Genomic DNA, 67,822 nt, shown 5'->3' on the forward strand with positions numbered 1-67,822 from the left:
TGAGCCCTCCAGGATGAAATTTGAACAAGAGAACGAGTCAAGCATGTGAGAACACAATCTGTCTGCCACAGCAGCAGTGGGATTAGGAGCTCTAGGTGAGCAGTTGGACTTGGTGATCTCAAAGGTCTCTTCCAACCTCAACAGTTCTATGGTTCCATGGTTGTATGATTCTATGGTTCCATAGTGTTATGTTTCTATGGTTCCATGGTTCTGTGGTTGTATGTTTCTATGGCTCCATGGTTCTGTGGTTGTATGATTCTATGGTTCCATGGTTGTGTGCACCCATGCTGCTCGTGTTTGTTACCCCTTGTGTGGCTGATGTTGTTAACCCTTAAAAAACTGAGGCATTGCTCAGGTAAAAAGCTCTAGGGAGAGAGAAAATCCTGTTTCAGCTTGGGATTTCCCACACGCAGCCTTTGCCCTCAGCTGGTCATTGCTTGGTTTAAAGCCTTAAGGTGTCTAAGGTAAGAGATGGAACTATGCAGCTTCTCTCCTCTGTGCAGCTGACCATTTGTGAAGCTGCTGCTTTTTTGGGGAGAGGATTTGATGAATTCACCTCTGGCATTTCCTGGAGAGGAAGGGACTCAGAGGAGACCTCATTGCTCTCTGCAGCTCCCTGGAAGGTGGCTGCAGTGAGGTGGGGGTTGGGCTCTTCTCTCTAGTGGCAGGTGACAGGATGAGAGGAAATGGCTTCAAGTTGCACCAGGGGAGTTTTGAGTTGGAGGTTAGAAGACATTTCTTCACTGGAAGGGTTCTCCAAGCCTGGCACAGGCTGCCCCGGGTTGTGGCTAAATCCCCACCCCTGGAGGTGTTTCAGAGAGGCAGAGCTATGGTGCTGAGGGCCAGGGTTTGGCACCAGCCTTGGAAAAGTTAGAGAATGGTTGGACTGGATGATCTGAAAGGGCTTTTCCAACCCAAATGATTCTGTGGCTCTCTGATAAGAAAATTGTTCTGTGGATATGTTAAAAGCAAAATCTGCCAGTTTGGGCTTTAAACCACCTGATCTCTGCTCACAATTCAGCCTTGCCCTCGATCTCTCCTGATTTCTTTGTGTTTCTGCTGACATTTGAAACCTCCCTGGAGGTGTTCAAGAAACCTGGCACTTCAGGACATGCTTTAGTGGCCATGGTGGTGTTAGGTTGATGGTTGGACTCAATGATCTTAGAGGTCTCTTCCAAGCAAAACAATTCTATGGCTCTGTGATGTTATGATGCTATGATCTCTGAGGTCTTTTCCATGCAGCAGGGGCTTAGGGGAGCATCTGAGAAGGGAGTGAGCAGGGGCAATGCCTGCACTAGCCTGCAGGGATTTGAAGCTCACAAACTTCCTCAACCAGAGGTGCTAGTTTTATAAATGGTATTTCCCAATGCTGGTTTTTTTTCCCTTCCATTACATCATCCAGGCACTTTTGGCCTGTAGGAAGGAGCTCACCAGCTTAACTACCCCCTGTGTGAAGAAGTGCCTGCTGCTGTTTGCTTTGAACCTGGCACCTGCTTGTTTCATTTAATGATCCTTAGTCCCTGCACCGAATGAGATGGTGAAGCAGCATCCCTCACCCATGTTTTCCATCCTAGGCATTTACCTCAGCCTGATGAAGTCCCTTAAAAGCACAGAGAGTGTCAATTAAAAAATAGCTCAGCCATCTCTAAGAGGATCTCTGGAAGATGCATCATTTTGCCCTGCTAAGAAGTAGCATTTTGCCCCCTTGCTTGTGAGGGAGGATATGGAATGTTGGTAAAGTCCTCATCCTGGTGTCAGGGATGTGCCACTGCTGACTCCTGGGGAAAATGCACAGGTTGCCACAGGGCAGGAAAACCTCCATTGCTGAGCAGCTGCTTGGCACTGGCAGACTCTGGCAGATGAATTCTCTAAACAACCCTTTTGTGCTGAAGGAGCTCCCTTCACCTGCTCCAGGAAAATGGTTGAGCTGGCTCCTCCAGGGGAACCCAGAGCTGGAGAAGGCTTTTGCCAGCTAATTCTCCTTGTGGCATTGGGCTGTTGTCACATTGTTGAGAATCATAGAATGGTCCAGACTGGAAGTGACCTCCAAAGCTCATCTAGCCCAACCCCCCTGCAGGCAGCAGGGACATCCTTCATTGGATCAGGTTGTGCAGTGCCTTGTCCAGCCTCACCTTGAATAGCTCCAGGGATGGGGCCTCAACCACCTCCTTGGGCAACCTGTCCCAGTGTTCCACCAACCTCATGGTGAAGAACAGGGAGACCTCAGAGCAGCCTCCAGGACCTAAAGGGCTTCAGGAGAGCTGGGGAGGGACTTGTGACAAGGGCTGGGAGTGTCAGGCTAAGGAACAATGGCTTTGAGCTGGGAGAGGAGAGATTGAGAGTGGAGATGAGGAAGAAATTTTTGAAAGGGAGGCTGGGGAGACTCTGGCACAGGCTGCCCAGGGAGGCTGTGGGTGCCTCCTGCCTGGAGGTGTTGAAGGCCAGGCTGGATGAGGCCCTGAGCAGCCTGTGCTGGTGGGAGGGGTCCCTGCCCATGGCAGGGGGTTGGAGCTGGATGATCTCTGAGGTCCCTTCCAACCCAAAGCATTCTCTGATTCTCTGACTGTGACCATGAGCCTGGGTCAGTGCTGCATCAGCCAGCTGAGCTTTGTCAAGAGGCACTAAAGGTTTCAAACCCAGACCCACCCAGATCTGTATGAACTGGGCATCACATTTCCTAGACAGATGTGTGACTCTGATGGGATCTTTCCTAGTGTGAGTCTGCACCATCTCTTCTGGAAGCAGATCAGACTCCCTCCCCTCACCCCAGCAAATCACTGTGAGGAGTCACTGGAGCCCACAGCTGCCAGGTGCAGCATTTTTCTGTTTAGCAGTGTCAGTAATTTAATTTTATTCATTTAGGATTGGAAATCTGAGAGAAAGGTGGTAGGTCTGAACAACTCACCTGCTGTAGGCACTCTCACAGAGCTCAGTGTGTTTATTAGCTGCTTGCAGCCTCCTGATGGAAAAACAATTCTGTTTTCACACCAGCAACCCCAGACTGGTAGTAGTGAAATGCAGGAAACAGTAGGAGGTCTGATGTGGGTCACAGTGCTGCTGCTGGGCCCTGAGAGCTGCCCTAAGTGAATTACAGACACATTCTAAGCCTTGGAAAACAGCAGCAACAGATATTTAGACAGAGCAGGCTGCAAGGGGGTAGGGAAGGTCTTTCACCCAGCAATATCAGCAGCTGACCCTCAGAGTTTCTTAACACACCAATTAGAGCTGGCTAATGACAGGGTGGCAGGCAATATTACAGCCCTTTCCTGAGATGCTGTGGTGCCAGCCTACCTCACTTCACAGCTTGGCTCCATGATTCAGTCACTACGTGACCGGCTGATTACCTAAGGTTCTCTGACAGATTTCCCTCCCTGGCTTTGCTCACTACATCATCCTGAGGCTTTCTGAGCCACTGTGGCCTCAGCAGCACTGCCCTGTGCAGGACACTCTGCTGTTTGCTTTTGTCCCTGCAGTGCTCTCAGCCAGTCTGCGACGGTGGCAGTTAACTACAGACATATATACAAATCCAGGCTGGGTGAGGAGTGGCTCAAGAGCCACCTTGAGCAGAAGGCCTTGGGGGTGTCAGGTGGTGACAAAGTCCCCAGGAGCCAGCACTGGGCCCTGGCAGCCCAGAGCCAGCTGAGTGCTGAGCTGCAGCCAGAGCAGGGAGAGCAGCAGCACAGGGAGGGGATTCTGCCCCTCTGCTCTGCTCTGCTCAGAGCCCACCTGCAGCACTGCCTCCAGCTCTGGGCCCCCAGCACAAGAAGGACCTGGAGCTGCTGGAGAGGCTCCAGAGGAGGCCACCAAGATGAGCAGAGGCTGCAGAACCTCCCCTGTGGGGCCAGGCTGGGAGAGTTGGGGCTGTGCAGCCTGGAGAAGAGAAGGCTCCAGGGAGACCTTAGAGCAGCCTGCCAGGACCTGAAGGGCTCCAGGAGAGCTGGGGAGGGACTTGTGACAAGGGCTGGGAGTGCCAGGCTGAGGAACAATGGCTTTGAGCTGGGAGAGGAGAGATTGAGCCTGGAGATGAGGAAGAAATTGTTGAGAGTGAGGCTGGGGAGACTCTGGCACAGGCTGCCCAGGGAGGCTGTGGCTGCCTCCTGCCTGGAGGTGTTGAAGGCCAGGCTGGATGAGGCCTTGAGCAGCCTGTGCTGGTGGGAGGGGTCCCTGCTCATGGCAGGGGTTGGAGCTGGATGAGCTTTAAGGTCTCTTCCAACCCAAAGCATTCTATGTCTTTATGATAATCACTGGAGAATACCTTATCACATGCATAGCAGTTGCTCTGCTCTTACTCTGTTCAACACATTTGCAAGAGTCCCTTCCATGGGATATTGAAGCTGCCTGCAAATCAGATATACAAAACAATAAAAAGGCAGCAGCATTTGGTCCCAAACCAGGAGGAGCGGATTGGCAATGAGCACTCCCCTGACACAAAGCAGTCAGGTGCTTTGAGGGGGAGAGTATAAAGTGTAGACAAGCCTGAGGTAAGCAGTTAGCGGGATCTGGGGAGGAAAATCAAGGTACCAAATGGACAGAAAAAGACAGGCAGAGCCTCAGGGACAGAAGAGGAGCAGAGGGATGCTGATGCATTAGCAGAGTGAAACAAAAGGCCTCCTGTTTCATTTCTCGGGATGTTTTCAGGGCTCATACTCTAAAGAGCATTAAAAGGTAAGCTGAGAGGTGGTGTAAGTGTGTTAGCTCTGGAGCCCTCAATACAGGAAGGACCTGGACCTGATGGAATGGATACAGAGGAGGCCACGAAAATGATCAGGGGGTTGGACCACCTCTGCTACAAGGACAGGCTGAGGGGGCTGGGGGTGTTCAGCCTGGAGAAGAGAAGGCTCTGGGGAGACCTAATAGCAGCCTGCCAGTACCTGAAGGGGGCTACAGGAAGTATGCAGAGAGACTTTTTAGAAGGGCCTGCCATGATAGGATGAGGGACAATGGCTTCAAATTAGATTAGAGCAGATTGAGACTGGATGCGAGGATGTGGGCCCCAGCCTGTTCAGTATCTTTGTTGATGATCTGGATGAGGGCATTGAGTCCATCAGCAGTAAGTTTGCAGATGACACCAAGCTGGGGGCAGGAGTTGATCTGTTAGAGGGTAGGAGAGGCTCTGCAGAGGGACCTGGTCAGGCTGGACAGATGGGCAGAGGCCAAGGGCAGGAGATTGAACACATCCAAGTGCCAGGTTCTGCACATTGGCCACAACAACCCCAGGCAGTGCTACAGGCTGGGGTCAGAGTGGCTGAGAGCAGCCAGGTAGAGAGGGACCTGGGGGTGCTGGTTGATGGTAGGCTGAACATGAGCCAGCAGTGTGCCCAGGCAGCCAAGAGGGCCAATGGCATCCTGGCCTGCATCAGGAACAGTGTGGCCAGCAGGAGCAGGGAGGGCATTCTGCCCTGTGCTCAGCACTGCTTAGGCCACACCTTGAGTCCTGTGTCCAGTTTTGAGTTCCTCAGGTTAGGAAAGATGTTGAGCTGCTGGAAGGTGTCCAGAGAAGGGCAACAAAGCTGTGGAGGGGTCTGGAGCACAGCCCTGTGAGGAGAGGCTGAGGGAGCTGGGGTTGCTTAGCCTGGAGAAGAGGAGGCTCAGGGGAGACCTTCTTGCTCTCTACAACTACCTGAAGGGAGGCTGAAGCCAGGTGGGGGGTCATCTGTTTTCCCAGGCCCTCAGCACCAGAACAAGAGGACACAGTCTCAAGCTGTGCCAGGGGAGGTTTAGGCTGGAGGTGAGGAAAAAATTCTTCCCAGCAGGAGAGATTGGCCATGGGAATGTGCTGCCCAGGGAGGTGGTGGAGTCCCCATCCCTGGAGGTCTTTAAGAAGAGCCTGGCTGAGGCCCTTGGTGCCACGGGTTAGTTGATCAGATGGTGCTGGGTGATAGGTTGGACTTGATGATCTCTGAGGTCTTTTCCAACCTGGTTAATCCTATTCTAGTCTAATTTCTGCACCATGAGGGTGGTGGAACGCTGGAACAGGTTGCCCATGGAGGTGGTTGAGGCTCCATCCCTGGAAATAGTCTAGGTGTGCCTGGACAGGGCTCTGGGCAACCTGATCTAGTGGAAGGTGTCCCTGCTGACTGCTGGGGAGTTGGGCTGGATGGCCTTTGCAGGTCCCTTCCAATCCAAACCATTCTTTGATTCTATGGCTCTATGTTAGATGAGAATGAACCGGGCAGTGTGCGGGAGTTCCATGAGTGGATGCTCATTCGTTTATTGACTATAACACTGCACAAGAACTGAGCAAGCTTTTTCCAGCAGAAATCCTTCTTTCTTCCCTCCCAGAGGCTTATTAATAAAAACCCCTTTTTAAAGTTTGAGGATGTGGTCTAAACTTGCAGAAAATACTGACCTGAAAAATTCCACCCATCCAAATGAACTCCTCCTGGGCTCTTGGGTAAGTCAGACACAGATGGAGCACACAGAAGTACATTATGTTTTAAAGGGTACAGAAGAAAGTAAACATTTTCATAACAGTAAAGGCTTAACAAACTGGCACGTTGGGGGAAAAAAATCATATTCCAGCATGAGCCACCAGCCTGTCCTTAACTAACACCACTGTGAGTTTGGGCTTTGGTCAAAACCACAGTGAGTTAAGGATGGAGACTGCCTGGCTTTGAATTTTTGGCTTTAGTCCCTTCTAACACAACCTTACCTTGAACAGAGATGTTTTGTGCTCACTGCCACAGTGCAGTGCTTCTCTGAGTCGCAAGGGAGGAAGACTGTCTTCTGACACATCCTTTCTGAGCCAGGCAGGGCAGCTCAGCTATGGCCAGCAAGCCAACATCTCCAGCTTGCTCTCTGTTCTTTTGGCTTTTAGACATACAAACTGTGAATTTGACTTAGATAATGGTTGGACTCCACAATCTCAAGACCCCTCTTGAAAACATTTCCTATGAGGAGCAGCTGAGGGAACTGGGATTGTTCAGTCTGGCCTGCATCAGGAACAGTGTGGCCAGCAGGAGCAGGGAGGTCATTCTGCCCCTGTACACTGCACTGGTTAGGCCACACCTTGAGTCCTGTGTCCAGTTTTGGGCTCCTCAGGTTGGGAAAGATGTTGAGATGCTGGAAGGTGTCCAGAAAGGCCAACAAAGCTGGGGAGGGGTCTGGAGCACAGCGCTGTGAGGAGAGGCTGAGGGAGCTGGGGTTGCTTAGCCTGGAGAAGAGGAGGCTCAGGGGAGACCTCATTGCTCTCTCCAACTCCCTGAAGGGAGGCTGTAGCCAGGTGGGGGTTGGTCTCTTCTGCCAGGCCCCCAGCACCAGAACAAGAGGACACAGTCTCAAGCTGTGCCAGGGGAGGTTTGGGCTGGAGGTGAGGAAGAAATTCTTCCCAGCAAGAGAGATTGCCCACTGGACTGTGCTGCCCAGGGAGGTGGTGGAGTCACCATCCCTGGAGGTGTTTAGGAAGAGCCTGGCTGAGGCCCTTGGTGCCATGGTTTTGTTGATCAGATGGTGCTGGGTGAGAGGTTGGACTTGATGACCTTGAAGGTCTTTTCCAACCTGGTTAATTCTGTGATTCTGTGAAGGGTAGGCTGAGGGGAGACCTCATTCCTCTCTACAGCTCCCTGAAAGGAGGTTGGAGACAGGTGGGGGCTGGGCTCATCTCCCAGGTTACAGGTGATAGATGAGAGGAAATGGCCTCAAATCACACCAGGGGAGGGCTAGGTAGATATTAGGAGAAATGTCTTCACTGACAGGGTCGTTGGGCACTGGGGCAGGCTTCCCAGAGAGGTGGTGGAGTCGCCATCGCTGGAGGTGTTTAATAGCTGTTTGGATGAGGAACTTAGGGAGATGGTCTAACTGCTGCGTGGCAGCGAGATGTTATGGTTGGACTCAATCATCTTAAGGTCTTTTCCAACCAGGCAATTCTGTGATTCTATCTTAAAGGTCTTTTCCAACCCAAGTGATTCAGTGGTTCCATGAAGCCCTTGCATACACACAAGGGTATTTGCTGGGCCCGTGTGGAGGGAGGTCGATTTGATGGGAGGTGGTTGAGTCACCAGCCCTGGATGTGGTGGTTGGGGTGAACCTTGTAGAGCAGGGTCATGGGTTGGACTTGGTGATCCTGAGGGTCTTGTCCAATCTGAATGTTTCTGTGATTCTTGCTCAGGGGGGTGAGGGAAAGACCAGTGCCATAAAAGCTGTTGGATTTAGCTTTGCCTGGGTAACTGGCAGAACCTCCATGCACAGGAATGTGAATCATGCACACTCCTAGGTGACTCATGTGTGAATGGGAAAAATGTCACCCGAAAACACTGTTATTTTCTGCTCCCCAGGTCCTGGTAGTTATATCCCTGGAAGCATTCCAGGTCAGGTTGGACAGGGATTCGAGCAACTCCATCGAGCTGAAGATGTCCCTGCTCACTACGGGGAGTTGAACTCTACAGATGGCCTTTAAAGGTCCCTTCCAACCCAAACCATCCTGTGACTACGATTTTTCTCTCGTCCCCCTGGCAGCCCACCCCAGCCCACTAGGGAAGGCGGCGGTGGTGGTGAAGGACAGAAGCCTGCGTCGGGAGAGCCCTGCAACAGCCGGGGGAGGGCTGGGGGAGGGCTGGCGTGGGTGGGGAAATCCTTCATCCAGCCCCCCCGGCTGCCAGCTGAACCTCCACAGCCACGGCGGACTTGCTCACACGGCTGGCTGCCAGCAGCTTCCTAAGGCACCACTTCTCGGTGTCGCGAAAGCAAACAAGCCCCAAATACCCACTCGGTTACCTGCACTCCTGGGTCCCCGGAGAATGGGAGCCAAAGGTGCAGGCACGGTGTGACAGGGTAGTGGGGTACGAGGGGCCGAGGCCGTGTGTACAGCACGTGTGTGGGAGGCCAGGACCCCGAGGCAGGGCCTGAAGGGGTTCAAGAGCAGTGTGACAGCCCCCGAGGCGCCCAGGCTGGAGCGACGAGGCCCGACGGGACCCCGGCGCCGCGCAACGCCCCGAGGGGCCGCCGGCACGAGGGGCCCGCCCCCGCCCTCGCCCCGCCCCCCGCCCCCGCCCCGCCCCCCGCCCCGGTCCCTGCCCACCCGCCGCGGGCAGGAGGCGGGGGAGGCAGTGACGCCGGGGCCCGTGCGGCGGCGGCTCCGCCCCACAAGGCCGGAGCCGAGACGGAAGACGCCGCCGCACAGGAGCCACCGACGTCTCCTCCTGCTGCCGGAGTCTGACATGGCGCTTTGAGCCCAGCCCCGGCCGTCCCGAGAGCCGCCGCTCCGCACGCCGCCGCAGTGCCCAGAGCAGCCACGTCCGCGCAGGCACCGGGCAGGGGGGGGAATGGGCAGGGCGAGCGGCGCTAGCCGGCGGGGCCGCTGCTAGGCGCCCGGCGGGCATGGCAGAGCGGTGCTAGGGACTCCCCCTTCCCGCCCGCGTCGCGCAGCTCGGCCGCGGCCCCGAGGTGAGCCGGCGGCGGGCGGGGGCTGCCGGGCGGGGCGGGCCGCGGCGCGGGAAGGAGGGAGCGCGGCCGCGCTAAAGCCGCCTCCCCGCCGCTTTGTCCTTCCAGGCCCCGTCGCCGCCGCCGCCCAGGAGCAGGGAGGCCGAGAGAGGAGCAGCGGGCGGCGCCCGGCCGCCGCAGCCCGCCATGGCCCACTCGCCCGTGGCGGTGCAAGTGCCCGGTATGCAGGTGAGCGCCGCGCCGGGCCCAACATGGAGGCCGCGGGCCCGGCCCCGGCTCCGGAAGCGGCGCTTGCGGCCCCGCCGGCTGCAGGCCGCCGCCGGAGCGCAGGGGCCGGGGGCCGGCGGGTGGGCGACGAGGGGCGGGTGGCGCGGCCTGGCCGCGGAGAGGCCTCCTTCGGCCTCGGGAGGAGCGCGGCCCGGAGCCGTTGCCGGGCCGGGGGTGCTCTGAGGCGAAGGGCGGCCCTGGAGGGCCCCGCTCCCTCGGCCTGCCCCGCGCCCTCGGCGCCGCGGCGGGCGGGGGGCCGCGTACCCGCAGCCAGCCCCTCGGGGGCGAAGGCTTCCCCCTGCCTGCCTCCCTCCCTCTTTCCCCTCTTTGTTCGGGGCTGGCCACTCTGCACACAGGAGCACGTAAGAGCTTCTAAACCCGATTAAAGACGAAATGAAGTTAATCGTAGGGCGTGTGGGTGTGCTGTAAATGACATATCAGGCTCGCTGGCGAGGAGAGCCTCCTTGCAGGGCTTCCCCACCAGGCTGCACTCGGTGCTGGGCCTGGGCTCCTCTAAGAGCTTGAGTTAGTGGAAAGGTGCTGAAAGCGAGGCCCAGGAGGGAGAGCACAGCGGCCGCCTGTCAGAACCCTGTCCGTCTCTGCGGCAGGGAGTGAGGCCTGGTGGCACTGCTGTGTGTTGGGGGTAAGTGCTTAGGGAGCAAACAAGCTTGTAGGTCACTGATTTTCATAGGGAAGTTGGAATACCTCTGCCTCTTTGTTCTTGTTCTGCTGGGCAAGCTCATCAAAGCTTGGTCAGAGGTCTGTGTCAAAGCTAAGGGAGCTGAACGCCAAACACGTTTTAGTGTTGATTGTTTGCTTGTCCAGACCCTGTTAGCTCAGTCAGTTGTGAGGTTTCCCTGCTGGGTTCGCCATACCTGTGTGACTTTGGAAGTTTTTTCAGTTCAAACCACGTAGGAGACTGTGTGTGTGAGAGAGATGTGCTGTAAACAGTTCAGGAGGTTTCAGACCCCGGTTTCTGGGTCAGGTATTTTCAAGAGTAGCACTGATGTTTCAGCAACACTGATTGCAATCCCCAGGTTTGGTTTCCTCTCTGATCTCTGACAATCTGCAATAGCTTAAATTTCCCTCAGCCTTCGACTTTATGTTGGTGCAGGAGGACCAAAACCACATTTCCTCAGCCTCCTTGTCCCATTACTGTGTCAGGGTTAGTGTTGCCTTGTGACATCCTGAAGAAGTGTTGTGCTGAAAGATTCAGAGCTTTAGCCTTGGCTGCTTTTTGACGTCTCTTGAGGGGTTTTGGTGTCTTTGCATTCAGAAGATTTTATCTTAAAATCCAAATTTGAGAATGTCTTAATTCTAGACCTGCTGACTGTATTCCTCTCCTGTTTTCTGTAGCTGCCCCATCAGCACAAAAAGACCTTGAAATTATGTCAGGTCCTGCTTTCTATTTTTATAGCAACAAACTTTATGTAATGGCCTACTCAGTTGCACAGCTAGGGTTGTTTCCACCCAGACTCCTTAATGTATATCTGTAGAGCATTTTTGACTGCCAGGTAGCTGCACAGCTGCACACAAAATGCATCTTTTTTTCCCCCTTGGTGACCTTTTTAATGGAGACTGTTACACAAGTCCTGAAGGGCTTAAAATACAAAGAAATAGAATTTGTGGTGAAATTACTCTGCTGACTCTTAATACAAGAAGAGTCATAATACACATTTGGGGGGGGTGTGTTTTAATTAGAAACCCCAAACCAACCCACCCCTTGGTCTAGAGGAGTGTGGTAGTTAGAGGTGTAAGGGTTGTTTCTTTGGGGGGAGGGGTGTGTGTGTGTTTTTTCTTTAAGGTAGTTGAATGATTCAGTGAGGACCATCCAGTGCTGATAAATGTGCAGTGTTAGAGTAAATGCATGGTGATTGATTGATTGATTGACTGACTGAAAAAAGCTCTTCCTGCATCACAGAAGAATCTGAGTACTCTTACAAGTTACATTAAAACCAGCAGAGTGGGGAGGTGTCTGTAGTGTCAGAGCCCTTGTTGTGCAGTCTGTTGAGGGAAGCATTTTATTGACTGTAACAGCTGGAAACTGAAATGCCCAAGCAGAATGTGTTAGAGGTTTGATGCTTTCAGTTTTATTGTGATCTTCTATTTTCCCTCTCATTTCATTGCACAGAAGATGCAGGAGTACTGGATGATGGAATTCCCACACTCCAAAAAGAGGACTCTGGCAGTTTAGCACCAAAGTATGACAGAGGCTTTTTGAGACTATTTTAAGGCCTTTCATTTTTGGAAGCATCAGGTTCCCTTAAAAAAAAAACCCCAAACCACCACCCACAAAAAATATCCAAACATGGAAAATTACAGAAAGTCACAGAGAGTTATTTTGGAGAACTTGGAGTCAGGCTTGTAGTCCCCTGGCAGCCAGGGAAGGCCCAAAGGTAGCATTATCTGTTGCCCTTATGAGTAGTTACAGAGCCATCTGTGTGCATGGTGGTTGTGTTCTGTTTGACCTGTCTTGTGTCCCTAGCAAAACCAACTTTTATACCTAGCAATTCTTGCCTGTGCAAACAACTTCCTAAGCACCTTCATTTCCCTCCCTCCTCTGGAAAGCCTCCACTTGATCCAGCTGTGTGATGCTGACTTACCCAGCTGCTAAATGTCAAAGCCCATCCAGTAAAATGGAAGTGTTTAGTGAAAGCTTCAAATGAGTGCTCTGAAGCTGAGCACCATGCTACCAAAGTGTGGCATTTTACAGAGCATCCAAGATGGGGCTGTTCAGCCTGGAGAAGAGAAAAGCTCTGGGGAGACCTTAGAGCAGCCTTCCAGTACCTGAAGGGAGAATACAAGAAGGCTGCAGAGGGACTGTTCCCAAAGGCTTGTGGTGATGGCATGAGGAGCAAGGTTTGAAATTAAAAAGAGAAGATTTAGATTAGATGTTAGGAGTAAGTTTTGCACCATGAGGCTGCTGGGACACTGGAACAGGTTGCCCAGGGAAGTGGTTGTGCCCCCATCCCTGGAGCTATTCCAGGAGAGGCTGGAGAGGGCTCTGGGCAACCTGATCCAGTAGAGGATGTCCCTGCTGAGTGCAGGGGGTTGGGCTGGGTGAGCTCTGAAGGTCCCTTCCAACCCAGACTGTTGTATGGTTCTGTGAGAGGGAAAAATGAAAGGTTGGTGGAGCTGTGTGAGCACAGTGAAGAGAGAAGTGTGCAGTGAGTTAGAGCATCAGGTGGGAGTGTTTGTTCAGTAGTGTCACTGTAACTGTGTTCCTTGTGTTAGCAATATTGCAGTGCTTTGAGATCTCACAGTGAGGAAGCTGTTCAGTGGGCCCTATGTCCAAGGAATCCTGTTGAGCTCACACACAGCATTTCTGCATGGGGCTTGCAAGGAGATGTTAGAGCCTGCCTGTGGTGTTCACCAGCACAGGACCTGTGCCAAGAACAGCACTGAAGTGAAGGGCTTGGCCTCCTAGGTGCTCCTTTTCCCTTGGCCAGCAGGCAGGTTGCATAGTTCAGAGGGGTGTTTGCTTCAGGTGATTGGAATGTTTCAAGGATGTCATTAATTTTTGGTTGCACTTCTGTCATGCAGTACCCCAAAACTTACTGCTCTCTTACTCATCTAAACACTTCTGGCTCTCTTTCTGATGGCTGTGCTGGTGTCTCCTGATCCTGTATGGCAATGGTCTTGAGTGCAGTTAGGGAGGCTGTTCAGACCTGATCTGCATCTATTTTTATTGGCATTTAGATTGTCTTGCAATAAAGAGCCTAACTTCCTCTAAAAGCAGAGCAGCCAGGAGCATGTGACCTGTCAGCCAGTGTACTCTGATTCACAGCTGAAGGCTTGCTGGATTAAAGACAAACTTGGATGTAAAGGTGAGCTTTGCTCTCTGTGCTGCCCGGGTGCTGCAGCCTGGTAGCTGGAGAGGTTCTTCCTGCAGCCTGCTCAGAGACAGAACAGTTCATGTGGCTCTTGGATGAGTATAGACAGAGTAAAGGAGAGGTAACGCTGCATTTTCATAGAACAATCTGGGTTGGAAGGGACCTACAAAGGTCATCCAGCCCAACCCCCCTGCAGGCAGCAGGGACATCCTCCACTGGATCAGGTTGCCCAGAGCTCTGTCCAGCCTCACCTTGAATGTCTCCAGGGATGGGGGCACAACTACTTCCCTGGGCAGCCTATTCCGGTGTTCCACCACCCTCACGGTGCAGAACTTGTTCCTAGCATCCAATCTAAACCTGCTGTAGTTTGAAGCCATTGTCCCTCATCCTGTCACTGCAGGCCTTTGGCAACACTCTCTGCAGCCTCCCTGTAGCCCCCTTCAGGTACTGGCAGGCTGCTATTAGGTCTTCTCCTCTTCAGGCTGAACAATCCTAGTGCCCTCAGCCTGTCCTCACAGGAGTCACCTCCAGGTCCCTGATCATCTTTGTGGCCTCCTCTGAGCTGGGGAGAAAAAGTTTTCTCTTGAGTTGGTGTACCTGTAGACTTGGGCTCTTCAGTGCCTAAAGCTAGTCTGGAACCTGAGGAGTTGTAGTTAGAAGAATGTGACTTCTACTGAGAGCAGATACCTGTGTGTTTAGAGGGTGGCACTGGAGGTGCTAAAACCTTCCAAGAAAGATCCACTCAAGGATCTGTTCATTTATTCCTCTCCTGGGAACTCAGCTGTGTCCAGGTGCTTCTACAGTGAATCTGGAAAGGCTTTGCACTTGTTTCACTTAGAGACATGGCTTTCCTGAAGGAAGTGAGGAAGGCTGAGACTGGCAGGTGCCAGGAGACTGCCACAGTGCCTAGAAGACAGTGATTTCTTAGGGTGAAGCTAGGATGGATTCCAGAGTTAGGTGATGAAGACCTTGTCCAAAGTCAAGCCCTTGATGTGTCGTGGGAGCCACAGTGCAGGCAGACTGCAGAAGATAGCTTTTGAAGACCTGTGCAGCCCATCCCTCTCCCCTGCTTGAAGCAGAAATGCATTCACATGTTCATGGAGTTCAGCACTGGGGCTGTTCCTTTCTTGGCTGCACTTGATGTAAAGCTGTGTGCTATCTAACAGCCTGAGCCAAGTTAGCAGGCTGCCTTGTCAGTTGAACTGGGCTCTTCCATCTCAGGCACTGTGAGGAGTTTCTGATCAGAAGGAAAAGTAGGGCTCAATTGTGCATGCACTGTCCTTCTGTTGGCAACAAAAGGAGGCTAGAGCAAGCTTTGGGGGTGTTTGGTAGCTGGGTAGGTATAATCACCTGGGATTCAGCAGACCCTGTTATCAGGCAGAAGGAAGGAACCCACAGCAGTCTCCTGCTAGCATTTCCTTGTGCAGATTTTCCAGTTTTATACTCACTGTAAGGGCACTGACCTGGAACTCAGAGGCAAATTGCTGAAGCTGCAAAGAGCACATCAGCTCAACTCCTCTCACCTGCTCTGCCCTTCTGTCTCTCTTGGGCAGAGGATAATTTCCCCAATTCATCAGCAGCCAGGCTTTTAACTTCCAAAAATATAGAATAGTTAACTCAATCCTGGGCCTTTGCTGTGGGCACTGATCCATGCTGGGTGCTTTTTGAAGCCCAGGCTCAGCTTTACAAGGTTTGGGCGAGGTTTATTTTTCTTTCCTCCTTTTTTCCAATCCACAGCAAGTAACAGCTCAGGAATACACTGCAATTTGTTGCTGAAGAATGCTACCATTGTTATTTGCATCTTTATCTTGAGGAGGGATTCTTTCTTTCTGGTAACTTTGTGGCACACCATGAGTATATCGTAGAATGATACTCAGAAGATTGAGTCCAACCCCCCCTGCCAGAGCAGGGTCACCCAGGGCAGGGCACACAGAACACATCCAGGTGGGGCTTGAAAGTCTCCAGAGCAGGAGACTCCACAACCTCTCTGGGCAGCCTGCCCCAGGGCTCAGCAGCCTCACACCAAAGAAGCTTCTCCTCATGTTGAGATGGAATTTCCTGTGATTGAGTTTGTCCATTGCCCCTTGTCCTGTCCCTGGGTATCACTGAAAAGAGGTTGGTTCCATCCTCTTCACACCCACCCCTCAGATACTTACAGACATTAATGAGATCCCCTCTCAGTCTTCTCTTCTCCAGGCCAACTAGCCCCAGGTCTCTCAGCCTGTGACTGAATGTGCCTCCACAGCAGTATTGGTCACATGAGACCAAAGAAGCATCTTAGTGAAGGCAGGCAAGAGGATTAGCTTCAGTATTCATTGTTGTGAAGGGCTTGCAGATGTGGTTCTCAGCCATCTGCACAAGTGAAGGGGTGAGGTTTTCAGGCTGTCAGTAACAGTGCTACCAGGTAGAAGACAGGATCAGGAACTCTTGAAAGTGATGAGGGGCTCTTGTTTTGCCCTTAGTTATTCTTAGGGGCTGCATTTAATTGGCAGGGATGAGTTTTGGCTGGGATGGGGCTGGAGATGAGCAGTACCAAGCTGGGTTTGTACCAGTTTTCTGACATGCTGTCCTTACTAGCTCCATGTATGTTGTTTCTGAAGAGATACAGAGCTGGTGAGGAGTCTATCCCAGCAGGACTCGCTGTTCCAAACCCTGCCATTTCTTTCTGACTTCCAATAATGGAAAGTCAAATTCCTTCCTCATGCTGCCTCACTACTCTTGACTCCATTTCAGAGCTGTCACTTGCTCTTTCAGTTGGAACTTCTGGCAGGTCTTCTAGAACAAGTCTGTTCTGCTGCTTAGCTGAGGATCACTAAGCACACTCCTGAGCTCTGAAGGAGACTTGGTTTTGTGGAGGGATGCCCTTCCAGTGGTACTCTCTGAAATCCACCCTGCCAGAGGGATTCTGCCACAGGCACCTGCTGGAGAGAGTCCAGCAGAGAGCCACGAAGCTGCTGCAGGCAGTGGAACATCTCCCTGTGAGGACAGCTGAGGGAGCTGAGGCTCCAAGCCCGAGCAGAGGAGCCTGAAGTCTGCCCTCATTGCTCAGGGATGTCCAAGGACAGCACAAGGGGCACTGGGGCAAGCTGGAGCAGAGGAGGGAAAACTGTCCCTGTGAGGGTGCTGAGCCCTGGAGCAGGCTGCCCAGAGAGGTTGTGGAGTCTCCTGCTCTGGAGACTTCCCAAACCCTCCTGGATGTGTTCTGTGTGCCCTGTCCTGGGTGATCTTTGTGATCTCTTGAGGTCCCTTCCAACCCCTACCATGCTGTGATTGCAGGCCAAATACCCAGGGAAAAGGCCTCCAGTAACAAAGCAGTGACAAGCTGACAGCACCTTGCTGATCTCATTCTTCCTTGGGTCTTGCACATGTGGCTTTGCAGGGGTAGGCTGTGCTGATTGGGTGCGTGGCTTGGGAAGAAGCCTGGCTCCAGCTTGGATCTTTATGAAGTAAGCTTTGCAGAAGTGTGTAGGTGACACTTGGAGGTGTCAGGCCAGGCCTGGGTTTGCATGGCCTTGGCTGAGGCACCGTAGTGTGGAAGAGCTCTCTGCTGGGAGCTGCCTTGGTTCTGCAGGGACTCAGGGGGCATCAGTGAAAGAGAACAGAGAAGGAGAAAAGTAATCTGCAGTTTTCACCCATGAGCTGGGGAGGAGGGAGTCTGTGGGTCTAGGGTGGCTTCACTGCTTTCAGGAGCCATGTGTTCAGTCCTGAAGAACATGAAGTATTTCCTGTTTCCCCCCTGGTTCCAACTCTGCAGGCTTGCCTTTCAACTGGGGGTGCTGAGGGGTGCTGAGCTGCTTTGCTGGGTGTGCTTTGCTGGATGTCAGGCTGTAGTTCAGTGCAGGCTTCTGTGTTGGGAGCTGAGCACAGGGTAGGAACACCACTTTACAGCACAAAATGACTAGGAGTAGTGTAAAGCAAGGTATGACACCCTGAATGTGCTCTGATGTGAGTGAATCAAAGCCATGGAACTGTGAGGGGAGCAGGATCACCTTGCTGGTGAGCTCTCACCTAGGGAAGGGCCATCTGGCAAGCAGTTGTGGCAAGAGCATTTTCCCATCCCTGCAAGCTTTGTTCCAGCCTAGTTGGCAAGAAGAAGCTGAATTTTTTTCCAGGGTGTTTCTCTTCCTCCCCTCCCCCTCCCCATGCCTTTATGTAATGAGATGCTTTGCCCTGTTGGGTAGGAGCTGCAGAGCAGTTGCAAAAGGGCTTTCCTGCAGCAGGCAGGTGCTTGCTGGCAGGGAGGCTTCTTGCTGCCTTTTGGAGCTGCATTTCAGTTCCAGGTTTTTTCCCCTGTGTGCTCCTCGTGGCTTCAGGGGCAGTGTGATTGCTAGGACCAAGGGCCTGTGGTGCAGTGCAGAGCACAGCTTTCTAGCCTTGGGGAGAGGGCAGCAGTCTTCCTTTCTCAGAATGGTCCCTGCCAAAGCTGAAGGAGTGGTGTGATGTCCTCTAGCCATGGCTTCCCCCTTGGGCTTCGCTGCAGGCAGTGGTTGTGCCTGGAGACTTCTCTGTGGTAAATAAACTTGGGGTCTGCTCTCTAACTACACTGTGTTCTGGAGCCATCCTTTTCCAGCTAGCATTGTTCTACTGTGTGGCCTGTAAATAAGTAATAACTACTTCAGCAGAGACATTTAACAAAGAGAAATGTGCTTCAACTTCAGGGCTGGCTGTTATTTATGGGGAAAACTGGAAGGTAAAAGCTGTATCATATCCTGGGCTGCAGCCAGAGCAGGGTGGGCAGCAGGGCAGCAGAGGGGGTTCTGCCCTTTGACTCTACCCAGACATCTCCTCCAATCCTGCCTCCAGCACTGGTGTCCCCAGCAGAAGGAGGACACAGAGCTGCTGGGGTGAGGCCAGAGGAGGCCACAAAGGTGATCTAAGGGCTGCAGCAGCTCTGCTGTGAGCACAGGCTGAGGGAGCTGGGGGTGTGCAGCTTGGGGAGGAGAAGGCTCCAGGGGGACCTCAGAGCTGCCTGCCAGGACCTGAAGGGATCCTGCAGGAAGCTGCAGAGAGACTTTTGCTGAGGGGGTCTGGAGCCAGGCCAAGGGAGAATGGTTTGGAGCTGAGGCAGAGCAGGGTTAGAGTGGAGCTGAGGAGGAAGCTCTTCAGTGTGAGGCTGGGGAGACTCTGGCACAGGCTGCCCAGAGTGGTTTTGGATACCCCTTCCCTGGAGGTGTTCAAGGTCAGATTGGATGAGGCTTTCAGCAACATGTTGTAGCTGAGAGATGTCCCAGCCCATGGCAGGGGCTTGGGATAGATGATCTCTGAGGTCCTTTCTTTGGTTCTAACTTGTGGCTCCTAACACAGAGCAGTGAGGAGGGCTGTGCAATTGCTGAGGCGGATGCCATTTCTAACCTCTAAACAGGAGGAGACTGCTCCAAGTGCTGCAGTGAGCTGGTCTCTGGCTGGCAGAATTGTGCTGTAGCTGTTCCTTTAAATGGGTGAGGCGAAAATGAAGCCCCACCCTGTGCTGATAAGCAGCCTGCTTGCAGAGGGGAGAAGCGTCCTGCTAGCAGTAGGCTGAGCTCAGGCAGGCTGAGTTCTCCCTGCTCCATGTGGCTTTTGGGATCTGCCTGCAGCTGGGGTTTTTCCAAAGCAGTTGATAGCATGGAGAGTACAAAGGTGCTTCAGCCAGGAGGGATCACAGGAGTGCCCTCTCCTGACCCTGGTCCAGGTGAGCAGGCAGCTAGGGCACTGAGGTGGGGTGGTGAGCCACTCAGCAGGCTCTTGTCCTGGTGCTCAACAAATGAGATGGAATTGCTTTTGCAAGACCAGCAGAAGGGAGCTGGGATGCTCTGGATGCTGGAGCGTGTCCAGAGCAGGGCCAGGAGGATGATCAGAGGGCTGGAGCACCTCTGCTGTGAGGACAGGCTGAAGGAGTTGGGGCTGTTCAGTCTGCAGAAGAGAAGGCTCCCAGGTGACCTCATTGTGGCCTTCCAGTATCTGCAGGGGGCTACAGGAAGGCTGGGGAAGGACTGCTCAGGATCTCAGGGAGTGATAGGACTAGGGGGAATGGAATGAAGCTGGAGGTGGGGAGATTGAGGCTGGAGGGGAGGAGGAAGTTCTTCCCCATGAGAGTGGTGAAGCCCTGGAATGGGTTGTGCAGGGAGGTGGTCGAGGCCCCATCCCTGGGGGTGTTTAAGCCCAGGCTGGATGAGGCTCTGGCCAGGCTGATCTAGTGTGGGGTGTCCCTGCCCATGGCAGGGGGGTTGGAACTAGATGATCCTTGTGGTCCCTTCCAACCCTGAATGATACTGTGATACTATGATACAACCTGTTGGTTTCATCATAGACTTACAGGTTGGCTTAGGTTGGACAGCAGAGATCAGCTACTCCAGCCCCCCTGCCATGGGCAGGAGAACCTTTCTTGAACTGACTTCTGCCTGCATCTGAGACTCTCCACCTTGAGCAGTCTGGTCTAGTGGAAGGAGTCTGTGGAGGGAGAGGAGTGTGGTCCTCTAGTCTGCACATTTGGAGTGCTGTGTCCAGTTCTGGGCTCCCCAGCTCAAAAAGGACTACTGGAGAGAGTCCAGCACAGGGCCTCTGAGATGCTGAGGGGTCTAAAACAGCTCTCACCTGAGGAGAGCCTGAGAGAGCTGGGGCTGATTAGCCTGGAGAAGAGGAGGAGGCTGTTGCTCCCTACAGCTACCTGAAGGGGGGTTGTAGCCAGGTGGGGGTCAGCCTCTTCTCCCAGGCACCCAGTGATAGAAGGAGAGGACACAATCTCAAGCTGTGCCAGTGGAGGTTCAGGCTGGATGTAAGGAGGAAATTCTTCCCAGCAAGAGAGATTGGCCATTGGGCTGTGCTGCCCAGGGAGGTGGTGGAGTCCCCATCCCTGGAGGTGTTTCAGATAAGACTGGATGAGGCCCTTGGTGCCATGGTTTAGCTGATCAGGTGGTGCTGGGTGAGAGGTTGGCTTGATCATCTTGAAGGTCTTTCCCAACCTGGTTAATCCTGTGATCTTTAAGGTCCCTTCCAACCCAAACCACTGTAGGATCTTTCTAGCTGCAGACCATTTAGCCAGTTGAGTCTTGTTCAGAATGCAGTGCAGCCCTGGACATTCAGTGAGTGCTCCTTCCCCCCCAGTCCTGCTGACAGCTTTGGCAGGCATTGCTGTGAGCAGACTGCAGGTTGTGCAGATGCATGCAGGGCTTTGGGGATGCTTTTAGCAGGTCCTGGGTAGGTTAAGAGGAGGATGGAAGCAAAGGGAGGGCAGCTCAGTGGCATGGGAAGCTTGGGGGTTGTTTTGCTCAGAGTCCTCTTCACAAATGACTTGTGTGAAGTGTTGTTAGTGCCTGGCTCCAGGAGCAAGGCTTTGGGAGCAGGGTTATGATTCCTTCTCTTTGCTTATTCGTGCTGTTCCCTCATGCTGTGTGAGCCCAGAGAAGGAAGGGCTGGGAATAGAAGCAGCAAGTTCAGGCATTTCCATTTTCAGCACAAAGTGCACTTGACAGCTTGCATCTGCTGCAGGGCAGGGATGGTGTGAAGGTGAAGGAGATTCTCTGCTTACAAATCTGCCAGGGGCTGGGCTGGAATGCTGGGGTTGGACAGCCAGAGGGATTTTTGAGCAGCTCACCTCCCTTACAATCATGGAATTTTTAGGGCTGGAAGGGACCTCAAGGCTCAGCCAGTCCCAACCCCTGCCATGGGCAGGGACACCTCACACCACAGCAGGTTGCTCACAGCCACCTCCAGCCTGGCTGCAAACACCTCCAGGCAGGAGGCTTCCACCACCTCCCTGGGCAACCTGTGCCAGGCTCTCACCACCCTCATGGGCAACAACTTCTTCCTCACAGCCAAGCTCAATCTCCCCACTTCTAGTTTTGCTCCACCCCCTCCCCCAGTCCTATCCCTCCCTGACACCCTCAAAAGTCCCTCCCCAGCTTTCTTGGAGCTCCCTGCAGATCCTGCAAGGCCACCAGAAGGTCTCCTGGGAGCCTTCTCCTCTCCAGCCTGCACAACCCCAACTCTCTCAGGCTGTCTCCAGAGCAGAGCAGCTCCAGCCCTCTGCTCCTCCTCGTGGCCCTGCTCTGGACACCTTCCAGCCCCTCCAGAGCCTTCCTGGCACAGAGGCTCCAGAGCTGGCCCCAGAGCTCCAGCTGTGGTCTCAGCAGAGTGGAGCAGAGGGGCAGAATCCCCTCCCTGGCCCTGCTGGCCACACTTCTCTTGCTGCAGCCCAGGCTCTGCTTGGCTCTCTGGGCTGCAAGTGCTCCCTGCAGGCTCCTGCTGAGCTTCTCCTCCCCCAGCACCCCCAAGGCCTTTCTCCAGAGCTGCTCTCAAGCCAGCAGCTCCTTCAGCTGCTCCTCCCCAGCCCTGTTCTCCAGACCCTTCACCATGCCCTTCTCTGGCCATGCTCCATCCCCTCAATGTCCTCCATGGAATGAGGGCCCAAAAGCGAACCCAGTATTCAATGTGTGGTCTCAGCAGTGCCCAGTGCAGGGGCCTGCTCCCTGCCCTCCTCTTGCTGGCCACACTGCTGGAGCTGCAGCAGTGGTGTATGGCAGCAGGGCCACTAAAACCTGATCAGAAGAAAGCCACATAGTGTTAGTTTTTTGGCTTATTTTTGCTTGTTTCCTACTGAAGATCTCCAGGTTCTCACTCAAAATGCTGAGTCTGGGCCTTGTCAGGTTGAGGAAACTCTTCATGAAGTGTGTAATGGAGGTCAGGTCCCATTTAAGGACAGCAAAGCTCAGATCTGCTTTTTGAGCCTGCTGTGACTTGCCCCAAATGGTAGGGCTTGGAAGGGACCTCTGGAGGGCATCCAGTCCCACCCCTGCCAGAGCACAGGAATGTGTCCAGGTGGGTTTCCAAAGTCTCTAGAGAAGGAGACTCTGCAGCCTGCTCCAGGGCTCTGCCACCCTCAAAGTAGAGCAGTTTGTGCTCATGGTGAGGGGGAACCTCCTGTGTTCCAGGCTGTGCCCATTGTCCCTTTTCCCCTCAGGGAGCAGCACTCACAGAGCCCAGCCCCATCCTCTTGACCTCCACCCTTCAGATGTTGATCAGCATCGAGAGGGCCTCAGCTCAGTCTTCTCTTGTCCATGCTACACAGCCCCAAGTCTCTCAAGCCTTTCCCCCTCCCAGGGATGCTTCAGGCCCCTCAGCACCTTTGTGGCCTCCACTGGACTCACTAGTAGTTCCCTGTCTCTGCTGGGCTGAGGAGCCCAGGGCTGGACACTATCCAGCAGGTGGGGCCTCACCAGGGCACAGCAGAGGGGCAGAAGCACCTCCTTCAGCCTGCTGGCCTCTCTTCCTCATGCCCCCCAGACTAAAGTGGGCTGCCTTGTCCACAGTGCAGCTGGCTGATGGTGACCTTGTCCACCAGCACTCCCAGCCCTTCCTCCACAGAGCTGCTTCCCAGCAGGCACCCCCTCAGCTGTGCTGCTGCAAGGGATGTTGTTCCTCCCCAGGTACAGGAGCCTGCACTTGCCCATGCTGAACTTCTCCTCAAGCCTCCCAGCCTGTCCAGGCCTGGCTGGGTGCCAGCACAGCCTGGGTGTCAGCCACCCCTCCCAGCTTGGTGTCCCCAGCAAGCTGCTGAAGGTGCACTCTGGCTCTTCATCCAGGTCCTAGATGAAGGTGTTGACCAAGCCTGGGCCCAGCTTGCCAGTGTGGCAGCTTGGTACTTCATACAATGAAATTGTGGTGCTGGTAGGACAGTTTTCTCTTCAGCATGTGTCAGACAGCTGCAGGAAGCAGGGCAGCAGAGGCTTCACTGTGCTAGCTGAGTCTTGCCCAGCACTGCAGGGCAGCAATCGCAGCTGGGCTGCAGGTGGAGGTTGCTGAGAGGCAGGAGTGTGTGCGCAGGGTGGAGGAAAAGCCCATCTCCAGGTTGCACCTTTGGGCTGGGTGTCTGCTTTTTCCCTCCAAGTTCTGCTGGGTCTGAGCCTGCATCACCTGCAGCCTCTTCGCTGTGTGTGCACACAGGCCTGGGGGCTGTTGGTGTGCTTCAGCTGTAACAGGGTTGTAAAGGAGCAGTGGTGGGAGGAGGAGGTGGGGAGGAGCTGCAGGACTCTTTTGCTCCCTGTGGGGGGTGTGTGTGACTGTAAATTGTTAGAGAATGTGTGGTGTGTGCTACTGGGTGTGCTTGAGAGCTGAAACCACCTGCAGGTGGTGCCTGGAAAGAGACAAGAGAATCACAGGATGGTAGGGGCTGCACTGAGTCTCACCCCTGCCAGGGCAGGGCACACAGGACACAGCCAGGTGGGACTTGAAAGGCTCCAGAGCAGGAGACTCCACAGCCCCTCTGGGCAGCCTGCTCCAGGGCTCAGCAGCCTCACAGCAAAGAAGTTTCTCCTCACATTGATGTGGAACCTCCTGGGTTGCAGTTTGTATGGTTGCTCCTTGTCCTATCACAGGACACCAGTGAAAAGAGGCTGGCCTCTTCTTGCCCCCCACCCTGCAGGTGTTTACAGACATTCATCAGATCCCCTCCCTGCCTTTCCTCTCCAGACCAAACCTGTGCAGCAAATGCATCATGAATGCAGCCATGCCTCATCAAACCTCAACCCAGTGTGAGAGCTGTGGCTTCACCACTGCTGAGCACAGGGGCAGGATCCCTGCCCTGCTCCTGCTGGCCACACCATTGCTGCTCCAGGCCAGGCTGCTGGTAGCCTTCTTGGCCAGCTGGGCACCCCCTGGCTCATGTTCAGCTGGCCATCAGCCAACACCCCCAGGTCCTTTGTTGTTGCTCTCCTGTTGCAGCTGTACTGGCCAAGAGGATGCTGTGGTGGTTTAGGCTAGGGGGTTTGATCTGGGGCTTCTGAGCAGGTGGTTGGGTGAGATGGGCTCCTGAGGTCCCTTCCAAGCTGAGTTATGCTCTGATCCTGTGACTGTTTATACACATGAATGGACCCATACAGATGGCCAGGGCCTGTGGTTGTGTAAGGGAGGAGGAGAGATTCTGCTGGTTCTGGGGACTTGAGCATCTCCCCTGTGAAGAGAGCCCTGGGGCTGTTGTGTCTGGAGAGGAGAAGGCTGAGAGGGATCTGATCAATGCCTATCAATGGCTGGGGGGCAAGGGGAGGGGGCCAAGCTCTTGTGGGTGGTGCACAGCAGTAAGCCAAGGACCAATGGATACAAACTGGAACACAGAAGGTTTCAGCTCAACATGAGGAGAAACTTCTTTGGTGTGAGGGAGCTGAGCCCTGGAGCAGGCTGCCCAGAGAGGCTGTGGAGTCTCTGGACACCTTCAGAACCCCCCTGGATGCATTCCTGTGCAGACTGCCCTGGGTGATGCTGCTGTGGCAGGAGCTTGGACTGGGTGAGCTCAGGAGGTCCCTTCCAACCTCTAATGTTGTGTGATCACTAGCACAGGCTGTGGGGTTGTGGCCTGGTGAAGTGCTGGAGCTGCTGAGCTCTGCAGAGGCCTTGCAAGAGGGCTGCTGCTGGAGCTGGCCAGGCTGGAGCTGGCTGTGCCAGTGTGCCTCTGCTTGGCAGACCTGCTGCTGCTTTTGTCTGTGCAAACAGGCCTGGGGAGAGCAGGAGCTTCTCTGCCTGCTTTGTCTGCTGAGAGGTGTTGGGAGAGGTGGTGGTGGAGGCCATGCAGTGTCTGTTGTGCTATCTGCTGCCCAGCAGAGTCCTCAGAGGAACCACTTTGGTTTGCTTTGTTTCTCTTAAACAACCACAAGCATTTGTGCAGGCAGCTTTTGCCATGCAGGGCAGGATCAGGGGTGGCAGCTGGGGCCTCTGCTCAGGAGTGTTAGATAGTGTTGAGACCTCTGAGTTTGTACCAGAGCAGAGCTCAGCTGGGAGTGTGCTGTGAGAGCTGCTTGGTGTGTGTTGGAGGGGTGCAGGCAGTTCAGTTTGTGTGAGCTTTATCTCCACCCTTTGCCACAGCAGGAGGGGGATAGGCAACCTGATCTCATGAAAAGTGTCCCTGCCCATGGCAGGGGGTTGGAACTGGATGATCCCTGAGGTCCCTTCCAACCCTGACAATTCCAGGATTGCTTCACAACAGAGACCCATAGAAGTGTTTGGGTTGGGCAAGCTCTCTAAGATCATCCAGTCCAAGCACCACCCTGAGTGCCATGGCCACTAAACCATTCTGTCTGCTCACCTCTGGTCAAACAAACTGCTTGTAGAACAGCAGCCCTGTCAAACAGTCCCTTGGAAGGCAAGGCAATTGGAACAGCTTCAACACAGCTTAAAAGACAGCTTTAGAACAAAGAGTGGGCTGGGAAAGAGCTTTGCTGCTGCCTCTCTCAAAGGACATGATCCCCCTCTGAGCTGCTCAGAAATACCTGCCCTGCTCCTCCAGGGTCCTGCAGTCAGCCTTGGTGGATAGCAGGAGCTGTCTAAAGCTGACTGCTTGCTGGGAGAGGATTTGCTCAGAATAGAAGGATGTGACTCTTCCCTCTAGCAGCCCTGCACAGTTTGTTCTCCTCCGATGCCCCTCTGTTCCACCTCTCCCTCCTGGGGATCTACCTGGAGTTCCACAGTGGTGGAGAGTCCATCTGTTCCTCTCCCTGTACTGCAGCACTCCCATTAATGGCCTTAGGACTTGTTGCAAGTTCAAATAGGGTTTAAGGCTCTGATTCACCTGAAGTAGCTTGGAGGAGAGTTTGGAGGCCTGGCTTGTGTGGTTGGTGAGAGGGAAGAGGGTGTAGAGGATTGTGTGCACCCAGGAGCCCAGAGGCTGTACTGCTTAAGGCTAGTCTCCAAGCAAAGCCCAAGTTCCACAGCTTCACAGATTGCACTGGGTTGGAAGGGACCCTCCAAGGTCACCATGTCCAAGCCCTGCAGGCAGCAGGGACAGCTCCAGCCAGAGCAGGCTGCACAGGGACACAGCCAGGCTGAGCTTGGATGGCTCCAGGCATGGAGCCTCAAGCACCTCCCTGGGCAGCCTGTGCCAGTGTCTCACCACCCTCCCTGTGCAGAGCTTCCTCCTGATGACCAACCTACCTCTGCCCTGCTCCACTTTCAAACCCTTGTCCCTTGTCCTGTCCCCACAGCCCCTTCTGAACAGTCCCTCCCCAGCTGCCTGCAGCTCCCCTGCAGACAGTGAAACCTTGTCCTTTGAGTTCATCAAGCACTTGTGAAGGGCTGGCTGAGCTGCCTAGGCTTGTGATTAAATTGTTGGTTCTCTGCTGTGTCTGGAAGTGTCAGACAGGTTTCAGCTCAGCAGCAGCTGCTAGTTAGCCTCAGTGATTTCTGGGCTCTCAGCTGCCAAGGTCTCCAAAGGAGATTAGCATTGTAGGGTTACTGACAGCTTTTGCTAGGCCTCTCTCAACTCTGCTGTTTGTTGGGGGGTGTCTTTGTTGGCTGGAAGGGGAGAGCTCTCAGGTAACTTCCCCTTACTGCAATTAATGTGGTCTAGGAACACCCTTAGGTGGGGAGCAGCCTAACTAGCAGCAGGGACAGGCTGGGTGCCAGTGCTTGCTACTTCTGCCACATCTCTCCCTACAAGAAGGTTTTTCAACACCTGTGAGTATAGATTTGAAAGCCCTAAAGAGATTTGCAAGTTGTTGTTGTTTTTTTTTTCTTAGAAATGAACAAAGCACAAAATGAGAGAAGTGTTTGGGTTGGAAAAGGCCTCCAAGACCACCCACAACAACCAGCACCCAACCCCTCCATGGCCCAAGAGCCATGGCCACAGGGTTCTGGAACGCCTCCAGGGATGGGGGCTGTGCCAACCCCTGACCACTCTTGCACCAAAGACATTTTTCCTCATCTCCAGCTGAAGGCTCCCCTGGCACAACTTCAGCCATTTCCTGGCCTTCAGTCACCTGATGCAGGGCAGAAGAACCCAACTCCAGCTCACTGCAACCTCCTTTCAGGGAGCTGTAGAGAGTGATGAGGTCTCCCCTCAGGCTCTTCTCCAGGCTGAACAACCCCAGATCATGGAATTGCCAGGGCTGGAAGGGACCCCAAGGCTCAGCCAGTCCCAAGCCCCTGCCATGGGCAGGGACACCTCACACCACAGCAGGTTGCTCACAGCCACCTCCAGCCTGGCTGCAAACACCTCCAGGCAGGAGGCTTCCACCACCTCCCTGGGCAACCTGTGCCAGGCTCTCACCACCCTCATGGGCAACAACTTCTTCCTCACAGCCAAGCTCAATCTCCCCACTTCTAGTTCTGCTCCATCCCCCCCAGTCCTATCCCTCCCTGACACCCTCCAAAGTCCCTCCCCAGCTTTCTTGGAGCCCCCTGCAGATCCTGGAAGGCCACCAGAAGGTCTCCTGGGAGCCTTCTCCTCTCCAGACTGAACAGCCCTAAGTGAACCCAATGTTCAATGTGTGGCCTCAGCAGTGCCCAGTGCAGGGGGTTGCTCCCTGCCCTCCTCCTGCTGGCCACACTGCTGGAGCTGCAGCAGTGGTGTATGGCAGCAGGGCCACCTTTAGGCAGCTGGGAGGTTTCCTGGTCGTTTTGGTGAGGTTCTGTCTAACTAAAAGGCTTCTGAGCACCCCCAAGCCCTCCTGTGCAGGGCTGCTCTCAATCTCACCACCTCCAGCCTGGGTTGCTGAGGGCTCTTCTGTTCCAGGTGCAGCACCCTGCACCACCAGCAGGCTTGCATCAGGTGAATGTATTTCCTGCCCACTGAGTTCCAGTTCAGCCATTAATTACAGACATGCATTATGCAATTAAGTGAAAGGTAAAGGAGCCCGAGCATGGAGGGAGTCAGGTACAAAAGTCATTTCACTTTCTATGTTCCACCACTGTAGAATGGAAGGATGGAGCTGCTCTTCATATTCATCTTCTTGGTGCAGTAATGCAGGAGAAGGGGAATGCAGCAGCACTAACAGCATCACCCAGGCAGAGAAGCCTGAGCCTGATAGCTGGCCTTAGTCAGATGAAACATCTCATCCAGTCATGCAGTGTGGAGCCAGCTGTGAAGGGCCTGCAGCACCCAGTGATTGCCAGTGCATTCCCACAGCTGCTCAGGTCCAGCATCCTCAGGGCAGCTACAGGTGCTGGCAAGCCATCCAACGAGGGGCAAGGGCTTTGAGCTGGGAGAGGGGAGGCTGAGGCTGGAGAGGAGGAAGGAATTGTCGAGAGTAAGGCTGGGGAGGCACTGGGAGAAGGCTGTGGCTGCCTTCCCCCTGAAGGTGTTCAAGGCCAGGCTGGATGAGGCTCTGAGCAACCTGCTCTGGTGTGAGGTGTCCTCACCATGGCAGGGGGTTGGAACTGGATGATCCTGGAGATCCAACCCAGCCCACACCATGACCCTATGAAAAGGGACTGAGTGCTGTTCAGAGAAGGAATAAGAAGGCTGAAGCAGAATATTGAAGCAAGGGTGTTGATCAGGACTGGCTGGTAACACCCAAGCATGCCAGAAAAATGGGAGCACAGCAGCAGGCAGCACAGCACTGCTGAGGACACCCACTCTGCTGAGTAACTACACTGGTTAGTACACAAACAGCTTCCATTTCTCAGCTCCATTTGAGCAGCCCTGCAGAGAAGGCCTTGGGGGTGCTGGGGGGGAGAAGCTGGGCAGGAGCCAGCACTGGGCACTGGCAGCACAGAAGGCCAAGGGCAGCCTGGGCTGCATCCAAAGCAGTGTGGCCAGAGCTGGAGAGAGGATCCTGCCCCTCTGCTCTGCTCTGGGGAGACCTCACCTGCAGGGCTGGGGCCAGCTGTGGGGCCTCAATGCAAGAGAGACTTGGAGCTGATGGAGAGGGTCCAGAAGATGCCATCAAGATGATCAGAGGGGAGGAGAGCCTCCCCTGTGGGGCCAGGCTGGAAGAGTTGGGGCTGTTCAGCCTGGAGATGAGAAGGCTCCAGGGAGACCTGCAGCAGCCTCCCACTATCTGAAGGGCTCCAGGAGAGCTGTGAGGGATATTTTCACAGGGGCTTGTAGAGCTAGACTGAGGGACAGTGGTTTGAAATTAGACAAGAGGAGACTGGGATTGGATGTGAGGTGTAGGGTCTGCAGCAGGAGGCTGCTGGAACACTGCAGCAGGCTGCCCAGGGAGGTGGTTGAGGCTCCATCCCTGGAGATAATCCAGGTCAGGCTTGGTGGGGCTCTGGGCAACCTGATGTGGTGGAGGATGTCCCTGCTGCCTGCAGAGGGGGTTGGGCTGGATGAGCTCTGGAGGTCCCTTCCAACCCAGACCATGCCATGGTTTCAGGATTACTCTTGAGGAGAGCAATCATTTGAGCTAAGGCAGCTCAGCTGCTGCAGCACTGGGCACTGGCACTGCCAAGGGTACCCTCCACAGCCAAGGTTTTGTTTCTTGAGCTGTGATGGAATGGAATGTGATGATGGAATGAAGCTGGAGGTGGGGAGATTCAGGCTGGAGGTGAGGAGGAAGTTCTTCCCCATGAGAGTGGTGAAGCCCTGGAATGGGTTGTCCAGGGAGGTGGTTGAGGCCCCAGCCCTGGAGGTGTTTCAGCCCAGGCTGGATGAGGCTCTGGCCAGGCTGATCTAGTGTGGGGTGTCCCTGCCCATGGCAGGGAGGTTGGAACTAGATGACCCTTGTGGTCCCTTCCAGCCCTGACTGATTCTATGGTAACTGCAAGCAAAGGGCAGCATGGCACGAGGAGGCAAGTGCAGACTCTCTGCTTCCCCTGCTGTGAACATCTGCAGACACAGCTGGAGACCACAGATGAAGTCTGGGGCTCCCTTCCAGCCCCAGCCATTCTAGGATGAATCTGGATGATGTGCTCCTTGGGGAGTAATGAGGGTGGTAGCTTGGAGGCACAGTGAGCGTTGTGTTTCATTGCCCCCTTCCTTTTGTGCCTAGAACCACAGGGCAGACCCCGAGGAGCTCTTCACCAAGCTGGAGCGCATCGGCAAGGGCTCCTTCGGGGAGGTCTTCAAAGGCATCGACAACCGCAGCCAGCAGGTGGTGGCCATCAAAATCATCGACCTGGAGGAAGCTGAGGATGAGATAGAAGACATTCAGCAAGAGATAACTGTGCTCAGCCAGTGTGACAGCCCCTACGTAACCAAGTACTATGGATCCTATCTAAAGGTAAGGTGCAGCACCCGGCTGGGCTGAGTGCAGCTCGGAGAAATCAGACCCCGAGCAGGCTGCCCTTGCCCGGCGGCTTGCGGCTTGGGGGCTGCCCTTGCCCGGCGGCTGGCGGCTGGGGGCTGCCCTTGCCCGGCGGCTGGGGGCTGCCCTTGCCCGGCGGCTGGCGGCTGGGGGCTGCCCTTGCCCGGCGGCTTGCGGCTTGCGGGCTGCCCTTGCCCGGCGGCTTGGGGGCTGCCCTTGCCCGGCGGCTTGCGGCTTGGGGGCTGCCCTTGCCCGGCGTCTTGGGGGCTGCCCTTGCCCGGCGGCTTGCGGCTTGGGGGCTGCCCTTGCCCAGCGGCTTGGGGGCTGCCCTTGCCCGGCGGCTTGCTGCTGGGGGCTGCCCTTGCCCGGCGGCTTGCGGCTTGGGGGCTGCCCTTGCCCGGCGGCTTGCGGCTTGGGGGCTGCCCTTGCCCGGCGGCTTGGGGGCTGCCCTTGCCCGGCGGCTTGCTGCTGGGGGCTGCCCTTGCCCGGCGGCTTGGGGGCTGCCCTTGCCCGGCGGCTGGGGGCTGCCCTTGCCCGGCGGCTTGGGGGCTGCCCTTGCCCGGCGGCTTGGGGGCTGCCCTTGCCCGGCGGCTTGGGGGCTGCCCTTGCCCGGCGGCTTGGGGGCTGCCCTTGCCCGGCGGCTTCCTGCTTGGTTTCAAATAGAGCTTTTCTCTTTGATTTGCTCCTTCTGCTGCTTGCTTCTTGAGATTGGGACATAGACACAACGGCTAGAAAAGAGCAGAGCTGCTGGAGCATTCCTCCTGCCGTGTCTATTGCTTAGGGACCTGGGGTTGTCCTTCACTTTCATCTTCAGATTCACTGATTGTGTCAGGTTGGAAGGCAGCCTCCAAGGGCATCTTGTCCAACTCCCTGCAGGCAGCAGGGACACTTCCAAATAGATCAGGCTGCCCACAGCTACATCTTGAATGCCACCAGGGATGGGGACTCAACCACATCCTTGGGCAGCCAATATTTCACCACCCTCCCTGTGCAGAGCTTCCTCCTGATGGCCAACCTACCTCTGCCCTGCTCCAGTTCCAAACCCTTGTCCCTTGTCCTATCCCCACAGCCCCTTCTGAACAGTCCCTCCCCAGTCTATCTGGAGGTCCCCTTCAGATATTGAAATGCAGCTCTGAGGTCTCTTTGGAGCCGTCTCTACTTCAGGCTGGGCAGCCCCAACTCTATCAGCCTTTCTCTGTAGCAGAGGTACTCAGCCCTTTGATCATCTTGGTGGCCTCCTCTGGACCCTCTCCAGCAGCTCCAGGTCCCTCTTGTATTGGGGGCCTCAGAACTGGAGGCAGTGCTGCAGGTGAGGTCTCCCCAGAGCAGAGCAGAGGGGCAGGATCCTCTCTCCAGCTCTGGCCACACTGCTTTGGATGCAGCCCAGGCTGCCCTTGGCCTTCTGTGCTGCCAGTGCCCAGTGCTGGCTCCTGCCCAGCTTCTCCCCCCCCAGCACCCCCAAGGCCTTCTCTGCAGGGCTGCTCTCAATCTCACCACCCCCAGCCTGGGTTGCTATCAAAGCAGCCTTCTGGGCTGCCAAGGGGACAGGAGGCTGCCCAGGGGCATTGTGGTGTCTTTCTCTGGAGCCATTCAAAACCTGCCTGGGTTTGATCCTGTGTGACCTGCCCTAGGTGACCCTGCTCTGGCAGGGAGGGTGGAATGGATGATCTCTGGCATTGCCTTCCAACCCTCCCATTGTGTGAGATTCTCTAATTGTGCAGCATAGTAGGGCTGAGAGAAAGCAAAATTGCCATCAGCAGAGTTATGTAACCAGTGTGAAATGTCCTCTGAGGCATCATTGAAACCAAACAAACACCAATGAAATCCAGACTGTTGAGTTGAAGGCTTTCCAGCCTGCAGAGCTGGCAGGTATGATCCCCTTGAAATGCTGCTGCAAGGATTTGTGTGGGGCTCAGAGGATCTCAAAATCAACCCAAACCTGACCCAAGACTGGAGTGGTCATCAGTTAGAGCTGTCTTAAACAGCTGAGCTTTGGGGCTTGCTTGCACTGTGAGCTTTTGGGGGGTCATTTCTTTTTGATTGGTAGTTTTGGGGCTTTTGTTTGGAGTTTGTTTTCACTTGAGGTTGGATGCTTGGGTAGTTGGAGTGCTTTCTTGCTTTCCATGTGCTTTTGCTTGTGGTGGTGGCTCTTTGGCTGTTTGGGGTGGCTTTGGTGGTGGTGTTAGGCATTTCTGGTCCCCTAGAGTATAGCTGCATTTTGGATGTCAAAGGCAGGTCTCTGAGCAAGGTTCCTGTGCCACAGTTCTGCTGTGGTGACACAGAGCTGTTTGCAGAATTGACTGAGGAGTGTTCTTGGAGCTACCTCCCTCTTTTGGTCACTGAACTGTCACATTCTGGGGCCTTCCAGGACCTGAAGGCCTGCAGGAGAGCTGGGGAGGGAGTTGTGACAAGGGCTGGGAGTGGCAGGATGAGGAACAACGTCTGAAGAGTTTTCTTGAGAGTGAGGTTGATGAGACCCTGGCACAGGTTGTGCAGGGAGGCAGTGGCTGCCCTGTCCCTGCAGGTGTTCAAGGCCAAGCTGGATGAGGCCTTGAGCAACCTGGGTAGTAGGAAGTGGGGGGGTTGGAATTAGATGGTCTTCAGGGTCCCCTCTAACCCAATCCATTGCAGGAATCTATGAATCCATGAGTGATTTTGTTTCCTGCACTCCTCTTGCTGGGCTCAACCAAGGGGTTGTTTTTGTTTATAATAGAGCTCTGAGCTGCAGTGGAGTTTGCTGTCCTGTGTCATAGGAGCAGGCTGCCCAGGGGGGCTGGGGCTGCCTCCTCCCTGGAGGTGTCCAAGGCCAGGCTGCTTGAGCAAGCTGTGCTGGTGGGAGCTGTCCCTGCCCATGGCAGGGGCTTGGAACTGGATGAGCTTTGAGGTCCCTTCCACACAAACCAATCTATCAATCTTTTGCTGGAGCTTACTCTTAGTTTTCAAACCAATCTGAGGTAAGCTTGGAAGCAGCAGATGGTTCTTGGCATCCCTCGTAGTCAGTTTCAGTTCTTGCTGCCAGGAGGACAGCAGGTTTGCTAATGACAAGGTTGTTTAGGACTCAGACATGAAAGAGGAGATGTTACCTGTGAGGGGTTTCTAATTGCAGCCCTTTTGGATGCGGGGTTTGGACTGCCTGCTCTCCATAGTCTGCAGCTTTACTCTTTGCTGCACTTTGGGATGCAGAGGCACACTTCTGATCCAGCTATAACCCTGGAGCTTGAACAGTTGCCTTCTTCTGAGAATCTGCCATTCTGCCTCCAGCTGTATCTTCAGAAAGCCTCTGGGGAGATGCTGGGGCAGCAGTCAGGCTCTGAGGCTTCCTTAGTGAAACCACACTTCCCCCTGGGTCACCTGAGGCATGAAGCCCCTTGGTCCCTGCATTAGCTTGGCCCAAACCATCACATGCTGTGGACCAGAGGATCACAGAATGGCTCAGGCTGGAAGGGACCTCAGAGATCATCTACCCCAAGCCCCTGCCATGGGCAGGGAAGCCTCTTAACTACACTTGGCTGCCCAAGGCCTCATCCAGCCTGGCCTTCAACACCTCCAGGCAGGAGGCAGCCACAGCCTCCCTGGGCAGCCTGTGCCAGAGTCTCCCCAGCCTCACTCTCAACAACTTCTTCCTCAGCTCCACTCTAACCCTGCTCTGCCTCAGCTCCAAACCCTTCCCCCTTGGCCTGGCTCCAGACCCCCTCAGCAAAAGTCTCTCTGCAGCTTCCTGCAGGATCCCTTCAGCTCCTGGCAGGCAGCTCTGAGGTCCCCCTGGAGCCTTCTCCTCTCCAGGCTGCACACCCCCAGCTCCCTCAGCCTGGCCTCACAGCAGAGCTGCTGCAGCCCTTGGATCATCCTTGTGGCCTCCTCTGGCCTCACTCCAGCAGCTCTGTGTCGTCCTTCTGCTGGGGACACCAGAGCTGGAGGCAGGATTGGAGGTGAGGTCTGGGCAGAGCAGAGCCCAGGGGCAGAATCCCCTCTGCTGCCCTGCTGCCCACCCTGCTCTGGCTGCAGCCCAGCACACAGCTGCCTGCTGGGCAGCAGGAGGCACTGCTGGCTCCTGGGGAGCTGCTCAGCACCCAGCACCCCCAAGGCTTTTTCTGCAGGGCTGCTCTCAGCCCACTCAGCACCCAGCCTGGATTGGTGCCTGGGGTTGGCCCAGCTGCAGGACCTTACCCTGTGACTTGTTGACCCTCCTGCAGCTGGCCCTGGCCACTTCTCAAGCCTGTCAAGATCCTTCTGGATGCCATCCCTGCCCTCCAGTGAGTCCAGCTCAGCACACAGCTTGGTGCCAGCAGCAAACCTGCTGAGGCTGCCTCCATGCCACTGCCCCTGTGGCTGACAGAGGTCAAACAGCCCTGGAGCCAGGACAGACCCCTGAGGAGCTCCACCTGTTGCTGGTCTCCAGCTGTGTCTGCAGATGTTCACAGCAGGGGAAGCACAGAGTCTGCACTTGCCTCCTCGTGCCATGCTGCCCTTCGCTTGCAATTAACATCACAGCTCAAGAAAGGAAGCCTTGGCTGTGGAGGGTTCCCTTGGCAGTGCCAGTGCCCAGTGCTGCAGCTCTCCTCAAGAGTGACCCTGGGACCATGGCATGGTCTGGGTTGGAAGGGACCTCCAGAGCTCATCCAGCCCAACTCCTTCTGCAGGCAGCAGGGACATCCTCCACCACATCAGGTTGCCCAGAGCCCCACCAAGCCTGACCTGGAGTATCTCCAGGGATGGAGCCTCAACCACCTCCCTGGGCAGCCTGCTGCAGTGTTCCAGCAGCCTCCTGGGCAGAACTTGTTCCTCACATCCAATCTCAATCTGCTCTGCTCTCATCTCAAACCATTGCCCCTGGGGCTGTCCCTGCAGGCCTTTGGGAGCAGTCCCTCTGCAGACTTCTTGGAGCCCCTTTCAGGCACTGAGAGGCTGCTCTGAGGTCTGCCTGGAGCCTTCCCTTCTCCTGGCTGAGCACCCCCAGCTCCTCAGCCTGTCCTTGCAGCAGAGGTGTTCCAGCCCCCATCATTTTTGTGGCCTCTTCTGGCCTCACTCCCTCAGGTCCCTGTCCTTGCTGTGTGTTGGAAACTCCACAGCTGGACACAGCACTCAGGTGAGATCCCAGCAGAGTGGCAGAATCAGCTCTCCTGATCTGCTGGCCATGCTGCTTCTGCTGCAGCCTACTGGCTGGTCCAGCTGTGCTGCTGCCTTACTTGAAGCAAGAAAAAGGTTAAAGGTATTCAAAGTTCTCCTACTTCTGGAAGGTTTTGGCCACACAAATGCTTGAAGGTTGATAAGATTCTTGAGCTGTGGCTTCCATCTGAGAGGCAGAGCTGCTCCTGGTGCCTGCAACGTCATGTCCCTTGCCTGGGGGTTTCAGCATCTGTCCTGCCCTCCTGGAGCCCCCTGGGCTTGCTCTTCTGCAACTAAAACCAGCCTGGGGCTCTCCTCAGCTCTTCAGGTTTGCCTCTGGAGAAGTCCTCTGGTAGCATCCAGAGAGATCCATCAGCATGAGCCAGCACTTAGTGTGCAGCAGAGCTTGGGGCCCATCTGGAAGGTACTGCTTGTTCTCCATTGGCTATTTATACTTGATTGAGCTTAACAGAGTTAGGGACAAGGTTGTCCCTGCCTGGCTGGGAGGTGTCCACCCCCAGCTCCAGTGGGCAGCAGCAGCTTCTTTCACCAACACTTACTCACTGGTACCTTAGACTGTTTGCAAGCCCTGCTCAAATGCTCCAGGCATGTCTGCTAACCACAATGTTTGCCTTCAGCTGGAGCTCCTTGCAGGTCTTCTCTGCTGACAAAGTCAGGCTTTATGAAATCTGCTAAAAGGAGGCAGCCCTTCCCTGCTGAGCTCATGGTGTTGGAACAGCCTCTGCTGCATGGTGAGAGGCTGCAGTTCAGAGGGAAGGGAATAGAGCACCCTTTGTGAGGGGCACTGGATGTGGGGCTTTCAGAAGCTGCACCTTTGTTTGCCTGGGGAGTGTTCTTCTGGCTTCTCTCCCTGGTCAGGAAGCAGGGAAAGCATAGAATGGAGAAATCAAGAGGCCTGAAGGAGTGCTTCTGCTGGTGCTGATACCAGGAGCTAGCTCCAGCCCCTGAGTGGGGCTTCAGCAGGTCTGCTTCCTAGAATGGTTTGGGCTGCAAGGGACCTTCAAGACCATCCAGCTCCAGCCCCCAGCCATGGGCAGGGACCCCTCCCACCAGCACAGGCTGCCCAAGGCCTCATCCAGCCTGGCCTTCAACACCTCCAGGCAGGAGGCAGCCACAGCCTCCCTGGGCAGCCTGTGCCAGAGTCTCCCCAGCCTCACTCTCAACAATTTATTCCTCATCTCCACTCTCAATCTCTCCTCTCCCAGCTCAAAGCCATTGTTCCTCATCCTGGCACTCCCAGCCCTTGTCACAAGTCCCTCCCCAGCTCTCCTGGAGCCCTTCAGGTCCTGGCTGGCTGCTCTGAGGTCTCCCTGGAGCCTTCTCTTCTCCAGGCTGAACAGCCCCAACTCTCCCAGCCTGGCCCCACAGGGGAGGTTCTGCAGCCTCTGGAGCCTGTCCAGCAGCTCCATCTCCCTCATGCTGGGGGCAGCAGCATATTTGCTGTTGCAGTCCCATTGTGGAGGGGTGCATGAGCCTTGCAATATCCCTGGGAACAATAACAATAACTATTGCTTTGGGAGGTACCTGGAACCCTGAACTGGGTTGCTCTTATCTTTGACCTTTCTATGGCTGATTTGAAACCTCTGCTCTGAAAGCTTTGCACACCTGGAGAGCTTGGGAGGGTTCCAGGTGCAGTTTCCCCTGGCTGCTGGCTCTCTGACTCAGCAGTAACTCTGAGCTGTGTTTTCCTCAGATGAGAGGTGTGGTGATGTGACAAGGGAGGGTTGCTGTTAAAGCTGGAATGCTGCTTTATCAGAGAATTAATATGGCAGTGCAGAGAGAGCTTCTACTAAGAACTGAAGCACTCAGCTTGAGCTGCAGCCACCCCCACAGCACTTCCTCTTTTGCTCCAAGTTCCATTGCTTCAGGTGGAATCATTTCAGACAGCAGCTAACAGCAGCTTGGGGGCGGCAGGGCCGGGGGGGTGGTGGGGGAGGCAGGGTGTGGTTTTCTTGGTTGCTTTTTGGACTAGAGCGGTCAAAGTTTCCCCTGCTAGTCAGATCTCTTGCACAGGAGGTCCCTTGTGATTGGGTGACTCCTGGGGTTCTGCCCTTGCACTCTTCTGCCTGTGCCACTCCTGGAGCGAAATGGAGTGAGTGTTTGCCATCTAACAGCTGCCTTTTGCCTTTGCAGGGCACAAAACTATGGATAATAATGGAATACCTGGGTGGAGGCTCAGCTTTGGATCTTGTAAGTATGTGTTGGGGTTTTTCCTTTCCCAGTGGCAGTGAAGCTGATTCTATTGTGCTTCCCTGTTGCTTCCTAGAATCTAGTCCCTGGAGGCAGCTGATCTGCCATCGGTGCTCCACTGTAATGCTCCAACAGGTGTGAGTTTGGTAGGCCTGGTAAGCAGCAAAGTTGGTTATTTTGGTTTGATTGCTGCTTTATTGCTTTCCCTGTGTCTCCAAGCATCAGGAGACATCCCTTTGTTCTCAGGCAAGTGTCTGTGGTGGTAGGCAAAGTGTTGTTCATGGAGTGGTAGAATGGTTTGGCTTGGAAGGGACCTCTAAAGCTCCTCTTGTCCACCCCCCTTGCAGTCAGCAGGGCCATCTGTAACTGGATCAGGTTGCTCCAAGCTCCAGCAAGTTTGCCCTTGAAGGGATGGGGGTCTCAACTACACCTCTGAGCAACCTGTTGCAGTATTTCCCCAGCCTCTTGGCATACATGGGGGGGTTGGGGTTCTCTGTCCATTCCCTGCCCCCTCCTCCCAGGAGACTTCACTGCACTTGAGTTAAAATAAATCAATGATGTTGCTGTGGGGCTGGGGCTGAAGAATGACTGGAGTTTGCCCACAGAGCCCAGGGTAAAATCACTGCTTAAAAGCCATTGGGCTTTGTATTTCCAGCTGAGGGTGAAAGTGCTCTTGACTTGAGCTAGTGCAGCATTGATGAGGGCTGTAGCTCAGAGTACCAGAGCACACTCCCGTGGATGTGGTTTGCCTCTACTTTCAGTACAGCTCTGCCTCAGCTGTAAGGCTCTGAGGCCCACCCTATCCTGTAAGCTGCTAGAACTCCATCTCTGTGTGCTTCTGAGGGGCAGATGGCCTGTCTGCAGTGCTGGTTCCAGGTGTGCTAACACTGCACCCGTCTGCAGGAGCTGAACTATGTGCTGAGCTTCACAAGCCCTGAATGAGGCCAGGCTGAGGGAGCTGGGGGTGTGCAGCCTGGAGAGGAGAAGGCTCCAGGGGGACCTCAGAGCTGCCTGCCAGGAGCTGAAGGGATCCTGCAGGAAGCTGCAGAGAGACTTTTGCTGAGGGGGTCTGGAGCCAGGCCAAGGGGGAATGGTTTGGAGCTGAGACAGAGCAGGGTCAGAGTGGAGCTGAGGAAGTTCTTCAGTGTGAGGCTGGGGAGACTCTGGCACAGGCTGCCCAGGGAGGCTGTGGCTGCCTCCTGCCTGGAGGTGTTGAAGGCCAGGCTGGATGAGGCCTTGGGCAACCAAGTGTAGTTGAGAGGTGCCCTGCCCATGGCAGGGGCTTGGAGTAGAGGCTCCCTGAGGTCCTTCCAACCTGAGGCATTCTGTGACTCTCTAAACTCTACAAGCAGGCTGTAGGCAGGCAAGGGCACAGCAGGGATGAGCAGCACATAGGAGTTGTAGCTCAGGAGCTTTCTGAGAAAGGTGCTGTGAGGTATTTATGCTTTAGGGGTCTTGGGTGATTCCTGCTCTGTGGAGTGTCAGAAGTGCTGAAGCAGCTGTGAGCAGTGACAGCTGAACCTGGAGGTGAATTAACCTCCCAGTTTTGCCTCATTTGCCACTCTCTGATCTCATGGTGGTCTCTGCTTCACAGCTCCACTCATGGTTATTCTATTGTGTAGCAGAAGCACCAACATGAATTGTTTTGGGTTTCCTGATGGGCAAAGCTTACCCTTCTTCCACACTAGCAGCTTTAGAGTAGTGTGGTGGGTGCAAAAGCAGCCATGGAATCAGAAATACTGGCACCAGAGGAAAAGAAGCATCAGTAAATGGAAGCCCCACAGCCACCAGACTGATGTACTTTGAAACAAAGTTGAGCTGAAGTCACCCAATGTGAAATGCAAAATGCAGTCTGTCTGGGGGGAACTGGAGCTGTGTGGAGAGTCAGTTCTGGCTTCTCCTGTGCTTTGCATGCTGCATGTGGTAGAGAAAGAGCAGCAGGGTATGACAGCAGGAGGTGGGAAGGATGAGGAGGGCAGATTTAGGCTGGAGAGGAGGAAGAAATTCTTGACAGTGAGGGTGGTGAGACCCTGGAACAGGTCTCCCAAGGAGGTTGTGGATGTGCCCTCCCTGAAGGCCAGGCTGGATGAGGCCTTGAGCAACTTGGGCTGGTAGGAGGTGCCCCTGCCCATGGCAGAGGGTTGGGACTGGTTTAAGGTCCCTTCCAACCCAATCTATTCTCCTCTCCCTCTGCCCTGCCCTGGTGAGGCCACATCTGGAATCTTGTGTCCAGTTCTGGGCCCCTCAGGTCAGGAAGGAGCTCAGGGAACTGCTGGAGAGAGTCCAGCACAGAGCCACAAAGATGCTGAAGGCAGTGCAACATCTTCCTCAGGAGGAGAGCCTGAGGGAGCTGAGGGCTCTGGAGCTTGGAGAGGAGGAGCCTGAGAGGTGAGCTCCTTGCTGTTGCTAAAGCTGTGCAGGGGAAGTGCCCAGAGGCTGGAGCCAGGCTCTGCTGGGTGCTGCCCAATGCCAGCACAAGGGGCAGTGGGGGAAGCTGAGGCAGAGGAAGTGCCATGGACACAGGAGGAAACATTTTGTCCCTGTGAGGGTGCCAGAGCCCTGGAGCAGGCTGCCCAGGGGGGCTGTGGAGTCTCCTTCTGTGGAGATCTTCCAAGCCCACCTGGCTGTGTTCTGTGTGAGCTGCCCTGGGTGACCCTGCCCTGGCAGGGGCTTGGGCTGGGTGATCTCTGGAGGTCCCTGCCAGCCCCTGGCATGCTGTGACTCTGGGAAGGTGCTCATTCCAGTGGCTCCTGTTTCTGGTAGGTGGCTGACACACATCATTGAAGCTGTCATGAATTCTCACAGTTCTTTCCTTTCAGACAATCTTTCACCTTTGCAGCTGGAATTAAATCAGTAGCAAGGTACAGAGTTGCTCCAAGTCTAAGATGCTTTCCATGTCTGCTCTCTGCAGCTGCGTGCCGGCCCCTTTGATGAGTTCCAGATTGCTACCATGCTCAAGGAGATCTTGAAAGGCCTTGACTACCTACACTCAGAGAAGAAAATTCACAGGGATATAAAAGGTTTGTCATGGTTTAAGTGGCACTTTGGAAAAGCCTTTACACATCCTAAGAGCAGCATTGTGATGCTGGTGTGCTGTTGTTTCCCCTTGGCAGCTGCCAACGTCTTGCTATCAGAGCAAGGAGATGTTAAGCTTGCTGATTTTGGAGTTGCTGGGCAGCTGACAGACACACAAATTAAGAGGAATACCTTTGTTGGAACTCCTTTCTGGATGGCCCCTGAAGTTATTCAGCAGTCAGCCTATGATTCCAAAGTGAGTATGAGAGCTTCTGTTTGTGTCTGCAGCTCCAGCAGGAATCAGTTGGGGTTTGTGGCTTTAGTCCTGGCAGCATGGAGGGGAAAAGCCAAGACTTGCATTTCCAGGGGTTCAAATAACAAATGGGAAGTAAGGTGAAATAGCTTTCATGGAGCAGTTCCACATCCCTGTGCTCACATGCCAAGAGCCCTGCAAGCTCACCAAGCAGCTTAATGCTTTCATGTTAAGATTCATTCAGGGAAGCTCCCTCAGTGCTTTCAGCTTTGCTGACCTGGTTCTAACTTCAATTCAACCTTCTTGCATCCATTAAAGCAGCGACAAAGGTCTCCTAATGGAGAATGCCCCCAGACCCTGCACTCTTCTGGAAAGCCAAGCTGGTAGCTGAAGCTTTAGTCTCTGGTGTTTATGAGGAGCTCTGATTGATTGATTGATTTTAATTACTAGAGGGTTTGCTGTGTGCTGCTGAAAGTTTCAGCACAAGAAACTGATCCTGAGAAGTTAAAAAGGAACTTCAGCTGTAGGATGGGAGCTGTGGTAGCATCATGGCACCTTGCTCTGCCATGAGAGCTGTTGATGGATGACTGAGTGCCAGGGAGAGGTTCCTGATGTTGAACTGATGATAGTAGAAACTCAAATCTCCTTCCTGGCTCTGTGAGGATTGGTAACTCCTGCTGATGATAAGGAGGGAGCAGATGAGGGCTGGGGGTCAGGAAGGAGGGGACAGGGACAGGCTGTGCTCACTTGTGCCCTGTTACAGGACAAGGGGCAATGGATGGAAACTGCAGCACAGGAGGTTCCACCTCAACAGGAGGAGGAACTTCTGCACTGTGAGGCTCCCAGCGGCCTGGAGCAGGCTGCCCAGAGAGGTTGTGGAGTCTCCTCCTCTGGAGCCTTCCCAGGCCTGTCTGGATGTGTTCCTGTGTGACCTGTGCTGGATTCTCTGCTCCTGCTCTGGCAGGGGGTTGGCCTGGAAGATCGCCAGAGGTCCTTTCCAAGCCCTAGCATCCTGTGAGCCTGTTCCATCTTCTCTCATGTGTATACCTGCAAGATGACCTAGAGCACTGGGTGGTGAACTGCCAGTGTCCTTTGATGCTGGCTCTGGGCTTTCTGCACTCTGATGCTGTGACTGAAGGCTGCATCTGTATGGAAGGTTAGGGGTTGGAAGGGATCTCCAGAGCTCACCCAGTCCAAGCCCCTGCCAGAGCAGGGTCACCCAGGGCAGGGCACACAGAACACAGCCAGGGGGGATGGAAAGGCTCCAGAGCAGGAGACTCCACAACCTCTCTGGGCAGCCTGCTCCAGGGCTCAGCAGCCTCACAGGGACAAAGGTTTCCCTCCTGTTGCCCTGGCACCTCCTCTGATCCAGCTTGCCCCCAGTGCCCCTTGTGCTGTGCTTGGCCATCCCTGAGCAGAGCCTGGCTCCAGCCCTGCACATCTTTATCCCTAGCCATGAGGGCAGCCCTCAGGCTCCTCTGCTCCCAGCCCCAGCTGCCTCAGCCTGGCCTCACAGGAGATGTTGCACTGCCTGCAGCAGCTCTGTGCCTCTGGGCTGGACTCTCTCACGCAGATCCCTGAGCTCCTTCCTGACCTGAGGGGCCCAGAACTGGACACAGTATTCCAGCTGTGGCCTCAGCAGGGCAGAGTAGAGAGGGAGGAGAACCTCTCTGACCTACTGACCACAGCCCTTCCAATCCCCCCCAGGAAGCCCTTGGCCTTCATGGCCACAAGAGCACATTGCTGGCTCATGAGCATCCTTCTGTGCACCAGCAGACAGGAGTCATCCTTCTGTCCCCAGGTCCCCTTCCCCTGTGCTGCTCTCTACCAGCTCAGCTCCCCACCTACACTGATCCATGGTGGTGTTCATACCCAGACTCAGGACTCTTCTGTGTACTCTTTCAAGCACAGAGGTCTTTGCCTGTGGCCCCTTTTGGACTGAGGGGCTCAGAATTACTGCCTTCAGTTGTCAGAGAGGAGTCTTTGTGCATTCTTTGTTGACCAGAATGAATTTCCTTCCATAGATGTGAAGGCTTCAGTTCTGGAGGAACACTTGGTCACAGGAGCCCCTGATTTTGTGCTAACAGTGACTTTTGCCTTTCTCAGGCTGACATCTGGTCTCTGGGAATCACTGCAATTGAGCTGGCCAAAGGGGAGCCTCCCAACTCTGACATGCACCCCATGAGAGTCCTCTTCCTCATTCCAAAAAACAATCCTCCAACCCTGCTGGGAGAGTTCAGCAAACCTTTCAAGGAGTTCATTGATGCATGTCTGAATAAGGACCCCACATTTGTGAGTACAGGCCTGTGTCTCTGGGTCTTTGGGGGTGGCTTTCTGCTTTCTCATGCTTGGGAAGTGCTTTGCTGCTGCAGTGCATTGTGGCTGAAATAATTTTAGCATCACACTTGACTGAAATAATTTTAGCCACTGTACTTTGCACTGCACATGGCCATGGTGCTCTGTAAGAGCTGGGGCTCCATCCTGCTTGTCTGAAACACTCTGCAAGGAGGAGGGAGCCAGCAGCATCAGCTTCCTGAAGAGCACTCAAGCTTTGGGGTGGTGTCAGAAGAGAAGCTTCAGTGGAGGAGAGGGTCTTACATGTTGGGTTTTTTGCCTCCAGCAGAACTTTTGCTCTGTGTCTGAATTCTGCTTACAAGGAAATGTTGCACTGGAGAATTCTGCTTAGTCATTTTCCTGGGTGTGTACCTTGCAGCCCAGCAGGCACAAGCTCAGGGGCTGTGACACACCAGCGTATTTTTAGAGTGCTGGTAACTGTGCATCGCTGCCTCCCCGGCTTCCTCTCTCGCTCATTTCCTGCTGCTGGGTGGCTGCTGCAGGAGCCACTCCTCTGGCTGAGAATCTCCCTGTTGACCTCTCAGTAGGGACAGGGCAGCAGGGCATTAACTGTCTGAAGTGTCTCTTGCAGCGCCCCACGGCGAAGGAGCTGCTGAAGCACAAGTTCATCCTGAAGAACGCCAAGAAGACCTCCTACCTGACGGAGCTGATCGACAGGTTCAAGAGGTGGAAAGCTGAGGGGCACAGCAGTGATGAGAGCGACTCTGATGGCTCAGACTCGTGAGTGGATGCTCAGGGCACTCTCTCTGGGGCTGCTTCTCTAATTATTTTAGTTTTCAATAATGCTTCCTAAAGCAGCATTGTGGCAGCTCCCCTCTGTGGTTCACTCCTCTGCCTCTGTCACTGGGCCATGTGGCTGTCACAGAATGGTTTAGACTGGAAGGGAACTCAGAGCTCATCCAGCTCCAGCCCCCAGCCATGGGCAGGGACCCCTCCCACCAGCACAGGCTGCTCAAGGCCTCATCCAGCCTGGCCTTCAACACCTCCAGGCAGGAGGCAGCCACAGCCTCCCTGGGCAGCCTGTGCCAGAGTCTCCCCAGCCTCACTCTCAACAATTTCTTCCTCATCTCCACTCTCAATCTCCCCTCTCCCAGCTCAAAGCCATTGTTCCTCATCCTGGCACTCCCAGCCCTTGTCACAAGTCCCTCCCCAGCTCTCCTGGAGCCCTTCAGGTCCTGGCAGGCTGCTCTGAGGTCTCCCAACTCTCCCAGCCTGGCCCCACAGGGGAGGTTCTGCAGCCTCTGCTCATCTTGGTGGCCTCCTCTGGAGCCTCTCCAGCAGCTCCAGGTCCTTCTTGTGCTGGGGCCCAGAGCTGGAGGCAGTGCTGCAGCTGGGCTCTGAGCAGAGCAGAGCAGAGGGGCAGAATCCCCTCCCTGTGCTGCTGCTCTCCCTGCTCTGGCTGCAGCTCAGCACTCAGCTGGCTCTGGGCTGCCAGGGCCCAGTGCTGGCTCCTGGGCACTCTGTCACCACCTGACAGCCCCACGTTGGGGCCTTGGTTTCTTTCAAGAAATCCTCTTGTAGGACACTGAGGAGCAGTGCTTAAGTCAAGCTCATTGCCTCTTTGAAGGTTCACTCTGAGCTCAGCTTCAGCTGTGTTGAAGTGCTGAGTATTCCCCATTCTGAGGCTGGTGCTTGTAGCTGAAGCCCTGAGTCACGATTAGGGAGGCTGCAGAGCGAGGCTGAGGGGTGTGAGGAAGCTTGCACAATGCCTGGGGAACAGCAGTGGTGCTGTCAGTCTCTTGCATTTCTGGCTATCAGATAACTGATTTAAATGGGATGCCAAAGGAGAAGGGAGGCTTTATGGGGAGATAAGATCTTCTCTTTGATCATGTTTCAGGTTACCCAGCCTCTGAAGCTGTTGGGTGGGAACTTCAGGCAATCTTTTGATGCAGGCTCTCTTATTTTAAGGAATCCAGAACTAACCCATGCTAGATGTATGATGTTGTTGGGTTAGCCATGGTGTGCAGGGGTGTGTGCTGGCTGGGATTATGTACCTGGTGTCCTCCTTCCCTCAGGGAGTCCAGTAACAAGGAGAACAACTCTCACCCCGAGTGGAGCTTCACCACGGTGCGAAAGAAGCCAGATGCGAAGAAGCTGCAGAACGGGACGGTAGGTACAGCCTGGGGCTCAGGGCAGGGCCAGGGCTGCAGCTTGGCCCTTGAGCAGCTGCATGGAGGCCAGGAGCTGCTGCTGCTTAGTCGTCATTAGAATCACTGAATGGCTTGGGTTGGAAGGGACCTTAAAGACCATCCAGCCCCCTGCCATGGGCAGGGACCCCTCCCACCAGCACAGGCTGCTCAAGGCCTCATCCAGCCTGGCCTTCAACACCTCCAGGCAGGAGGCAGCCACAGCCTCCCTGGGCAGCCTGTGCCAGAGTCTCCCCAGCCTCACTCTCAACAATTTCTTCCTCATCTCCACTCTCAGTCTCCCCTCTCCCAGCTCAAAGCCACTGCCCCTTCTGGAAGGCTGCTCTGAGCTCTCCCTGCAGCCTTCTCTTCTCCAGGCTGAACAGCCCCAGCTCTCTCAGCCTGGTCCCCCAGGGGAGGTTCTCCAGCCCTCTGAGCATCTTGCACCACTACCAGATACCTTTTTTCGTTGTCTTTTCTGCCCTCTTCTCCTCTTTTCTCTCTGCCGATGTGGTCACCTGGCCGGCGTGAAAGCCAATGGTCAGTCGCACCGAGAGTGAGCTCAAGGCCTCCCTTGGTGAGGCTGAGGAGCACCAGCAGCCCCTAGAGGTGATGTTTCCCCCGGCGGGAGCCGCAGGGAGCAGGCGGCCGCGGCGCACGGCGCCGTTGGTTACAGTACAGATCGGACACAGACGGTAGCTTGACCCCCAGCAGTGCTTCCAGGACAAGGTGTGAGCAGGCCGAGCCCTTCATTACCTTACACGGCAAGGCTATCCAGTCCATCAGGAGGCACAGGTGTCACCTCTCACTTGGTCATTCTCTGTGGCACGTGTGTAGTTAGGGCATGCACCAGGTCAAAACAACCAAGCAGTATTTTAACACAGCCAACCAAGCTCTGCCCAGCTTCTCTCCTTCACTCACCAGGTGTTTACGTTCCCCTCAGAGTCAAAGACAAAACAGAGCTTCCTCTAACTCAAGCAAAGGCAACTCTTCCCTACAGCCTTCCAAAGCCATCTGAGAACAGCCTCTTCCCCGGCTCCACCAGTTCAGTGTCCTGTGTGTTCTGCTGTTCTGCTGCCCGTGTCGGCTGCCAGTGCAGGAGACACTGCATGCTGGGAGAGCTGGCCAGGGAGATGTGAACCTTAAGGACATGTACAATGTTAGAGAGGAAAGCCCAAGCTCTTCCTGATGATCTGTGATACTGTTTCAGAGGTGTCATCAGGCATCTGCCTCCACGTGAGATAAGGACTGTAGATGTTCTGTGCCTTCCTTGTGTTGTGCTGTATTTCAAGCACCCTGCTGAGTGCAGTGAACTTCCCAAGTGCCTTGTGTTAAATGCAGCACAGGCACTGGGCAGGAATCAGCTAATTAATGGAATCCTTCTTTGCCAACTTCTAGGATCAGGATCTTGTTAAAACCCTGAGTTGCTTAACCATGATAATCACCCCTGTGTTTGCTGAGGTGAGTCTGGACTTTAAGAAACCTCTTTGCAAATCGTTAGCCAAGTGTCTGATAACTTCTCTGAGTTTTCTTTGCTTGGGTTTTCTCCACAGCTCAAACAGCAGGACACAAACAATGCAAGCAGGAAGAAAGCAATTGAAGACCTTGAGAAAAGCATCAATGTGGCAGAAGCAACATGTCCAGGAATCACAGACAAGATGGTGAAGAAACTCATGGAGAAATTTCAGAAGTAAGTTGTGTGGCCTTGTTAAAACATAGTGTACCTTTGAAAGCACTGATGGACAGCTGGGGGTAGCCACAGAGGGAAAGACTATCCAGGCCAACCCTTCCTAATGCTGCCAAGGCTGGTGCTACACCATGGCCCTCAGCACCACAGCTCTGCCTCTCTGAAACACCTCCAGCCGTGGGGTTCAACCACCTCGCTGGGCAGCCTGTGCCAGGCTTTGGGAACCCTTTCTGGAAAGAGAACTTGTTCCTAATCTCCAGCCTGGCACAGTTTCAGGCCATTTCCTCCCTTCCTGTCACCTGATAACAGGGAGAAGACCAACCCCACCTCACTGCAGCCTCTTGTCAGAGAGCTGGAGGGCAATGCCATCTTCCCTTCCTTTTCTCCAGACTGACCAGCCCCTGTCTTGCCTGTTCTCTGCCTCTGCCCTTCCAAACATCATGCAGGCACCTGCAGGTCTGCTCTCACTGCTCTGGCTGTGATGTACCAAGCAGTTTTCCCAAATTGCACTGAAGTAGGGACAGAAGCCCTCACCTGGCTCCAGCCTCCTTTCAGGGGGGTGTAGAGAGCAAGGTAGTCTCCCTTAGCCAACACTGAACTTCCTCTGGTGGGTGAATTTGAGCAGCTTGGTGCCAAGTGGGAGCTCTGCCATGTCCAGTGCTTCACACTTAGCTCGGCTGTGTGTAGCACTGCTGTTTGAGGCTGAAGCACAGCACCAGTTACAGTGGGGTTGGTCTTCAGGGCTGCTTTGGTGCTGCAGTTGTTACACCTTGCCTCCTTTCCTTGAGCCTGCACCTGTGGTCTAAGCATGCTTAGAGTCAGTAAGGGAGCAGGATGCTGGGGATTTGAAGGAAGGAGTTCAGAGTGCAGAGTGGGGCAGTCTAGTGGAAGGCTTCTATCTAGTGGAGTCCCTCAGAGGTCAGTACTGGGATCAGGACTGTTCAGTGTCTTCATCAACCCCTGAATGAGGGCACAGAGGGCATTGTCAGCTAGTTTGATGACACCAAACTGGCAGCAGTGGTGACAGCCCTCAGGCTGTGCTGCCATGCAGCCAGACCTGGACAGGCTGAGATTTGGGCAGGGAGAAATGGAATGAAATCCACCAGTGTAGGAGGGGGCTGAGCTATTAGGGAGCAGCACAGGGGAAGGGGATCTGGGGCTCCTGGTAGACAGAAGATGACCATGAGCCAGCAATGTGCCCTGGTGGCCAAGAAGGCCAAGGGCATCCTGGGGTGCATCGGAAGGGCTGTGGTCAGTAGGTCAGAGAGGTTCTCCTCCCCCTCTGCTCTGCCCTGCTGAGGCCACAGCTGGAACATTGTGTCCAGGTCTGGGCCCTTTAGCTCAAGAAGGAGCTCAGGGAACTGCTTGAAAGAGTCCAGCACAGAGCTGCTGCAGGCAGTGCAACATCTCCTATGAGGCCAGGCTGAGGCAGCTGGGGTCCTGCAGCTGGGAGCAGAGGAGCCTGAGGGTGACCTCATGGCTGGGGATAAAGATGTGCAGGGCTGGAACCAGGCTCTGCTCAGGGATGGCCAAGGGCAGCACAAGGGGCACTGGGGGCAAGCTGGAGCAGAGGAGGTGCCAGGGCAACAGGAGGGAAACTTTGTCCCTGTGAAGGTGCTGAGCCCTGGAGCAGGCTGCCCAGAGAGGTTGTGGAGTCTCCTGCTTTCCAAGCCCCCTGGATGTGTTCTGTGTGCCCTGCCCTGGGTGACCCTGCTCTGGCAGGGGTTGGACTGGGTGAGCTCTGGGGATCACTTCCAACTCCCAATGTTGTGTGATTCTGGGAATGCTTAAGTTACCCTTCTGGGGACCATTTCTTGGCAGTGTCCCTTGTGGTGGTCTTTCCCTGTGAGCTGCTGAGTTGCAGTCCCTGGAGGTGATGCACTACTAACCCTGCGCTGCTCCCTGGGCTCCAAGAGTGGGATCAGCACCTTTGTGGTTTTTCTCTCCTAGGTTTTCTGTTAATGACTCATCCTAAGAACCTTCCCCTAAGTGACTGCTGTTTCATATGGACCCAGTGAAACCCACCAAAACTACTTCAAGCTTGGCAGTGCTTAGCTCATGAGCTCCTTGTGCCTTTTGGATCTTTGCGACATTTACGGAGGGCGATTGGAGGCTTTGGAAGAGCCTACTCTCAACTATTTTGTGGCAGTGCACATGGTTTTATATATTTTCAGGAAATTATTTTGTAAAGGACAACTTTTAATATTGTAGTTTCACCTGTTTGGAAGCTGAGGAAAATGTCCAGGTGCAGTTTTGCTTTTAGGAATAGGACCACAACCTTTTAGTTCCTGTAGGACGGTGCGAGTGCAGTCTGGGTTTCGATGCTGTTCTGTTCCTGTGCAGGGGGCTGTGCAGGGTCTCTTTTGTATTAATGAGTTCCAAAAACCTTTTGTAAATCACTAACAAAGCTTCAGAGAAAATCAGCTTTTTGGGGGGTTTTGTTTGGTGTGGGTGTTTTGGTTTCCTTCCTTCACGACGTGCAGCCTAGCAGCAAGGGTCTTGCTGCAGCACCTGCTTCAACCAGCACATGGTTACCCTCTGCCCTGCCAGAGAGACCTGCAAAGAGCAGCTCCTGAGGGAGCCTCGGTGGTACAGTATTTTAGGCAGCTCTATGATGAAGTCTATTTGAGAGCAATATGTCCTTAGTCTGCAGGTGATATGTAGCAACAGGTTAGCTCCTGATGTACAGCCCTAGCTCTTACCTTCTGCAAGCAGCTTTGGAAGTAGGGATTCAGTCTCCTAGGCGTCAGGGTAGGCAGGGAAACAATAACCTTAGAGCAATACAGCTGGGGGGGAGGGGGGGTGGGCTTCTGGCAATAATGGACAAAACCTGAACTCCAATTTCAACTTCAGTTAACAGTTTTTCATTGCTGTGGTTGGGTTGGTTTGTTTGCTTTTCCCCTCTCTGGGTGGAAGGGAGCCAGAGGATACCTCCCAAGCAGGTGTCAGAGTACCAGCAGCCCTTGTGTGTGTCCTGTAAGAGAAGTGATCCTCTTTGGGCTGGGGGGAGGCTTCTGGATGGCTTTTGCTTCTTGAAAGACATTAAGCATACATCACCCACCCTTTGTTTATAGTCCTCTGAGAGTGTATTTGCAATGTGTATGTCCCAGTTCAATATGCAAACCACTGGGTGACAGGTACTCCCTCACCCTGAGGGAGTGCTGTGCAGTATGCAGTGATTTATTCTGGGGGGAGGGGAGGGGAGGGCTTGGGCTGGGTTTATTCATTAAAAGAAATAGTTAAAGCTTTCAGTTCTGTATTGATGGTACTGCTAGGTGAGTAATGTCTTCATTTCTGGTTTATTTTGTTGGGGTTCTATTCCTCCTCCCCCCCTTCCCCCCCCCCCCAGTATGTATATTATGCTGAAGTTGTTCAACTGGGATTGCTCTGGTTTGGTTTTGGTTTGGTTGCTGGTTTTTTCCTCCTTTGTCTTTTCACTGCTTAGCTGTGGAACTGTTGGTGTAAATTTATTTTTGATAAAGGCTGGGGGTGTTTATTTTGTGGTTCAAACCTGCACATGGGTTGGGTTGGGTTGGGTTTGCACAAACAAAAGAGAGCCATCTGAAAGGATCAGACAAAATCTCTCTGCCAAATAAGGGAGCAGGAGGGGCGTGGAAGGCAGGCTGCAGGGGGAGTCAAACGTTGCCATTACATTGGGGGGGGGGTCACAGATAAAGGACACTTGGGGAGAGGTGGTGGTGGTTGGATATGCCAAGGACAATTATTTTCAATGGTGCCTACACTGTAAAGAAAAGAATTCAATAAATAAACTGCTTTTAACTCCTTGTTTTAATTTAAAACGAAAAGCAAAGGTTTCTGTCTGGAGCTGCTCCTCCTCTGCTGTAGGACTGAGACTCCTTTGGGATTCACAGCTGAGGACAGAGGTGGAAAGGAAAAAAGAAGCCTGGAAATAGTTTTTGAAAACAAAGAAACAAAAAAAATGTTATGGCTGAAAGAAATATTTTTATAAATGTCAAAGCAGCAGAATTGTAAATAGTTGATCTGAAGCTTCCCCAGGGACCTGCATCACAGAAACCAACCCTAGTGCTCTCTCTAGCTTCTGTAGCTGTTAGTCTGTAAATCTGTTTATAGATGAAGCTTATTTCAGTGTTGGGGGAGGGGAGGGGAGGGTTCAGATGGGTTAAAAAGAATAAACTATTTAAGTTCTGTAAACTTTGACCACCTTGTTCTGTCCTGCATTGCCTCTGCCTGCAGAGAGCTTGGAGCTGGGGGCTGCCCGAGGGGCTGCAGCAGAGCCTCGGAGCTGGGGGCTGCCCGCTGGGCTGCAGCAGGGCCCTGGACCTGGGGGCTGCCCGCTGGGCTGCAGCAGAGCCTTGGAGATGGGAGCTGCCTGCTGGGCTGCAGCAGAGCCTCGGAGCTGGGGGCTGCCCGCTGGGCTGCAGCACAGCCTCGGAGCTGGGAGCTGCCTGCTGGGCTGCAGCAGAGCCTCGGAGCTGGGGGCTGCCCGCTGGGCTGCAGCAGGGCCCCGGAGCTGGGGGCTGCCCCCTGGGCTGCAGCAGAGCCCCGGAGTTGGGAGCTGCCCGCTGGGCTGCAGCAGGGCCCCGGAGCTGGGAGCTGCCAGCTGGGCTGCAGCAGAGCCCCGGAGCTGGGAGCTGCCCGCTGGGCTGCAGCAGAGCCCCGGAGCTGGGAGCTGCCCGCTGGGCTGCAGCAGAGCCTCGGAGCTGGGAGCTGCCCGCTGGGCTGCAGCAGGGCCCCGGAGATGGGAGCTGCCCGCTGGGCTGCAGCAGAGCCCCGGAGCTGGGGGCTGCCCGCTGGGCTGCAGCAGGGCCCCGGAGCTGGGAGCTGCCCACTGGGCTACAGCAGAGCCCCGGAGCTGGGAGCTGCCCACTGGGCTGCAGCAGAGCCCCGGAGCTGGGAGCTGCCCACTGGGCTGCAGCAGGGCCTCGGAGCTGGGGGCTGCCCGCTGGGCTGCAGCAGAGCCTCGGAGATGGGAGCTGCCCACTGGGCCGCAGCAGAGCCTCGGAGCTGGGAGCTGCCCACTGGGCCGCAGCAGAGCCTCGGAGCTGGGAGCTGCCCGCGGGGCTGCAGCAGGGCCCCGGAGCTGGGGGCTGTGCCCGCTGGGCTGCAGCAGGGCCCCGGAGCTGGGGGCTGTGCCCGCTGGGCTGCAGCAGAGCCTCGGAGCTGGGAGCTGCCCGCTGGGCTGCAGCAGGGCCCCGGAGCTGGGAGCTGCCCCCTGGGCTGCAGCAGAGCCTCGGAGCTGGGAGCTGCCCGCTGGGCTGCAGCAGGGCCCCGGAGCTGGGAGCTGCCCGCTGGGCTGCAGCAGAGCCTCGGAGCTGGGAGCTGCCCGCTGGGCTGCAGCAGAGCCTCGGAGCTGGGGGCTGTGCCCGCTGGGCTGCAGCAGAGCCTCGGAGCTGGGGGCTGTGCCCGCTGGGCTGCAGCAGGGCCCCGGAGCTGGGGGCTGTGCCCGCTGGGCTGCAGCAGAGCCCGGGAGGTGGCGGCTGCCAGCTGGGCTGCAGCAGGGCCCCGGAGCTGGGGGCTGCCCGCTGGGCTGCAGCAGAGCCTCGGAGCTGGGAGCTGTGCCCGCTGGGCTGCAGCAGAGCCTCGGAGCTGGGGGCTGCCCGCTGGGCTGCAGCAGGGCCCCGGAGCTGGGGGCTGCCCGCTGGGCTGCAGCAGGGCCTCGGTGCTGGTGGCTGCCTGCTGGATTGCAGCAGAGCCTCAGAAGTGTGAAGGTGCCACTTACAAAGCTGGTGTTTAGTACAAGGAAGAAGAGCACTGCCATGCTCAGAGATGCCTGGCTGCTCTGAAGAGGTTTGGGTATCCCCCCTGATCCTCCCCATGGTGTTCTTTCCTGGAGAGCACCTACCAGCTGCTACAGCACCCTATGGATGGAGCATCCCCAGGGGGCAGTTTGATGCTGAAGAGGAGTCCGCAGGACCTGTGAGGGTGCTGAGCCCTGGAGCAGGCTGCCCAGAGAGGTTGTGGAGTCTCCTGCTCTGGAGCCTTTCCAAAGCCACCTGGATGTGTTCCTGGGTGACCCTGCTCTGGCAGAAGTATTGGACTGGGTGATCTCCAGAGGTCCCTTCCCACCCCTGACATTCTGTGATTGTGCACTTGGACAGTGTACATGGCCAGTGGCAATGTGGTTGAGGTGTCAGAACACTGTGAGGTGAAGGTACAAACAGGCATGGTCACAGGTGTGAGCAGCAGCACAGGGAGGGGATTCTGTCCCCCTGCTCTGCTCAGAGCCCACCTGCAGCACTGCCTCCAGCTCTGGGCCCCCAGCACAAGGACCTGGAGCTGCTGGAGAGGCTCCAGAGGAGGCCACCAAGATGAGCAGAGGCTGCAGAACCTCCCCTGTGGGGCCAGGCTGGGAGAGCTGGGGCTGTGCAGCCTGGAGAAGAGAAGGCTGCAGGGAGACCTCAGAGCAGCCTGCCAGGACCTGAAGGGCTCCAGGAGAGCTGGGGAGGGACTTGTGACAAGGGCTGGGAGTGCCAGGCTGAGGAACAATGGCTTTGAGCTGGGAGAGGAGAGATTGAGCCTGGAGATGAGGAAGGAATTGTTGAGAGTGAGGCTGGGGAGACTGTGGCACAGGCTGCCCAGGGAGGCTGTGGCTGCCTCCTGCCTGGAGGTGTTGAAGGCCAGGCTGGATGAGGCCTTGAGCAGCCTGTGCTGGTGGGAGGGGTCCCTGCCCATGGCTGGGGCTTGCAGTAGCTGATCTTTGAGTTCCCTTCCAACCCACTTTATGAACCTATGGCAGCTACACCTCAGCTCTCCCTTCAGCAGTCTTCACCCAAATCTCATGGTCAGAGCTCCATGCAAATGCTCAGTCACAAACATTTTTGCTTCCAGATCCTTTCCCTTAAGCTGCTCTTTCCCCATGGGAGGGTGAGGGCAGAAGTGCTTGGGTGTACCTCCTGATCTGTCTGAAGAGTGGCTCTGCCCTGCTGGTGCTGGGGTTTCAACCTCTGCCACTCTAGAACCCACTCTGGGTAGGCAGAGTTGTGAATCATGTGAGAAAGGGCCAGCTCTCCTGTTTGTGCTGTGACAGTGACACACTGCTGAGCTCTGGGACCTCCTCCTTTCCTGGGAAGGGCCTGGGATGTGTTCCTGCCTCATGGGGCAGCGTGGGGAAAAACTCCTGCAGGTGTGCATAGCACTGCCTGGTTCCCCTGCAGCAGAGTCCCTGCCTGGCTCTCCTGCTCTGGACATGGCAGCTCTGCACCTGGAGCTGCTGTCACCTGCTGCAGAAGCCCCCTCTGGCTGTGCTCCTGCCTGCCAGAGGACAGCTGTGCTTTTCCCCACCCTCAGTTAGTAATGGATGAGCTGTGTGACTCACTCAGCAGGGTTCTGTTGCTGGCAGACAGCTGATGGAAAGACAAATCCAAAATGTTCCTCCAGGAACTTTGCCTTGGTGCCTTTGCTGGGCTCCCACTGATGCTGGAGAGGAATTGATACTGAAGTGTTAGCAAAGAGCCTGAGCTACAGGACACAAATGGATTTGTTCCAAGGGGCATCCTGGGGTGGATTAGAAGGGCTGAGGTCAGTAGGTCAGAGAGGTTCTCCTCCCCCTCTGCTCTGCCCTGCTGAGGCCACAGCTGGAACATTGTGTCCAGCTCTGGGCCTCTCAATGCAAGAAGGAGCTCAGGGAACTGCTTGAGAGAGTCCAGCCCAGAGGCACAGAGCTGCTGCAGGCAGTGCAACATCTCCCTGTGAGGCCAGGCTGAGGCAGCTGGGGTCCTGCAGCTGGGAGCAGAGGAGCCTGAGGGTGACCTCATGGCTGGGAATAAAGATGTGCAGGGCTGGAGCCAGGCTCTGCTCAGGGATGGCCAAGCACAGCACAAGGGGCACTGGGGGCAAGCTGGAGCAGAGGAGGTGCCAGGGCAACAGGAGGGAAACCTTTGTCCCTGTGAGGCTGCTGAGCCCTGGAGCAGGCTGCCCAGAGAGGTTGTGGAGTCTCCTGCTCTGGAGCCTTTCCAGCCCCCTCTGGATGTGTTCTGTGTGCCCTGCCCTGGGTGACCCTGCTCTGGCAGGGGGTTGGGCTGGATATCTTTTAAGGTCCCTTCCAACCCCTAACCTTCCATACAGATGCAGCCTTCAGTCACAGCATCAGAGTGCAGAAAGCCCAGAGCCAGCATCCAAGGTCACTAACCACATGCTCTAGGGCATCTTGCAGGTGTACACCTGGGAGAGGATGGAACTGATTCCTCCTTCCCATCACTTGTAGCAGTAGTTACCAACCCTCACAAAGCCAGGGAGGAGATTTGCTTTCCTACTGCTAGTTCAAAAGTAGGAAACTCCTGCACCTGGATTCCAGATCAGTTTTGTCTGGCAGTGGGAGGTGAACCCTACTTACTTCAGCCCAGGAGCTCTGAGTTGCTCAATGCTCTGACCCCATTGTTGCTGTGCCTCCTCCCGCTGTGCTAATGCTTGCTCATGCCAGGGCTGTGCAAGTGTCCCAGTTCTGCTGTCCCCCCTTTCCCTGCCAGCAGCCAAACCACTCTGTGGCCTCTCCCCATCCTTCTTCTCTCCCCTAGTGTCACTGCAGTCCATGTTGTGAGCTCTTTGGGATGAACAGAGCTGAGCAGGGCCTGTGGGGCAGGACTCACTCAAGGCTTATTTCAGTTGCTCCTTGCACATGAGCCACAGCTCTCTGGGCTGGTTCCTCTCTTTCAGTCAGTCCCAAGGAAGCTACGCAGTGGCTGGAGCGTGGAGATGGTGATTGCTGTCCCTCACCCATCAGCTGCTCTGTTCCTCTGCTGTTGCTGACCAGGGGGTCGGAGGCTGTGCATGTGCTGTGCCCCGGTGCTCTCTGCTCAATGGAATCAGCCAAAAATAGTTTCCCAAGTCCTTGAGTCCTTGTTTCTCCTTCCCAGGGCTGATTCCCAGCACACCCTGAACAGCAGAGCTGGCAGCTCCTGGAGCCCAGGGCAGAGTGGCTGCATGTTGATCCCAGTCCCTCTCTGGGGGACTGCATGTCCTGGGATGTGCTCAAGGTAGACCTGATCAGGGCCAGCCTTTACCTGTGTCTGCACATGCTCTCAGGAGCTGTGTTTCTGCAGGTTTTCCTGAGCTTAGGGTCCCTTTAGGGGCAAATACAACAGTAACTGGGCTAAGAGTGGCTCAAGAGCCCTTGAGCAGAAGGCCTTGGGGGTGTCAGGTGGTGACAAAGTCCCTAGGAGCCAGCAGTGGTCCCTGGCAGCCCAGAGCCAGCTGAGTGCTGAGCTGCAGCCAGAGCAGGGAGAGCAGCAGCACAGGGAGGGGATTCTGCCCCTCTGCTCTGCTCTGCTCAGAGCCCACCTGCAGCACTGCCTCCAGCTCTGGGCCCCCAGCACAAGAAGGACCTGGAGCTGCTGGAGAGGTTCCAGAGGAGGCCACCAAGGTGAGCAGATTTGTGGCAAGGGCTGGGAGTGCCAGGCTGAGGAACAATGGCTTTGAGCTGGGAGAGGAGAGATTGAGCCTGGAGATGAGGAACAAATTGTTGAGGGTGAGGCTGGGGAGACTCTGGCACAGGCTGCCCAGGGAGGCTGTGGCTGCCTCCTGCCTGGAGGTGTTGAAGGCCAGGCTGGATGAGGCCTTGAGCAGCCTGTGCTGGTGGGAGGGGTCCCTGCCCATGGCAGGGGTGTGGAGTAGCTGATCCCTGAAGTCTCTTCCAGCCTAAACCATTCTGTGTGTCCCCTCTGAGACACTGCTGATTTTCTGCTTCCCCCCCACGGCAGTGCCTGTGGGCTGCGCCCCCGTGTTCAGGGGCAGCCCTTTCTCTATCCGCAGTGCAGGGCTTTGGGAAAGGGAAGAACCAACTCCAGCTAGAAAGGTTCTCCCTTTTTTCCAGCAGGACATGTGCCAGAGCAGCCTGAGGGGGCCCTGCAGTTCACAGCTTCTCCAGCACAGGGTCATCAGCAGTGAAAACAAACCGTAGAGCATCTCCTCATGCTGATCTGATCTATTCCTTTGTGCAACCCCTGGAGAAGGTGGCTGCTCACAGCAGCGTTCAGGGATCTCCCCCCCCTCTGCTCTGCCCTGCTGAGACCTCCCCTGGAATATTGCATCCAACTCTGGGCTGCCCAGCTCAGGAGGGACAGGGATCTGCTGGAGAGAGTCCAAGGGAGGCTCCAAGGATGCTGAAGGGACTGCAGCACTGCCTGGGGAGGAGAGGCTGAGAGCCCTGGGGCTGTTCAGTCTGGAGAGGAGAAGGCTGAGAGGGATCTGATCAATATCTATCAGTAGCTGAGGGCTGGGGGTCAGGAAGGAAGGGACAGGGACAGGCTCTGCTCAGTTGCACCCTGGGCCCCCTGGATGGAAACTGCAGCACAGGAGGTTCCACCTCAACAGGAGGAGGAACTTCTGCACTGTGAGGGTCCCAGAGCCCTGGAGCAGGCTGCCCAGAGAGGTTGTGGAGTCTCCTGCTCTGGAGCCTTCCCAGCCCTGTCTGGATGTGTTCCTGTGTGACCTGTGCTGGATTCTCTGCTCCTGCTCTGGCAGGGGGTTGGACTGGAAGATCTCCAGAGGTCCCTTCCACCCCCTAACATCCTGGGATCTGTGGTCTCTGTGAGTCCCCCCAGCTGCTGAGACAGTGCAGGCACAGAGGAAGCCAGCAAGCTGTTGTAGGAGAGGCAAAGCAGCCCGACAAGCCCACGGAGCAAGGAGAGGTCCCTGGCAGCTGGGAGGCACAGGGGAAGGTGGCCTGGGGGTGCCTGCAGGGCTAGGGATGCAGATGGCACAGGGCAGAAAGAGGAACCTGAACCTCAGGTGTTAACAACTGAATGTTATTGTGCAGTTTCTGAAGCAGAGGGCAGTGATGCACAGAGGCAGCAGCAGCCATCACCCAGCTCTGGTTCTCTTCTCTCCTGTTTTCAGCCTTTCTCCCAGTTTCCTGGTTGCTGGGATCCATCCCAGCAGCCTGCAGTGGTTTCTCAGCTGTGGGTTTACTGGGTTCTCCCTCTCTTTGCAGTCAGGTATCTGCACAGGTATTTCTGAGGTTGTTCCTGAGGAGCAGCAACAAAGCCCTCCCCTGAGAGCTTACAGAGGTGTCACCATCCTCCAGTTTTCTGAGTGGATTTCGTGTGGGATCAGGGCAATAAGTTCCTGCAGCAAAAGTAGTCCCAGGAAGTATCTTTATACATTTTCCCCCTGAGGGAGCAATGTGTAAGTCAGGAATCCCCTCCAGCTGTCCCAGGGATGGTGACCAACCCCATCTCCTGCTCCTTCTCTCTAGCTCCAGGCAGGCCTGGTAAAAATCACTTTGTGCTGGTGCAGCAGAGAACGTTTGGCAGCACCATGGTTAGGGCAGCCTTCCCGAGGCCAAGGGTGAGCACCAGCTGCCTGTCATTTCCCTGCCCCCTCAGGAGATCTTTTTTTCCCCCAGGCTGCCTAACTGAGGCCTGATGTGGCAGAGCACATACCTGCTGTCCTGAATGTAAGCAGGGCACTGGGGTACCAGGGCTGTGGAGGTGCTGCCAGAGCATGGCAGCTAATGGGTGCAAGAAAGAGGATCTGTACAGGATCCAGTGACCTGCTTGCCAGAGCCTGTTCTGGGATGCTGCTAAATGATTCACAAGCACTGCAGAGATGTTTTCTGGGGAAGAAGGCAGGGAGCAGACAGAGCAGTTCCCTTTCCCCAGGGCTCCAAGCGTCACAAGGGGCACTTCACACAAGCAACCTCATCCTCGAGGGCCAGGCAGTCCCTGCAGTGTTGGAAGGAGGAGAGGCAGGGGATGGGCTCTGTCATGGGGCATGAGCCATGTCTGCGAGGGGGGCAGCTGCAGGAGCAGCCTCCTCTCACCGTTCTGCTCCTCACCAGATGGGCCTCAAAGCCCCCACCCAGCAGTGTGCTTCCCTGCAGCTGGAAGAGCAGCTGCTCCCTTTTCGTCGTGCTCCATCCCTGCAGCGGAGACTCCAGCAGCCCAGCACCAATCCTGGCCAGCAGCCACCGGCTCAGGCAGGACACAGGATCTGTGCAGGGCTGTAGAAGAGCCCTGGCCCCTCTGCCTCGAGCAGGACCCCCCTCAGTGACGCACCAGCTTCGCGGCAGGGTGCAGGGGATGGGTACTCTGCCCGCTGCCCGTTGCTCTACAGCTCGGAGCACTCGCACAGCACAAGCCCCGCCGCTGCCTCACAAGCAGCCCTCCATGTCAGTGTCACCTTCCGTGGCCCCAGGCCGGTGCTGGCCATCTCTTGCTTCCTCTGGCCACGGTCAGGCACCTAGGTGAAATACCTGCCGGTGCCCCTGGAAGTCCTCTCCTGAGCAGCAGCGCCAGTGGCAAAGGACACCTCCTCCTCTTCCTCGTCCAGCTGGAGGCTGCCGGAGGACAGGCGCACACGGGTCATGGGCGAGCGCAGCCGGTGGCCGTAGGGCGAGCAGTAGTCGGCGGCCAGGAGGTCGGAGTCCGAGTCGCTGGACTCGGTGCTGCTGCCCACGTAGCGCTCGGCGCAGCGCCGCGGCCCCGGCCCCGGCCGAAAGAGGCCAAGCCTGCGGCTGCTCAGCGCCGGGCAAGGGCCCAGGGGCCTGAACTCGGAGCCGTAGGGGAAACGGATGGCTTTCATGTCCGACTGGCTCCACGACCGCTTGGGAGGTTGCTCCTGGAGGCCGTAATCGAAGGAGCGAGCCAGCGGTCTGCTCTCCCCAGCCGGGGCAACGTTTGTGCCTGCCGCCGTACCAGCCACCGTGCCCACCGCCGTGCCAGCCGCCGTGCCAGCCGCCGTGCCAGCCGCCGTGCCAGCCACCTCTCGGTGCAGCTCCCTGGCCCAAGCGCCGCTGGGGCTCCGCCTGAGGGGCTGCGCGGCCACGGGGCTGTACCCACCGGCTGCGTCCTCCTCGCCGGGCACCGGCGCACGGCACGGGGGCTGCGGGGGCTTGTCCAGGTAGAAGAGGATCTGCGGGGCCGTGGCGGCTGCAGGCTGGGGGCATGGCACATCCGTGTACACCAGCGGCCGGGCGCTCACCTCCCGCATGTTGCCCACCGAGGTGCTTTTGCTGTTGCCGGAGAACTGGTGGTGGGGGCGGAAGGAGGTGAGGGGGTTCCTGGCACTGAAGGGGTCAGCCAGCTCCCATGCCCGCTCCAGCTCCAGCTCAGCATAGAGCACGGGGAAGGCAGAGGAGCTTTTGGAGTGGGGCAGGAAGGCGAGGGCCGGTTCGGGCTTGGAGCGCTCCAGCTCAGCAGCGAAGGTCACCTCCAGGGCAGAGTTGCGGCGCCGGCTGTCCAGCGTGGGCTCGGAGGCGTGCACCCCGTTGGCGTGGTAGGACCCCCGGCTGCCGTAGGCCAGGCGCAGCTCCTCCACCTGGGCAGGGGCAGAGGGCGGGGGGTGGGTGGGTGCCCAGACCCTCAACCAGGCAGAGGGGCCAAGCAGAGTGAGCCTGCAAAGCTGAGAGTCTGCTCTGACCGCCAGTCTGCTCCACCATCAAGGGCTGCAACACCAAGACCCGTTCCCCCCGCCAAACCCCCCCCAACCCCCAGACCGAACCCCTTTGAGTGGTGCTGAGGGGAAATACCTGCTTGGAGACGTCGGTCAGGAGGTCCGGGGAGGAGCGGCACTGCCTCTCGTCGTAGCGGGATGCGTAGTGCTTCCTGCGAGGACAAGGGCCCAGGTGGGTGCATGGCCAGCCCCCACCCGGGCACCTTTCCCCTCCATGCCCCCCAGGTACCTCTCAAAGGGCAGACTCTTCATCTTTGCCTTCCTCCCATGCTCCAGCAGCTGCCTCTGTGTCCTCCCACTGCAGCAAAGGGGGAGAGGTATGAGCAGAATCACAGACTCACAGCCAAGATCACCAAGTCCAACCCACCAGCCAGCCTTAACTAATCAACCAGACCATGGCACCGAATGCCTCAGCCAGGCTTTGCTTAAACACCTCCAGGGATGTTCACCCCACTGCCTCCTGGGCAGCCCATCCCAAAGGGCAATCTCTCTTGCTGTGAAGAACTTCTAAGATCAAGCCTAAACATCCCCTTGCCCCAGCCCCACATCCCAGGGGAGGCGAGGGGACACGGCAGGAGCAGGGAGGTGGTCTCTCCAGGAAAAGCAGCCGTTGGGCATCGCCCCCTCACACCCAGACAGAAAAAGAGAAAGAAGCCTCGGAGCCATCCCCAAGCCCTTCCTCCCCTCCTGTGTTGAGTTACCTGTACCGGAAACTGGAGCCCTTGCTGCACAGGAGGGCTTTGGGCTTTGACTTGGGCTCTTCAGACAGCCTGAAGAAGGCGTGGTACTCCACACAGGTCTTCCAGAAAGCCTTGCAGGCATCCCGGCTCGCCATGGTGAACTCCAGCGTGTCCTTGCACAGCGCCTGCGTGGCCAGAGACAAGAGAGCCAGCGCTGGGAGCATGGGGCAGGCTCTGCCCTCCGCCTCCTCAGCCCCGAGGGACCACACTGGGCTGCAGTGGCTCTGGCCTCCGGGCAAATGAAGCGGGGGCACACACCACGCCCAAGGAGAGTCACCTGCGAGCTGCAGAAGTGGCTTTTATTCCAGGTCAGAGGCCCTGGGGGCTGCCCCTCTGCCCAGCTGCACTGAGCCTGGCTGCTGCCTGCAGCCTGGTACTCACAGAGATGTTTGGGTGGAGCTTGATGAGAAAGTGCTTCCTCTTGAAACTCAGCTTGCGGATCTTGGACCAGTTGAATGTGTTGATCTTTGTATTGCCCTGCAAAGGATGGGCACAGCACTTAGAGCAGGATGGGGCAAGCCAGGCTTGCAGGGCAACGACACAAGTTGTTGATGTGGTTCTTGCTGCTGCTGAGGACAGGAGGTGCTGGTTGGGATCCAAAAGTATGAACTGAGGTTCAGAGTTTAACTCATAGATTGGGTTGGAAGGGACCTTCAAGCTCATCCAGTTCCACCCCCTGCCATGGGCAGGGACCCCTCCCACCAGCACAGGCTGCTCAAGGCCTCATCCAGCCTGGCCTTCAACACCTCCAGGCAGGAGGCAGCCACAGCCTCCCTGGGCAGCCTGTGCCAGAGTCTCCCCAGCCTCACTCTCAACAATTTCTTCCTCATCTCCAGGCTCAATCTCCCCTCTCCCAGCTCAAAGCCATTGTTCCTCAGCCTGGCACTCCCAGCCCTTGTCACAAGTCCCTCCCCAGTTCTCCTGGAGCCCTTCAGGTCCTGGCAGGCTGCTCTGAGCTCTCCCTGCAGCCTTCTCTTCCCCAGGCTGCACAGCCCCAACTCTCCCAGCCTGGCCCCACAGGGGAGGTTCTGCAGCCTCTGCTCATCTTGGTGGCCTCCTCTGGAGCCTCTCCAGCAGCTCCAGGTCCTTCTTGTGCTGGGGGCCCAGAGCTGGAGGCAGTGCTGCAGGTGGGCTCTGAGCAGAGCAGAGCAGAGGGGCAGAATCCCCTCCCTGTGCTGCTGCTCTCCCTGCTCTGGCTGCAGCTCAGCACTCAGCTGGCTCTGGGCTGCCAGGGACCAGTGCTGGCTCCTGGGGACTTTGTCACCACCTGACACCCCCAAGGCCTTCTGCCCAAGGCTGCTTTCAAGTACTGAAGCTATCCATAAACTCTGGGAGCCCCAGATGAAGCCTACAGAGGTCAAGGCAGGAAGTCTCATCTGTGCTGACACAAATCAATGCAAAATGAGCTCCCTGTTGAGAGCAAGACCCTCCTCTCCTTTGCTGGCAAGTGCAGCAGAGTTCAGCTCCCCTTGTGACAGCCTGAGCAGGCAGCAAGGGGACCCTACCACTCATGAGCATTGTCCATCCATTTAGCCACAGCCACACAGCACTGATGTCCCAGCAGGACCAGGTACAGTTGTGGCCCCGAGACCCATTCAGCTTTCTGAGCAAGACCATATTTGAGTGGGATCACAGATGCTCTAATGCTGCCTGAGGGGTGTTTAAGCCTCTGAACAAACAGCTGGGGCTGGCAGTGCTCATTAGGAGCAGCAGCACCACGGTTAGGATTCCTTTTTTGTCTCCTTGTCTGCTCTGGTACGACGTTCCCAGGTGGAAGCGAGGTGGTGTGGGAGGCAAGCGCTGCTTCATGCCGGCTCTGACAAGTCTCTGTTTACTCTGCAGCCCCGCGGTGATTGCAGCCTTGGGTAATTACCCAGGCAGGAGGTGGCTATTTGCACTGGGAGATTATAGAGGGGACACATGTGAGCCAGCCCTGTCCCCCGCGGTGCTTACGCAGCCACCGTCGCTGTGACAAGAGCCGGCAGAGCCGCGGCAGCTCCGGCAGCAGGCAGCCGGCGCGGCTGGAAGCCCCGGGGCGAGCCTCCCGCCAGCGCCTGGGCGCATCACCGCCACCCCCGGGGGCTGCCAGGGCACGCTCCCTCCTGGAGGGTGTGGGAGGGTTTGGTGTCCCTCCTGTGGTAGTCTCAGGCTATGCCTTTCAAATATTTTCACAGATCCTGAACAGAAAGCAGCAGAATGTAAATGAGTCACTGCTGGGTGTGCGAAGGACAGCGACGATCCGTCCGAACAAAGCCATCGGGAGACACAAAGGACTTCAACTAGTTGCACAAAACAGTGTCTCTCTCTTCTTGCCTTCTTCCTTCTGAGACATACCAACTGGCTTCTGCCTGACCGCGGCTGCATTGTTTGGGCTGAGTTCTAATGTCTCTCTGCCCCTTTCTCTTGTGCCTTTGTGTACAGGGCGGTAAGAGGGAGGCTGGGAGGGAGAAGCTAGGAGCAGCTCCCCTGGTCTTTGCCCAGGGGGGTCCTTGTGCTGCTCATCGATTGTAAATACCTGTAAATATTGTAACCACTGCATGTGTACTCATTGCATTTCATTGTAGGTCATGGAATTGTCAGGGATGGAAGGGGCCCCAAGGCTCAGCCAGTCCCAACCCCCTGCCATGGGCAGGGACACCTCACACCACAGCAGGTTGCTCACAGCCACCTCCAGCCTGGCTGCAAACACCTCCAGGCAGGAGGCTTCCACCACCTCCCTGGGCAACCTGTGCCAGGCTCTCACCACCCTCATGGGGAATAACTTCTTCCTCACAGCCAATCTCAATCTCCCCACTTCTAGTTCTGCTCCATCCCCCCCAGTCCTATCCCTCCCTGACACCATCAAAAGTCTCAATCTCCCCACCCCTAGTTTCTTCACTTGTAACTACAGCTTTCATTTGCTTCCAGCTAAGCTGGTCTGGCAAATTTAATGTTGGGGAGGTGGGAGAGGAATTTTTCAACCCACCACCCCCTCCCCACCAACTGAAGGTGCTGCCCCCACCCTGCCTGGGCGCTGGCCGGCGCCCTGAGCCCTGTGCTCACCCTCAGGACCAGTACCCCCATGTGTGTGACAGCCAGGTTGATCTGGGTGCCCTCTCCATCGCTGGCAGGGTGGGGGCGGATCCCATACATCTCCAGCTTCCTGGCCACGTCCAGCAGCTGCACGTCCGACTCGGCAGGCGTCTTCCCCCTGCAGGCACAGGCGTGTTGGGACTCAGCAGAGAAGCAGAGAATCATTAGGGCTGGAAACGTCATCCAGTCGTTGATGGCCGGCCAGCAGCCCAGCCCCACCATGGCCACCAAGCCATGGCCCCAGGTGCCATGGCCACAGGGTTCTGGAACACCTCCAGGCATGGGGACTCCACCACCTCCCTGGGCAGCCTCTGCCAGGCCCTGACCACTCTGGCACCAAAGACATTTTTCCTCCTCTCCAACCTAACCCTCCCCTGGCACAGTTTCAGGCCATTGCCTCTCCTTCTATCACCTGAGAGTAGGGAGCAGAGCCCAGCCCCCAGCTCACTGCAGCCTCCTCTCAGGGAGCCATGGGGAGCAATGAGGTCTCCCTCAGCCTCCTCTTCTCCACACTGAACACCCCCAGCTCCCTCAGCTGCTCCTCCCCAGCCCTGTTCTCCAGACCCTTCCCCAGCTTGGTTGCCTTTCTCTGGACCTGCTCCAGCAACAAGAGTGAGAAGGGATCTGCTGAAACGGGCTGCAAAAATGTCATGCTGGGATTGCCCACACTGGCATCGCCCCCCCTGCCAGCCCTGCCTGCTAATGGGGTCAGCTCCTTCGGCAGGCAGCCAGCAGGTGCCGTGGGTGGCAGCTGTGGCAGGGAGCAGCCCTTACCCGTGCCTGCGGTGGTAGTGCAGGATTTTGTTGTCCAGATACTCCTGGTTGGGCAGGTACCTGTGCGTCTCCAGGTGCTGCTGGTCTGTCTCCTCGTGGAAGTCACCCAGCTCGGCTGCGGGGGAAGACGTGAGGAGGGCATGGGTGAGGCTGTGAGGGGTGTCTGCCTCGGGGGGGACCCCTGGCAATGCAGCCAGAGCCCCGCTGCCCCCAGCGGTCCCGCAGGAGGAGGCAGCAGCCTTGCAGGCGCTGCCCTGCCCTTACACTGCAGCAGGAGGGAGACGAGCAGCGCCGCGCTCTTGTCGCTGCAGGGCAGCCGCCCCAGTGCTAGGTCCTTCTTGATCTGGAGGGTGAAGAGGTACCTGCGGAGGGGGACAGGAGCATGCCCTGGCGGGGGGGATGAGGGCTCAGCAGGGAGCCAGGGGCTGGGCTGAGCGGTGAGGGCTCCGTGCAGGCTGTCCCCGCACCTCTCCCTGCCCTCGGCACAGGTTCCAGCCCAAAGGACGCAGGTCCGCGGGGACGGAGGAGGAGGGCACAGCCCCTGCAGAAGGCTGCGGCTGCACACCCCCACCACCAGGATGTCCCTGCCACTGAAACCCCCACTGGGAGGTTTGAGAGTTAACATTCCTCTGTGCTCTGGAGGGTGTTTGCACCTCTTGGGGCTAAGGTTGTGCAGAAGCACTGTCTTAGTGTTAGTCTCCATCCCCGGACACAAACTTTGCTGTGAAGTGTAGGAGCTAACAAAGTAATTCTTAAGAATGAAAACTAAAGTCCTTTCAGAAGGCAGCTTGAGGCAGGAGCTAGACTGAGCAAAGCCAGGCTTGGTGCTCAGCCCCTGAAGTGTTTGTCAGGGACCAAAGTGCAGCCCCCAAGGCAGCTAATCCTTCAAGTGGATTTGTTTAGCAACAGAGGATCAGGAAGAGACACTCTCTGGACTGGTTCTGTAAAGCACAGAGCTCTTTCAGTGCCTGGGATAATCCCAGCTCACAGGCAGGTGCAGGTGGGTGAAGATGAGGAATTCAATCCATCCTTCACAGCTGCCAAAATACAGGGCTGGGTGGTAAGAAGGCAACAGAACAAGGACTGTACCTGGTCAGCTCTTCTCTCAGGTGCCCGGGGTCCACTGGGAAAAATTTCACCATAAATTTGAAAAGAACCTCCTTAGGATCTTAAAACACAACACCTGCATGAGTTTGCTTTGCCATGGCTGTCAGAACATTCACAACTCTTCACACATTGCTGTCCCCTCATGGAGTGAGTCACCCTTAAAAATCAGGCCTGGAAGCCCTGAACCTCAGGGAGCCCGGCCTGCCCCCACAAACCAGCCTGTCCAGCCCCCCACCAGTGTTCCCAGTGACACCAAAACCACACTGAGAGCACATGTCCCAGAGAGCTGCAAAGGGCCAGGAGCAGGGCCTGCACGGAGCGCTGCTGGGGCATGGCCCCAGCGCATGGCTGTAGCTTCATTTTGCCCTCCAAGCACTTGGGATGCAGCAGCCCCGCAGGAGGCTGGCTGGGGAAAGCTTTATGGTAGGAGGAGTGAGGGCAAGCAGCAAAGGCCAAGCCAAGGAGTGTGGAGGGAGGCAGTTTCAGAGGCTCTGGCACGTTGTGGGATCATAGAATCTCTTTGGTTGGGAAAGCCCTTTAAGGTCACCCAGTCCAAGCAGGCCCTCAGCACCACATCTTCAGGTGCTCCTGGAGGCTCAGGTCAGAAGGAAGGTGGGGAAGAAAATCAGTGCCTGAAATAATCCCGCTTCTGCTGCACACAGAAAGGCTTTTCCTGGACAGGGAAACTCCTGCAGACACTGCCCTGCAGCCCCCTGCCCTGCAGCCCCTGGCAAATACTGGGGTCTCATGTCCTCGACCACCTCCTCATCACCCTAGCTTTGGGGAAATTATTGTTTGGTTCACTGCAGGGGGGAAGCAGGCGTCAGCTGAAAGAGGCACCATGTTCATGTTGGGTGTGGGCATGGCAGGAGGTGCTGAGCCTGAATTCAGGTCAGGCAGCATCTCCATGCAGTGGCATGGGGAGGCTGGGGGGGCTAGGGCTGGAGGAGTGGCAGAGCCTGCAAGGTACAGGGCTAGCCCCAGCCTTCAGCTAACCCTTCATGGCTAACCCCCCTTCATGGCTAACTCCACTTTAGGGCTAACTCCACTTCATGGCTAACCTCCCTCCACAGCTAACCCCACTGCATGGCTAACCTCCCTTCATGGCTAACCTCCCTTTGTGGCTAACCTCCCTTTGTGGCTAACCTCCCTTCATGGCTAACCTCCCTTTGTGGCTAACCTCCCTTTGTGGCTAACCTCCCTTCGTGGCTAACCTCCCTCCACAGCTAATTCCACTTCATGGCTAACTCTCCTCACAGCTAACCCCACTGCAGAGATAACCTCCCTTCATGGATGTCCCCACTCCACAGCTAACCCAGCTTTATGGCTCACCCCAGTTTAGGGATAACCCCTTCTTATCTAACCCCCACTTCAGGCAGGCATCTGAGCTGCAGAGGGGACAGGAGGGCAGGCAGGAGCGATGCCTGCCACTCTGCCAGCACAGCAATGCTCACACACATGCAGGCAGCTCCTCTGCCAGGCTGCCAGGTTGTCACCAGCTCAGCCTAAGCTGGGGCAGGGAGCAGGCTGCCAAGGCAGCAGCTTTTCTGCTGTGTCTTTGCCACCAGTCCTGCCCTGCTATCAAATGAGCTC

General features: G+C 55.9%; 2 protein-coding genes across 2 annotated transcripts in view; one reads left to right on the forward strand and one right to left on the reverse strand.

Moving 5' to 3' along the window:
* The first annotated feature begins 9,258 nt into the window (after window positions 1-9,258).
* LOC137453890 (serine/threonine-protein kinase 26) lies at window positions 9,259-50,513 on the forward strand. The gene is made up of 12 exons (XM_068163572.1): window positions 9,259-9,381; window positions 9,487-9,606; window positions 30,158-30,388; window positions 37,673-37,729; window positions 40,641-40,749; window positions 40,843-41,000; window positions 43,104-43,289; window positions 43,924-44,072; window positions 45,368-45,461; window positions 46,877-46,939; window positions 47,032-47,168; window positions 49,116-50,513. Exons 2-12 carry the CDS (start codon window positions 9,565-9,567, stop codon window positions 49,138-49,140), a joined length of 1,251 nt encoding a protein of 416 aa, XP_068019673.1. The 5' UTR covers window positions 9,259-9,381; window positions 9,487-9,564; the 3' UTR covers window positions 49,141-50,513.
* Window positions 50,514-59,083: 8,570 nt separating this feature from the next.
* LOC137453886 (FERM domain-containing protein 7-like) overlaps window positions 59,084-67,822 on the reverse strand; it is a 15,892-nt gene continuing 7,153 nt past the window's right edge. Inside the window, exons 4-13 of the mRNA XM_068163562.1 lie at window positions 66,212-66,290; window positions 65,387-65,484; window positions 65,123-65,237; window positions 64,319-64,466; window positions 61,658-61,753; window positions 61,238-61,401; window positions 60,766-60,834; window positions 60,613-60,688; window positions 59,828-60,401; window positions 59,084-59,767 (exon numbers count right to left, since the gene is read on the reverse strand). Coding sequence (XP_068019663.1) covers window positions 59,325-59,767; window positions 59,828-60,401; window positions 60,613-60,688; window positions 60,766-60,834; window positions 61,238-61,401; window positions 61,658-61,753; window positions 64,319-64,466; window positions 65,123-65,237; window positions 65,387-65,484; window positions 66,212-66,290 — 1,862 coding nt within the window. The 3' untranslated portion in view covers window positions 59,084-59,324. The remainder of the gene's footprint in view (window positions 59,768-59,827; window positions 60,402-60,612; window positions 60,689-60,765; window positions 60,835-61,237; window positions 61,402-61,657; window positions 61,754-64,318; window positions 64,467-65,122; window positions 65,238-65,386; window positions 65,485-66,211; window positions 66,291-67,822) is intronic.

The sequence above is a fragment of the Melanerpes formicivorus genome, unplaced genomic scaffold (genome assembly GCF_026170545.1).
Source record: "Melanerpes formicivorus ecotype bairdi unplaced genomic scaffold, bMelFor1.0.p_v2 SCAF_73, whole genome shotgun sequence".
NCBI classification, from domain to species: Eukaryota; Metazoa; Chordata; class Aves; order Piciformes; family Picidae; genus Melanerpes; species Melanerpes formicivorus.

What these genes read in the sequence shown, in the direction of transcription:
- LOC137453890 (XM_068163572.1), top strand. Translation starts at nt 9,565, where the DNA reads ATGGCCCACTCGCCCGTGGCGGTGCAAGTGCCCGGTATGCAG. An exon ending in GAGGCTCAGCTTTGGATCTT is followed by an intron (nt 37,730 to 40,640) that starts GTAAGTATGTGT and finishes TGCTCTCTGCAG; the next exon opens with CTGCGTGCCGGCCCCTTTGA. An exon ending in CTCATGGAGAAATTTCAGAA is followed by an intron (nt 47,169 to 49,115) that starts GTAAGTTGTGTG and finishes TTTCTCTCCTAG; the next exon opens with GTTTTCTGTTAATGACTCAT.